General features: G+C 44.6%; 1 protein-coding gene and 1 long non-coding RNA gene across 8 annotated transcripts; both read left to right on the top strand.

Annotated features, from left to right (window-relative positions):
• The first annotated feature begins 14449 nt into the window (after positions 1-14449).
• Positions 14450-46301, top strand: RBBP6 (RB binding protein 6, ubiquitin ligase). Of its 7 annotated transcripts, none has more exons than XM_084537337.1 (18): positions 14450-15067; positions 22533-22632; positions 24590-24628; positions 25284-25320; positions 30247-30291; positions 32685-32773; positions 32894-32990; positions 33816-33955; positions 34573-34745; positions 35506-35609; positions 35983-36323; positions 37433-37526; positions 37606-37684; positions 37784-37841; positions 39006-39371; positions 39730-39831; positions 41283-43031; positions 43874-46301. In XM_084537337.1, the coding sequence occupies exons 1-18, from the start codon at positions 14902-14904 to the stop codon at positions 45873-45875; spliced, it is 5781 nt and encodes a 1926-aa protein (XP_084393463.1). In that variant the 5' UTR covers positions 14450-14901; the 3' UTR covers positions 45876-46301. The 7 variants fall into 7 exon arrangements, with proteins under 7 accessions (XP_084393463.1, XP_084393462.1, XP_084393464.1 ...); XM_084537336.1 differs by having other exon boundaries at positions 35983-36324; positions 37419-37526; XM_084537338.1 differs by lacking the exon at positions 24590-24628 and having other exon boundaries at positions 35983-36324; positions 37419-37526.
• Positions 15074-19964, top strand: LOC311445339. The gene is made up of 2 exons (XR_014698357.1): positions 15074-19080; positions 19295-19964. It is a non-coding gene; the product is annotated as an uncharacterized lncRNA (long non-coding RNA).
• Positions 46302-56138: the final 9837 nt, after the last annotated feature.

Here is a 56138-nt window from a genome sequence, read left to right as displayed (position 1 = left end):
ACTTTGCAATTAAAATGTGTTTATCTTAGAAAAGAAATCCCGGAAACTTGTAATTAAAATGTTTATACAAAGGGCAAGATTTCAGAGCCTGCATCTTTACAAACTTCCCTTCTGGAAGCAGCAGGAGCTCAGGTTAGGCTGTCCCTGGCAGTCACCGGCCTCAGCTCTCTGCCAGGACTGGTGATGGCACAACGGGACACCGTGTCCTGGGGCATCGGAGCAGCTCGCAGGAGGCTGCAGCATCCAGAGCAGCCCCAGTACTGCAGCCGTGGAAGCCCTCACCCATCTGTCGTGTCCCAGAAGTTGCAGTTTGGGATCAGCCGAGGCAGCTCCTCCCAAGGTGCAGGCGCTGCCAGGCACAGCCTGGATGACCAGGACACCTCCTGGCTCTACAGATGCTGCACAGGCAGAAGCAGCCCATCCCCGGGGTGATCGGGGATGTGCCCGGGCTCAGACCTTCACTTCCACCGCCTCGGGCTGGAGGTTTCTCCAACAGCTCCTGCAGAGCTGGCAGGCTGCTGGAGCTGGCTCCAAGGGCAGCCAGCATGCCTCAGCAGCTCGGCCCTGGGCAGGGGGCTCGGTGCTGGGGACACCGACCTGCCCCACGCATCGGGGGCTGTCTGGGAAGATTCTCACGTGAGCAGCAGTAAATATGGGGTGGGAGATCTCCGTGGCTCCTCTGATGAGGTACAGCACGGCCTCGGGTCCCCAGGGGAGGCAGGGCTGGGCTGAAGGCCAGCGATGTGGACTCGGCCAGTTCAAAGAGCTCCAAGTGCTGCTTTGATTTGTACAGGCTCTGCTCCTCTGCACATCCACTGCAGTGTTTCTCCCCTGTGCAGGCAATCCGTCTGGCTGCTCTTACAGGATTTTTCTCTTTTGTTGCCTTTTTTTTTTTTTTTTTTTTTTCCAATTCTCCTTTTGCTGCCATTGGGGTTTTGCTGCTGGTTCTCCCTCCCTGCCAGGCACACAGGGCTGCAGGGCTGGGGGGAGACCGAAAGGACCTGGGGCTGCAGAGCCCTGGGTGAGTTTTGGGGTGCTGGGGTTGCTGTGTGGGGCTGGCACTGACCAGGAGGCAGCACCCAGCAGCCTCCCCCTGCCCATGCAGCCACCCCTGCCCCCCTCTGTGCCTCGTCCCCCACCGGGGGTCTGCACCCCCACGTGCTGCGGTGCCACCCCGGGAGCAGAAGCAGGAGCAGAGCCACCAGCCTTGCCAGGTTTGGAAAAGGAAAATCCCATCGGGCTGATTTCCTTCCCTCTGCCCCAGCAGCAGCCTTGGCGGTGTGTTTTGGTGTGTTCCCAAGCTTTTTGTGCCTCCAGTTATGGCAGGTAGGAACCTCTGTTACGGAGCAGATGATATGAAAATGTTACCTGGAGAGCTGCAACTTTGTGAGCCCTTACAGCCCATGCTTTGAGGCTTGCCCCAAGGCAGGAAGGTCTGCAGTGAGCGTGAAGCCCCTGTTAAGACCTGAATTTTAAAGCCTTTTCATGTTTATTCCACAGTGATAACAGAAAATAGAAATAAAAAGTAAAGCCAGAACAATGGAGGAGAGCTGGTTCTGGGCTGCTGCAGAAGCCATAAATCACTTTCAGAATGCTCCCAGAGGCTCTCACCTCGGGGTTCAAGTGCCTTTTAACCTCTCAGATCATTGAAACCCGGCAGGAACTCTTTGTCTTGCTATTGTGAGGTTTGTAAGCACCTGACAGTCCCAAACAAGCTGCAAACCCTAAAGGCAGGCTGCCTGGGGACACAGGATCACCTTTGGAGATGGTTAAACATCCTAACAGAAGGGATGAAATGTGTTTTATAAAGCGTGATCTTTTCAGGCAGCATGGAAATCACAGGCCCCAGTTCTCTTACAGACAGCAAACAGCCTTTGAACAGAGTCGGAGCTGCAGCCTGGGCACAGAAAGAGGCGTCCCAGCCACTGCTCTCGGCCGCTGAAGATGGGGAAAGACATGGCTCGTGGCAAACCTTCAGGTGTGGGGCCAGGCCCCACGGAGGGCTGCAGGCACCCAGAGGCTGTGGTGGGCTCAGGGCAGGCAGGAGGGACCCCAAGGACAGGAGGGACCCCATGGACAGGAGGCACCCCAAGGACAGGAGGCACCCCAAGGACAGGAGGCACCCCAAGGACAGGAGGCACCCCATCACCTGCTCCCATCACCTCCTCTTTCCCCGGAGCACACCAGGGGCCTGGCAGCTGCACAGGGGCTGCCCCCAGTACAGGGTGAGCTGAGCCCCTCAACCCAGGCTGGCTGCGAGGTGCCACGACGGTGCCAGCAGCACACACGGGCACCAAGCCGGCTGCTGTGGGCAGGGAGCACCCAGAGCAGGCGGGGATCTGGCTTTGCCTGCAGTGGCAAGGGCAGAAATTTTGCAAATCCCATCACGTCGTTACCTTCCTCTCTCACAGAGCATGGGATTGATCTCCCGCACTGGGTGTATTTAGGCTGTTTGTTCTGTGAGAAGGCAAATTTGGGAAGACTTACTATTGTGCCGGGCCTGATGAGAAAACCTTGTCAGAGGCGGCAGCGCTTCCCTCGGCTCGCGCCCTGCCGGCCGGTAATTGGGCATTCAGCGCAGTGCCGGCTGCGGATCTGCCCTGCACACAGCCTGCACACAGCCTGCACAGCCTTCACACAGCCTGCACAGCCCGGCTTGCTCTGGCTCGAGTCACGGCTTACTCCGAGGCTGCGTCTGGAGCGTGTGACAGCGCCTTCCCGGAGCGCGCAGGGGAACGCGCTGGGGGATTTGGCTGGGAAGCTCACCTTCCAAGCAATTAAAAGCTGCCGCACTGGAAGCCTGTATTGATTGTGGTCGCAGCTTCTGCAGCCAGAACCATTTGCCTTTGCACGTTGTGGCAAACCCGGCAGACAACGAGAGGCTGCACACAGCTGGCTGGGCACTCAGAGGAGCAGTGGGCAGAGCCTGACAGGCCCTTAAGTCCTTCCCCAGTGTCACAGCTGGCTCAGGCCATCCCTTTTGGGGGTTCTTACATTACAGTAGCCCCCACGGCCACCCCAGGGGTGCTCTCCTTCTGCAGCAGGGCTCCAGCAGTGAGCAGCCGAGGAGGAAGGCTCCGAGCACCCCTACCTGCTGCCAGGCAGCTGCAGTGAGGGGTTGGGGAGCGTGGGGCAGCTCGGGGCACCCACAAGCAGTGTGGAGACACCCTCACGTCCCTGCTGCACTGCTCCTGGGGGAGCTGCACTCCCCTCTGCAGGACATCTTGGTGCTGGGGTGCCCTCGAAGCTCACCACCTCTGTGCCTCCTGGAGCCGGCGGCGTGGCCGAGAGGGGCTCAGGGGTCGGGAAGCTCGTCCGCAGCGCTGGGCCCTGAGCTGCTGGGGCAGCACCGAGAAGTCTGGAGCAGCCCTGGCCGGGGCAGCCTCAGCGAGCCCTGTCGTAAACGGCCAGCAATGAACAGCTGTGCTCTGAGGCAGGGTTCCTCTCGGTGCTGTTTTGCAGCCTGCTCGTTTCCCGTGGTTATTCCAGCCCCCCCGTCAGAGCTCTCACAGGGCATTGGCAAACATCCGTCCGGCACGTTGCTGCCTGTGGTTCCCTGAACTCTCCTACAAAGAACAGTTTCCCAGGGAACAAGACAAGAAACAGACCAAAGGAAAACGAGAGTCCCGCTTCGTTCCACCACCAGAATTACAGATCAGCAGTTTATTCTGTTCCTTCCCTCTCGAAGCACCGAGTCACCTGCTAATTGGCAACAGACTCAAAGTAGCGACCATTTGCTCCTCTTCTTTTATTTTTTTTCCCATCAGTTCTTAAACCACGTTTGGTCCCACAGAGAGGGGAAATAATGTACGAGGAGCCTGTGCTCTTGCCTGGCAGCTAGGGTAGTCCTGCAGAAACAAGCAGCCTGTTTTGCTCAAAGTGTTTCCAGCTCACCTCGATGTCCATGATGGTAGCACATTGCCCTCCTTGTTGGCACCAAACCGGGAGCCTCTGAAGGTGTCCCTACAGCCCAGGAATGAGAGACCTCAGGGAGAGATCTGGGGCTGTTCCTCACATCCCAGTGCCCTGAGCCATGGGTCAGTAGCACCTGGCTCTGCTCCAGGGCTTCCTGCAGGTCTGCCCTGAAGCAGAGAGCGTGAGATGGGGCATGGAGATGGGCAGAGGGAGGGCCAGGGCCAAGGATGGGGAGAGCCCCGGGGTCTCAGGTCTGCAGCCCACCCCGGGGGGAGTGCTGTGGCCCCGAGGTGAAGGCTGTGTCCTGCCCTCCCCTGGGCCCAGCACGGAGGCTCCTGGAGCTGTGTGAGGGCAGGAGGCAGCGCGGGAGCCGCTCACCCCAGCAGCACGGCACATTCCAGCTGGCAGGGGACGCGGGGATGTGTCTGTGATCTTGGCACGTGTCGGCGGAGACATACCCGGGAGAGCAGAGCCCCGGTGGAGAGCCTTCTCCTGCACTGCTGAAGTGCACTTGAATCCTGGAGAGCCCAGGCACTCTGTCTGGGTGCCATAGCCAGCCTTTCTCTGAGCCTCTTTGACTTTCTATAACACATTTGCATCTCTCTCGCACGTTTTTATTTCCCCACAGCCGCCAGCTCAGCACTCAGCGGTGTCTGGCTCCCTGGCTCTCCCCTGACATCGCTGTCTCAGTGGCACCGAGGGGATGGAGCACCCTGCTGAAGGCTGTGCAGCAGGGCTGGAGCTGCGGCTGCTGCCCTCCTCCCCAAAGCCTCGGGAGGGGATCCCACAGGAGAAGCGGCCTCCTGCCTGCTGTGGGGCTGGGTGGTGGGGACCAAGCTGGTACAGGATCCCCCCAAACCATTCAGAGGAGAGAAACGGGGTCACCATGCCTGTATGTGCGTGGAGGTGGCTGGCCCTGCCTACACCTCGCTGGTGCTCAGCAGGGTGCCCAGCACCAGGTCCAGACCTGCAGGGCCAGGAGTGCTTCGGAAATAGAAGTCCTGAGTGCTGAGTGAGAGCCGAAGTCTCTCCGTGACATCCACATGAGACATACGGGACCTGCTGCAGCTGCTGCTCATCGCCTGTGTCCTAACTCCGAGGTCTGATCATTATTTTAATGAGCTGCAGCATCTCGTAAAACGCAGCACAGAGAAAATTATATTAAACAACTGTGAGAAGAAATCATTTATTTCCATAATGTCTATGTTTTGGATGGAAGGGGAAAAAAAAAAGACTCCAGCAGTAAGACTTTTCCTGCCGAGCCACAAAGTGGCAGGTTGCTCATTAGCTTAGATCATTGCTGCTCAAAATGTAATCATCTTTAAAAATGATTAAAAATGGAAACCTCTCCAATAAAAAGCATGGATGGCAAAGCAGCAAAGGGCTTTGCACTTCCAGAGCCCTGGGGGTTTCACCGTGGTCTCTGCTCTGTCCCACCTGCAGACCCCAGTCACGTTAGGGGTAGTGGCTTGCAGCCTCAGATCCTGAGACATGCCAGAGTCCCCAGACCTCGGCCAAATCTCTCCATCTGCTCTGTCCTGAGCTCTCCAGAAACACAGCCCCAAAGAGGGGCAGCAGCATGCCCCTGGCTCTGTGGGGCCCCCATCCTCGCCCCCACCTCCTGCTGCCTCCAGTGCTGTGGCTGCAGCACCCAGAGCCCCTGCAGGGAGTGAATCCACCCTCGGGACAGCCAAGAAGTGACACTGGGGCAGGCAGGGCGAGCACGATGGCTCCTTCCTGGTAACACAGCTGACAAGCGCACACTCCATTTACATGCAGAAAAAGAAGCAGCATCCATGTCTTGGCAGGTTTTTCAAAAAAAAAAAAAAAAAAGCCAGGATTTTTGGACAAGAACATGGCTGTGTGTCATGGTTATGGTTAAAGCCAGGTGCTGGACCCTTCCAGTGTGATCCTGTGCTGCATCCCACACGTGCATCCTACCAAACCGGGGCCGGATGGAGATAGGAGGTCGGATGGGACCCAGGACAGCCACAAATCTGCAGGAGCAGAGCAGAGCACGCGGCCCGGCTCCCTCCCAGGGCTCATTAGTGGAGCCCATTTAAGCTTATGCTACACGGCCAATGCATGAACCAAGAAGGGAAATGAGCATGAAATCTGATTGCAAGGTTCGTCAGAGTTGATGGACCTGGGCAGCCGGAACAGCTGTACCTCGAAGGAAGCTGGGACGTGTTGTCAGGCTCTTCCAAGCAGTGTTAAACAATCATCTATAGGCAATGATTATTCATGAGCACAATGAAGATTATCATTTAGAATCCTTAACAATTCAGCACAGCTCCTGTTTGATGTGGCGAGGCTCTAGCAGTGCATTTGCATTAGGGAAAGTATTACTACTTCTGATGGAGGAGAAGGATTACAGGAGAAATCTGCATAAATTTATTGGTAAATGTCATTTAGCATATGTCCAAACGTAATTTATCACTGTTTTGTAGTGCAGACTGTCTGACTCACACTGGGCTTTATTTTTTTTTCAATAAATAACCCCTGGGACGGAATTACCTCACTGGAAGGAAGGGGATGTTAAATCACCAGCGCTGCAGGTGACCAGTGGCTGCCCGGCCGAGGGGACAGAGTGCCCTTGGTGCCGGGGGCTCTCCTCCTGCCCCAGCCTTGGCGCTGGCAGCCCCCCAAGGCCGCTGCCCCTGGGGACACGGGCACACTGCGGGTTCCCCAGGGCCATCACCCAGGCCTGGCAGTGAGCTGCAGCCCCGTGTCCTCCCCCAAACTGCTGCCTCCGCCTTGGCCCCGGGGTCCTGGCAGCCCCGGTCTGTCCCCTCGGGAAGGGTTTCCTGGCAAATCCAACAGTTTCCATTCCCATGGGCCCTTTCAAGATTTCTGTTTGGGTTAATTTCGCAGCTGTTTGGGCTCATTCTGTCCTCGATTAACTCTCCAGAGGCATGTTCTTATCCACAGAGGCTTTTCCAGCTGCCTTGGCTCTGATGTTCGGTTTCCCCTGATCTGCTTGGTGTTCCCCATGGGACACGAGGTGGTTTGACACACTGGCTGTGATGGGGTGAGGGCTTTCTGAGGAGTGGGAGCAGCTCCTGGGGCAAGCTGGGAGCTGGTCCCACAAAGCCTGCTTTCTGTAAGTGCACCAAGGGGCACACAACATCTGGAGGCAGGAGGGCCCCTGCACCGTCAGCAGACCCAGCCCATGGCTGCGTACAGCAGGACCTTGCAGCCCCTTCCCTGAGGAAGTCGAGCCCGAGAACCACAAATTTCCACCAGCTTGGAGTTGCAGCCTGGGAAGGCTGAGGGGTGATGCTGACCCCGTGCTGGGGCAGGCGACATCCCACACTGTCAGATGTCCTCAGCAATCACTGTGTCTGACTTCCCCTACCCCGCTTCCACACCTCTCCTGAGCAGGCAAAGACAGGCTCCATCACGACTGCCTGATACGCCTTATCGTCTTGTTAGCAGTTAATATTAGCAGGGTAGAAATCGCTAATATGTGATATACAATAATTAGAATTCAATTTAATTGCCGAGTAGCTCTTAAACCCTGCAGACAAACGTGGCTCCCCCTCGCTGGATGAGGGAGCAGTGCATGGGGACGAGGCGTGCAGGGGGCTGAGGGCACGCAGCTGGCAGAGCAGTGGGGTTTTGCTGTCCCTGGGGTGGGAGCATGGCCTGGGAAGGGGTGGCTCTGCAGAAGGCTTTGGGGTCATGGCAGGTGATCAGTGACACCAGCGTGGTGCTGCAGCTAATGGGATTCCGGAGTACCGGTACTTGGGAAATGCCTGAGCAGTATCCACAGAGAGGATGTTATCTCCGTGCAGCTCCACTGGGACCAGCGCAGCGTCCTGTCCCATGCTGGTATCTGTGCTCCCAGCAAGATGTTAAGAAGCTGGAGAGTTCTGGCAGGAGCTACAAGAGCTACTCAAGGTCTGAAAAGCTGGCATGGAGTAAGAGATTAAAGAGATCAGCCTATGCCTCTTGTCACAGAGAAGGTTAAAAGCTCACTTGACTGTGGTCTCCAAGTACCTCTGTGCGGAGATCTGTGAGAATGGAGGCAGAAAAGGTGTTTATCTGAGACTGACTTAAGCTGGAAGTAAAGCACACATGTTAACAAAGGGTGAAATTAATCTGGGGACAATTGACCCAAGGATGCCCAGCAGGCCTTGAAATCGAGGTTACGAATAACACTTGATTTTGGACTGCTGGTACTGAGGGCAGTGCAGCAATCGCAAGCAAAGCTCACAGGTTAGCATGGTCCCGGAGGCCAGGCAGAGGCAGGCCCTGCGGATGGCTGTTTGTCCATGGGGCTGTTGTCACCTTATCAGCAAGGGCAGGAGCCCAGGGCCCACCAAGAGCCCTGCCCCGGGCTCCACGAGGCGATGTGCAGTGACCCAGCAGTGAGCCCAGGACGGCTCCTGCCAGGAGTTCGCCTTGCACAGTATTTCTTCCTTTTTCTGAAGTGTAAGCACGGAGGCAAAAGTACCTGCGTAGCAGGGGCTGGATGCGGACGTTATCGCCAAGGGATTAAGGGCTGCTGGTGACTCAGAACTGAGATGACTCAAAGCAAGGCAGCATCCGAGGGATAAAGCCAGCCACCATGGCCCCTGTCATCAGCCGATTCCACAGACTCAGCACCGTCTCCTGAGTGATTAGCGCAACTGCACGGGGAGTTCGCAGAGCAGCAGTGCTCCGATTTGGCACTCCGTCTCCTGAAAGTCGGTGTCTGTGTCCTGTGATAGCAGCCGCACAGCCAGCCAGGCCCGGTCAGGGCTGGAAAGGAGGGCTCTGGAGGCCGTAGAGAAGGTGCCTTTGATCCCCGTAATTAACTTTGATGTAAAATGTATTGTGAAACTAAGAATTAGGAGGAAAGCTGGGGTTGCTTTGATGTGTGTGTGGGGATGCGACCAAGTTTATCCAAGTTACGGCACAAAATGTGCCAACAGGAGGCCCTGGGCTCCCTGTGTCCAGGAGAAGATCCAGCTTCTGCAGAGGCCATCCAGGCTGGCACAGTGCCACCAAGGCGTCCGAGTCTGTCCCCACCACGGGTCCCTTGTAACCAAGCAGGGAGAGCCCACGAGCTCCTGCAGCCAGGGCAGCATGAGAAGCTGAGAAGTCCTTGGCTTAGTGTAAGCACTGCTCTGCAACAATGGAAGCATCAGCGTGTTATCAGCATCGTTCTCATCCTAAATCCAAAACACAGCACCATACTAGCCTCTGTGAAGGAAATTAAAACTCCATCCAAGCCAAAACCAGGACATCCCTGAAGCAGGTGTGGATTTCCAGCACCAGTGGCAGACACTGGGGCTGGAGCTGTGAGGCTGGCTGAGCGCAGTGCAGTGGGCAGGCAGGGTCCTGCTGTCCTCTGTCCTCTTCCAAAATCCCACAGGGATGAAATGTTCCTTCAATGAGAAGGAAATCCTCCCAGGTTCCAAGTGAGCAAAAGCACAGATTTTAGGCATCCCAGGCTGAGGAGGAACCCCCTGAAGCTGCCTGGTTGTGTGGTTACAGCTACACTTCTGTCTTTAGCTCTGCAGTCACAGACTTTCCTGCCTACTAGTGCACTTCAAGGCTTAATTAATGTTTGAGAAGCAATTTACAGATGAAAATTGCAGGCTTGAAACAATCCCAAAAGACAGGTTGGTCAGGAAGAGGCCTGACCCGTAACGATGCTTTGCTAAATGTTTTCTGGTGACACTGACTCATTAGAAAACAAATTTCTGTTGCAGGGGTTCTTGAGCGGAGACAGAGCCCTGGCAAACCCAGCTGGATGGAGCTGCTGCTGCCCAGCTCCTGTGTGCCTCTACAACAGGACAAAAAACACAAAATCTTCTTCCCCGTTGCCAGGTTTCCACAGAAGCATTGCACTTTTGGTCACAGGCAACTTTGCAAAAGAACTGTAGGGAGAAGCAATTCCAAAACCTCTGAGCATTTCTGGTGATTTAGACCACTGTGAGAACAGCACTAAGCCTGTGGGGGGAGTTAAATCCCTCATTAATCTCAGAAAATGTATGTGACATTGCCAAATAAACTGTAGGTGGTCCTGTGAAATCAAACTGTACCTCCGTGTCTTAGGCTCCCTAGGTCCCTTTCCGTTGACTGTTCATTATTTCTCCTTCCTTTCACTTCGCAAACTGCAGCACAGTCCCTCACAGATATCTGTAATATTTATTAGCACTTAAAATAACAAATAACACCTCACTTGGGCCCCTGGGCCCATTCTTCCCGGTCAGTGCCACCCCAGCAGCCGTACATCAGCAGAGCAGTGGAAGCACGGCAATGTGCAATGCTGGGCGGATGGCTGGTGGTGCGGCCCTGACCATGGGGAATGAGCTAGACAGACCCTAATCTTTAAGGAATCGTCCCAGAACTGTAATGGATTTTTTCATGAAAAAGTAGCTGGACAGTTTACAGGAGAGCATGCAGACATTAGCGGGTAAGAAGGCTCCCAGGAACTTTAACAAAGCCAACTTCCACCCCTGGGTTTTGAATAGGGATGAGCAAATAATGCCCAAGCTGGGAAAACCACAGGGCAGCCACGGGATGCTGGAACTCTGGGCAGTAAAATGAACTTGTGGTATTTCTCCAGTTCTCAGGCACAGGTAAAAATGTCACAGCCGAGCTTCTCCTTAACTATTCCAGCAGAAGGGTCAGTGATTCAGTTAGGGATGGTGGCAGGGCACAAAATAAAAGAATTCTGCTTCTTCATCCCATAGTTATTCTGTATTGTTCTGAGAATAATTGGAGGATTCACAGCTCCCCAGCTGGACTATCAATCCAGCACATTTCACATGCATTCATCAGGCAGTGCCCAAATCACCATTTTTCAGTCTTGAACTCAGAACAATGGAATGGGATATTTATTAAAAACAAGAGGATGTGTTCTGATTAGCTTTGGTCTGTTTCTGACAAAGCTCCTTCTATTTACAGTGGCAAAGATAAGGAAAAGTCCGTATTTCTTTCTCAGCTGATACTATTGTTTTAGGAAAGAAATCTGGAGGGGTGGAGAGCCAAGGACTGCTGACACCAGGTGTGCACCTCCCCTCCTTCATGCTGCACTGGCGTGTGGGATTCTCCATCTGGCCTTGCAAAGGCATTCTGATCTTGGGAAGCTTTCGGAATCATGAAACCAGAAATCTGAAAGCTTCAGTGACAATTCCTGGAAAATATCCCAGGGATTAAAAAATGCCCATTGGGAACCCCAGGCTCTTTTCTAACCCAGAATTGTGCCCAAGTGAAGTGCAGGTGGGTGATCAGAGCTCTGCAGCACTCAGAGCAAGTGGGGTCTTTAGTCCCTTTGCAAGCAGATTATCACTCCTCCTGTTTTCGTTGGCAGAATGTGGCTCAGCACTAACAGCCCCTTGCCTTATATTTGACAAAATCCCCTTCTTTTTTCTCTCCTCAGAAAACAGTTTTATAAAGCCCTGTACAAAGACAGGGAGCTCCAACTCTGTCAGCTTTTACGCTTAGGAGCTGGAAAGGTGTGCTGCACAGACAGCTGCGGACTGCCACCGCATAAGGAATATCCTGCCTGCACAAGGCTGGCTTCGATCCAGGATCATCAGAGTTTTAAGCTTGTGGCTAAGAGGGAAAATCAATAGAATTGTACAGAAATCAGATCCCACAGGTACAATACGGAACTGGAACCAGCAAAGGGTCGATACGGCTCAAGTGAGGACCTCCCTGCAGAAAACCGCAGTGCCATTTCCACCTGTGAGCTTTGGTTTCAGGAGGAAATAGCAAGAAAACCACCTGGAGACTTTGAAGTATCCTCGGAGCTGGAGGAATACAATCAAGATCACCTGTGGTTCATCCACTGCTGTGTTTTAATGCAGAGGGTTATACTAAATTATGCCACTTTTCTCCTTACCCTTATAGTCTGTGAGTGTTTGAGTGAAGAGAGCAACTGTGGATGTGTCACACTCGGGAAATGTGCTGGTTTCTGGCACTGACCATGAGTGGTTTGTGGATATGAAGGTTAAGTTGGGAGCTTGGTGAATGGGGTGTGCTGCCACCTGTAATGTGGTTCCTGGCTGGGTACAGATGTGGCCGTGCTGGTTCAACACCTGCTTTCTCCCTTTGGTCAGCAAGGTGGAAGTGCAGACACCTGCATGATGCTGTTCTTGGATGGCCTTCATTTACCACCCCATGGGTTCCAAGTTTTGATCACTGTGCTCAAAATGTATTAAGTTACCAATGGTAACAAGTTGGGGTGATGTAGTTGTGAGTCACGGTTTGGTGTGTGTGGTATACGCACACGAGCTGTACACAGAGCAGCTGAACAGAAGGGAGCAGGAGAAGAAAAGAACCAGAGGTTGGTTTGTTGCTTTTTGTTCATGCTTTTTTTTTCTCCTTTTTTTTTTTTTTTTTCTTTTCTTAGTGTACTGATGGTATTGTCATCCTTAATTAAAGCTTAGTTTTAACCAGTGCCTGCTCACAGCATATTACCTCAGAAGCTGCACTGATGACACCGAGCTGTGGAACTGTGACATTACAGAGCCATGTGGATATTCCAGCAAAACTGGCTGAGTGGGCCGACAGCTCTGCACGTGCTGGTTTGGGCTCTCAGATTGCTGGAGAGCCCCAAATGCTCATGGCAATGCAAGCTCCACTCTTCTTGTGTAGAGCTCACAGCTAAAGTTAAATTAAAATTAAAAAAAATAAATAAATAAAATTAAAAATAAAATAAAATAAAATAAATAAATAAATAAATAAATAAATAAATAAATAAATAAAGAGGGGGAGTCTTTGCTCCCAACAAAACAAACTGAAGAATGAAATACAAACACAGACCATCCCACTATGCCACCCTGCTTATTTAAATGTCTTTTTCCAGCAGACTTACTACTGTGGCTCTGAAGTTATTAGAAATAGTTTGCCCTTTCTGGTTTCAAGAGTTTTTTTCACTTGTTTGCTTTTTATACAGCAGGTACTTCCCACACATTCAGGAGCAGTGTTGTCACGGGCAGCACTCAGTCCGAACACTCGGGTGTCTCAGAAGGAAGCTGCACTGACAGCTCAGCAAAAGTGTGCTCGGTGCAGCACGGCAGAAATGTGCAGAGAAATAAGCTGCTTCCAGATCAATAAAGGAGTAAATGAGAGGAAGTTTCCTACACAGCTCCTAATAATCTGTAATGGAAAAACTATGAGACTGCATTTTAACCCAAATACCTTCTTTATTGCTCTTTTTAAAGATAATCTGTGAGTCTGACTTACAACAGTGACAGCAAACCTTGGATAACTTATGCTTTAGGTTGTTTTGCAGAACGTGGAGGACAATTCACTGCTGAATGTATCTGAAAGCAAAAGGGTTAAAAGTCACAGAAGTAACTTAGAGCTACAAAAATAGTGGTGATGCCAGCAGGTGTACAGAGCACACCAAGCCACAACGCTGCTCTCGTATTTGCCTAGACTTTCAGAACCTAAGCCAGCTCTCTCTGAAAGCCACGCAAGCGTTTTCTCATCTTCCTATGAGGTTCCTTGTGTACTTTTTAAAGTTATAAATGAATAATTCTTCATCTGCTGCAACAACAAACCAATATGACACGAACATTTCTGCTGAGCGCAGTTAAACATCATTTAATAGGCATGTCAGGTCTGGTACTTATGTGGAAGCTAGCTTAAAAAAAAAAAAAACAGTAGTAAGGATGTGCTGACATTCTTTCGTGGAATTATTAAAACCTAAAACAACCGAGTGGAGACAAACTGCTTTATGCACAGCCTGTGCAGGCTGCAGACCCCACACACTTCACAGCCCAGTCCCCTCGCGCACACAGCTCCTTTTTCCCTGGGGTGCATGAAACCCCCAGGTGTAATCTGTAGGGTTTAGACACCAGAGGTTTCCTAGCCTAGCAATTTAATGAGAAATGCTTGTTTGTTTGTTTGTTTGTTTGCCTTTCCCAAGCCTGTTGGGCTTCGCTGTTTTTACTTAGAAATGTACCTGCTTTTAGGTTGGTTTGTTTCAGAGGGCACTGCACCGCCTGATACTCTAAAGTATCGGGTTTAAAGTACCAGGTATAAAGTTTGTCTGCAGAGACTGGGCTCCGGAGCATCAGGAACAACCCCTTGTGCAGTGAAGGACTGCACGCTGGAAGTTTGGTGATAAATGTGTTGGCTCCTGAACAGCGCAGAACTATGGACAAACGGGGTTAAACCCGTTAATAAAAACACGGCGTCCACGGGAAGGGGATTAACAGCAGCTGGGAGGTTTGGTTCCATTTATTAGGAGGGAGAGGAAAAGGGCGGGCGGGGGGCGTGAGGGACACGGCGCTGTGGGGCACACGGGAGGTGACACCAGGGGGTGGCTCCGTGGGGTGGCTCCGTGAGGTGGCTCCCTGAGGCGCCGCCATTGCCGCCCCCCCCCCCCTTGGCCACCAACGGCCGCTCCGCTGGGGGGCGCGCGCAGCCCCTCGGGGAGGGCGTGGCGGCGGCGCCCACGTGACGCGGGCCGCGCGGCCGCTTTGTCATCCTGCGCTGCGTCACGTGGGGTGGGCGCGGCGTGCCGTTGCGCACGCGCAGTGCGGCGCCCGCGGCGGCCCGTGCGGTTGGCGGCCGGGAAACCCCTCGGAGGAGCGCCGAGGCGGGGGCGCCGCAGCCGCCATAGCGACCGGGCCGGGCCGGGCCGGGGGGCGCCGCCGCCGCCGCCGAGCGGGGCCGGGAGCGGAGCGCAGCGGGGCCGGGCCGAGCCGAGCAGCCGGGGGGGCGCCGCCGCGGCCCAGCTCGATCGCGAGGGCCGGAGTCGTCGCGGGGCGGGGGCGGGGGCCGGGGCCTGGCGGCGCCGCCGCCGCCATGGAGCGCTGAGGCCTCCGCCCGCCCAGCCCGGCCCAGGCCGCGCGGCCTGCCCATGGCGGAGCGGCGCGGGCCCTGAGCGCCGCCCGAGCCCAGCCGCCGCCGGCCGCCGCCGGCCCGCGCTGCCCGGCGCTGCGCAGCCCTGCCCCGCCTGGCCGCGGGGCCTCACCCGGCGTCGAGGCCGTGCCGCCGCCGTCCCGCAGCGGGCGCCGCCCGGCCCCAGCCATGTCGTGCGTGCACTACAAGTTCTCGTCCAAGCTCAACTATGACACGGTCACCTTCGACGGCCTCCACATCTCCCTGTGCGACCTCAAGCGCCAGATCATGGCCCGCGAGAAGCTGAAGGCGGCCGACTGCGACCTGCAGATCACCAACGCCCAGACCAAAGAAGGTGCGTGGGGCGCCGGGGCTCGGCCGGCTCCTGGCGGCGGGGGGCGAGCGGAGCGCCGCGGGGCCCAGCTCGGCAGCCGCGGCCCGGCTGGAGGCCGCTGCCCTGACAGCTCCGTGCGGGGCGAGGCGCGGGGGGGTGCGCGGTTGGTGGGCCCGCCTAGCGCCCAAACAAGTTTTGGGGCCGTGGGGTCCTTCCCACTCTTCTAGCTCAAACGGTAAGGGAACGCGGGAGGGCAGCTGCTCGTGGCAAACTTGCCAGATTTATTTGAAGTTTGATGGAGAAAACTGAAAGCGATAAAAATAGGGCAGATGGGTAATGCCTTTGAAGAAAAAAAGTGGGTTTGGTGACTTCCACATACTCCACCGTACTGGAAAATCGGCGTTGTGGCTGTTGTGGGAACGGCTCACTCCCAGTGTCTTCTGTTAAGAGGGTGTCTGTGACCATCAGCTTCGCAGACCTTTAAAACCATTTCACCCACAAGCGTTTGCTCTGTATGTAAACTATGCCTTGGAATTTCCTGTTAACGCAACCTGTTTTTTCATCAAAGACGCTGTCATTCAAGTGCTATTGAGCGTGGTGTCATCATTCGCTCCTTTTTTCCTGGTTCCACGTGCTAACCGTGTTAGGACACTGGCGAAGGGGCGAAGGGTGATGGCTCTAATATGGTGCTCAGTCAGTGATGAGAGAGCTTTTGTCCTGCCTGGCATGATACTTTAGCTTATAGTGGTGATCTGCCATCTTTATAAGTTTGGATACGATTAAAGACTTTGGGATGTTGCTTCTCAGAAATAAAAAGAATTCTGAAGTGTTTTCATTTCTCAAACAGTAAACTTTTTTTTTTTTTCCTGTTTGTCTTGTGCTTCTGTGATGCTTTTATAGCAAACTTTTCTTAAAAATGTGTATTAGTTTTTTTCCTTCTGCTGTTTCACAGAGTAAAATTCAAGTTGGGTAATATGTAGGTACACTGCAGTAACTGTAACTTCACCCCTAGCCTTTAAAATGATTGCACTTAAAGCTCACTGATTGTTTACAAATATTAAAAATATGTATTTTCAGGAGGATGTCTGTAAAGGGACTTAACAGCACAATGTTCAGGGGCTGTTGATGAATTTTGTTGTATTGCGTAACACGTAGGTGGATACATTTCAGAAGTCCTGATTTTATATATTTTTTTTTATAGTAGTATTGAATAAAATTGTCAGACCCTTTTGAAAAGTGTTTAATTTGTTTTAAGGGCTTTGCTACAGGAGGGTCTGGAAACTTTGTCTGCAGTTGCTAATGCGTTGTAAGTTTCACAAACACTAGGGGCTGATTGGCCAGCTGTCTGGAGTTGTAATGGTTGGGTCTGTGAGAAACGGCCTTAAAACCAGAGTGCTGGATGGTAACATTGTGATGGAGCCCAATTACTACCGGGGGGCAGGGGGGAGGCCTATTAATAAAGGGTTTTTTCTTCTTTTTAAATAGAATCCTCTGTAATAGCAAGTGAGGAGAAGAAAACAAAGTTATAGAAGGAAAAAAAAATACTACTAATTTATGCTCATAAATGTGTTATTCAATAAAGTGTTACTAATATTCTTAATATCAGTTCTACAAAGTATGTTGCCTTGTTCTCATGCCTGCCAGAATCTGGGGAAGAAAAAGTATCTGCCTCAGTAGGTTACAATGTTAAGTGCAATATTGCCTAAAGATGGAGTTAAAGCGCATCTCTTAAAGAGCATCACGCATTTAAAGGCAGTAAGATCCTAAGATGCATTGCTCTTAGACTGTTTTGTTGTTTGTTTTTTTTTTTTTAAATAAATTCTAAACTTGGTGTATTAGCAGCACAGATACTTACTGAAGTTCTTGTAAGGGTGATTTCCACTTTAAAAAAAAAAAAAAAAAAAGGAAGTTGGAAATTTCATTTCTTACTACTTGGATGGAGGTATTTAAACACATTGTTCAAAGATAAAGTTAAAAAATAAACTAAATAGGACTTCTGCCTAAATGACATGTCCGGAATTCTTACGTACGGCTGTAAAGCACTGGTTTCTTATGACTTCTGTCTGTGTAGGAGTTCTGACATGTTAAAATGATATTGGAAGGAACAAAGTGGAACTTAGAAATGGTCTGCTGCTTCAGGTGTTTGGGAATACTCTGACCTTCCAAACTGCGGTAACTGTTACTTCTCATAATGGAATTCTAGTAATGGAGGGAATGCTATTGTAAGCTGAAAGTAAATAGGAACTTAAGTATCAATGGAAAAAATATGACCTGATGAACTCTTTCAGAGGCTGGGAAGGCAAAAAGGATGGTGGGAACCCATTTCAAAAAAAAAAAAAAAGCCTGTTCTCAAGAATGAGTATTTAAACGTGACTCCTCTTCGTTTGATCTGAATTTGATCACCGTCTTTCACAATAGATATTCTCACAACATCCGCATTTTTTGTGGAAAAACTGCAAGCTTTAGAACTCCTGTTTCTTGAATAGTCTTTTTCTGCCCTAAAGCATTCTGACTCAAAAACATTTGGAGAAGGTATAAGGAAAGCATTCTTGTCTGGCAGAATACATTTTTAAAATGATTGACTCTGAACTGCTTGTGGTGAGATGAATAGTTTTAGGGAAGAACAGTGTTTTTAAAAGACTCTCTTGAACTGGGGACTTGCATGAGTTCGTTGTTGCAGCCTGCACTTGACTGCTTTAGTAATGCCCAATGTGATGTCTTAAAACTCATGCTAACTCCAAAATCACTTGATCTCGCTGCTGGTGTGCCTGCTGAAAGGTCAACAGTATGCAAACTTAGCACTTCAGATAAGACATTTAAGCAACTTTTAAACCTCGTCCTTACCTCCTTTAAACCTCGTACAAGTTTATATTGCAGTGCTAGTATCAGGGATTGCTTTGGTTACACCTCAGTGCAATTAATTCTTGGGCTGCCACGCAGTGTTATTATGCAGAGCCTTCAGAAAAGATGTGGAGTTCCCGGTTTCCCTGGTGAAGCTGAGTGTAAGTTGTGTATCTACTCAAAAACTGCTGAGGAGTTTGGACGCAGTGCCAGTCTGGGAGCCAGCTGCTTGAACTCTGCCACCAGCAGGTTTGGGATCCATCCTTCTTGGGAGTGTGGAGGCAGCTAGAATATTGTCCCTTTGCCAAGCACTTAAGGCAGGCTCAGTTGGGTCGATCTTCACCTTGTCTCCAGCATTGCTTCCACTTCCACCAGGCACAGGCTGAAGTGACACACGATGGCATTAAGGCTTCAGACACTGGTGTGGTCTGATTAATGGCTGAAAGTTTGTTAGATTTTGTCAGCTCATCCTTTCAAGACCATAATGACCCAAATGAAAGATCTGTGAGCCATTTGGGCTACTGAACTAGCTAATTTAGGAAATGATGGTGTGCCAGTGGTAGCTGAGATTGGGGATACCTATTTTGGTGGAAGCTAAACACCTAGAAATAGTAGTCCACCCCATTAGTAAGGGTGTGTTGAGGCAGGGCTTTCAGTGCCAGCTGCAGAGCTCGTTTTGCTTGCTGTAAAGTGTGCAAATGAGTGTTGATAAGAACAGAGTTAAAAATGAGATGAGGGAACGTATCTTAAGTGCTATGGAGAAAAGGCATTCTTGGGAGTTGCACTGTTTTCTGGTAGAGACAATCTTGAACGTTGCTGGTGGTTGTCATCTTTAACTCTTCAAATCCTTCCACCAAAGGTAAATTGTCTCATTACTAAGTAAAGCTGAGATGCCTAACAAAAGTGGTTTCGCCTACAGGGTTGCTTTCTGATGATGTTTTTGAAGAGCATCTGTACTTTATCCAGGTGAAAATACTTCTCTATGTAGTACTCAAAAGATGCTTTTTGCAGTCCTGTCAGACTCAACATGGTGATCAAAACAGGCCATAAAATCCAGAATGAACTTTTTAGAGTAGCTTGTTCATAGTATACATTTGATGCAAATTCTGAAAGTCTGATGGCTTTAATAATTTTATACTATTTTTGCAGGAAGGTTGCAGACATGCAGGTTTTGAATTGAGATTTCTACATAGGTATGAGGCAGCAAATCAGTTATTTTTTTTTTTAAGCTTGTTTGCCTCCATTCCTTGAAATGTTTCTTTCCCTGTCTCTTTCAAGTAGACGATCTTCTTACAAGAGATACAGCAATTTTTACACTGTTGCACCTCTTCTGCTTAATGTAACATCCATTTTGCCTTTGTTTTTGCAAGCTTTCTGTACTAATCGAATCCATATTTTTAATCACAGGTCAGGCTGACGAAAGCCCCGTAGCCAGTTGCTGGCTGGCACCATCAGTAGAACAAGTTTTGTGCCGTCAGGGAATAGGCATCAACAGAACGGTCACCTCCTGCTTTGCTGAACGCTTCTGCTCGAGCTCTGCTTGGACAAGTGTGAAAAGTGGCCTTGTTGAGCGTGATCTCACCGCTCCTTTTGCAGATGTCCCGTCACGTGGGGGGGCAGGGGTTGCAGAGTGACACTATTTTGCAGATCCTGGGGGTTGCCAAGCCCATGGGGAGCAAGCTTCTGCTGGGAGATGCCAGTTTAGTCTTAGAGCTGTTAGACCAAGCTGGCGTCTGTTAAATTCAAATTAGGCAAACAAGTTTCCAGAGACTTCGAGAATAGCTCTTCAGCTTTAGCCCTCATCCGACTTTAAAAGACATTAAGTTTTTACTTTGCATTGTTTTATTTCACTTTTATTAGAATTTCATCACCAAAATACATTCAAATAGTTAAGGCAAAGGACAAATAAATGTAGTAAAGCCTGGAACAGGGTCCTCTCACAGAAGTAACTCAGCTATTCACTCTCCTGTATATAATCACTCTTCCACAAAGTCTCTGTCACGAGCAAATTGGACAGTATTAATTGCTAAATACCAATAAGTGTCCTATACAAATAAAGTCTTTCCTGCACGAGGAATTATTGCTCTTCTGTTGATCAGTTTAAATATGTAATAAAAGCACAGATTAACATTTAAAGGAAATTCATTCTTACATCATTTTGTTCCTGGGTGGATGGAGCTTTCTTCAATGCACACAACATACAGACTGAAAGCAAGGAAATTTATGTATGCACACAAGGACAGCCTACTCAGAAGGCAAATGTTAATGCATCTCTTCTAAGGGTCAATGGATTTTCACAAACTGCTAAAACAGGACTTCTTCATCTATACCATAGACACTACAGATACGCTTGTTTGAATTGGCCTTTCTGCAAGCTTGTTTAATTTGTGAAAAAATCCCTTGGCTATAGGGGACAATAGTTTACAGACCCAGCAGACTGATAGTGGGAACAGAAACAAAGCTTATTTTCACTGTTGAGGAAGAACAGACATTTTTAAAAATGCACAAGTTTTCTAGTAAAAGCATAAGTTCTCAAAGGAAAAACGTGTCTGTTTGGAATAGTTACGGCTGTCGTAATCTGGTATGAAAGTGCAACAATTCTATTTTTTAATTATGAGCCTGAGAATAGTAGATAAAAATTTCAAAAACAGCTCCTTGTAATATCCCTTGTCTACAGTTGTGTCATGCACAAACAAAACAGTATCTCTCCTCTGTTTCTTTCAGCTGATGTCCAGGCAGATGCAGCTGGGCAAGTCAGCTGTTCTCATGTTTACAGTGTAGGAGAGGTGCCAGTTGTAACCTTCTGCAGGACTCCCAAGTTCTGCGTGCGGTACAGGCATAGCAAACTCCTATGTGCTTGTGGAGCCGCTGTTGCTTATCCTAGAGCTCTGAAGTCTTTGTCCAGTGGCTTATTTTCTAGACCAGCAAGAATGCTGGACGTGTCATCATACAGCAGGTAGAAACAGCTGCTTGGGAGCTGCAGCTCACCTGAGCTCACTCTCAGTTGCTTATCTAGGTTTCAGTATTCCTTGAACATCTCCAAAAAGTCTTATTGCAGGCCTTTCTTGACAGCTAACTTTGTAATGGTTAGGTTTTCCTTTTGAGAAGAGCTCCAGGGGTTGTTTCAGGATATATGACTTCTGTAAAAGCTCCTGTTTGCATGGATTTCCTTAGGAACTGTTTTCTCACGCAATTCTAAACTGCCGTGAAGTTCAGAGGAAGTCTGCTGTTTGGTTCCCGTGGGGAAGATCAGGAATTAGTTTCAGCTAAAAGATTTCTCAGTTTTGTGTAGAAGCATTTTGTCATCTGGAAATAGAAGTCACATTTTGATTTCAGTGTTGAAATGATTGTCTGGTAGGTGTGTTTCAGTTTAAAGGAGACTTGTCTCTAGGAAAAACATTCTGAAAAATGGAGCATAAATTGTCAAATATTCTTATTTTGTGTTTGATCACTGGGAAAACTACCCTGACGGTGTGTGACTAGATACATGGTGTCTTTGGTTTTCACACCATGGTTCTGATTCAGTCTGCAAAGGTAAGGGCTTTTAGTATTTAAAACTGTAGATCGGTTATAGGGACTGGCTGCTGATGGTGCTTCAAAATCGGCATATCTGACTTGTGGAAGTACAATAGAAAAGCCTTTCTAATAGAGAGATCTGCGTGTTTCAAGCTGACTCGGTGTCTCGGGGAGCTGGGGGGGCATCCTATGTAAAAGGTCAAAAGGTTTTCTCCTTTTCAAAAGAGCAACATGATGTGAACCAAGGTAAAGCATGGATAGCTTCAGGCACGCTGTTTTCTAAAAGCTTTTTGAAATCTGCCTTTGTAAGTCATTTTGAGTTATTTTGCTCTGCAGAAAGTGACTGGAAAGATTTCACCCCTTTGTAGTTAATTCTAGCCAGGTAATAAGCTTAAGAGGAGCTGCGCTACTTTCATTTGAGCCAATTCTGGCCTGTTTGTGAAAGCAAGCTAAAATAAAAAGCCACAAAGATTGTGTGAGAAAGTATCTAGCAATGCCAGTTTAGTTTCCACTTAAATTTAAAGCACTGAGTAGCTGAAAAGCCTGGTGGCTGTTGATTAATTAAGCTCCAAGAAATGGACAGAGTTGGCAAGTTCTCTTCTCCTGTGTTCTGTCTCAACCACTAGCAGCAGAAGTGAATTGGGTTTAGTTATCAACTCTGAAAGCAATGGCTGAAAGTTTTCAAGCTTTAGTTAAGTCCCTGTGTCGTTACAGGGCAAGCTAATTGGGCTTAAGAATTTGGTTTATGACTGTGCTGTGGTTTCTTTTTCTCTAAAACTATTATAGCCAGTTAGAAGTAAAAGCAATTTAATCAAGGACAGGAAAGAACCTCATGCATTAGCAGGGACTCCCCTTAAGTGACCTTTGAGACAATTTTGCTGTTGGTATTCAGACTAGTTAAAAAAAAAAAAAAATCACGAAACCCATGATCTTGCTGCTTATGTTTGATTATAAATGTAAAGACATTTTTTGAAGTGGACTGTTACTTCAAGACAAAGTACAGTGTCACGTGTAAAATTCCACTTTTATATCTATACAGGGGTGCTCAGAAGTGCTGTCTAATCACATATTAATGTGCATTCTTATTGCTAATCTTTTTCTGTGTTTGTGGTGTGTTTGTTTTTTTTAGAATACACAGACGATAATGCCCTGATTCCTAAGAACTCGTCAGTAATTGTTAGAAGAATCCCTATTGGAGGAGTTAAAGCTACCAGCAAAACATACGTTATGTAAGTATCCATAAAGCACTGCATTCTTTGTGAGCGTTTTCTTAACTTATTTTTTTGATTAATCTTCGTTTGTGAGAGGCATTCAGATTGTGTATTTCTTGTAAAAGCTGCTGTTAGTTTTTGTTGCAGTGGGGTAGATTTTCATATATCTGTCCCAAAATGGACTAATATTTTTAGACCTACTAGGGCATTGGGTTCAAACTCCCACAGTGGTAACTCTTAACATCCGTTCTATTGGCTTCTCAGGGGGGAGGTCATTTTCTGAGACCTGAGATCTGAACGGGTTTAGATCCTGTTTCCTCTACAAGAGGAGATCCCTTAGCATACATATTGCTCTTCTTTGTTTTACGGTTGACACAAATATGCATGGTGCTGTGAATTTATAATTTGTTCCCATTTCAGTAGAGTCTCCTTCTCAGTGTGTGAATTTCTTGCATTTTTGGTCTGGGGATGTGGCAGTATTCTTATGGCCCAAACCCGCTATTTTTGCATACTAGCAATAGAGGAAGGAGCAAGGGTTGCCATTTGGTGAGCCATGCAAACAAAAAGTCTCATACATAAGTGATTTTTGTTAGCTTCTTAAAGACAAGGGTTGTTTAAGGCAAGGGAGAAAAGAACAACATCCTTAAGTTTATTGCCTTTTGTGTCTGTACTGTGAAGGCATAGTTAAAGCTTTCCTTACTTGAAACTCAGTAAGCAGTTCAGCACGCTACCGTTCCTAGTTATCTTTCTGTTTCACCCTAAGCTGGAATCTGTGCTCCAGGTTTTCATCTGTATTCCTAGCATTCATGAAGAACAGAGAATCACATGTATTGGTTAAAATTAGACATTCAAATGCATTCCTGACTACAGGATTCGTGCTGTCGTTCATTTATTCGTACAATCCAGTTCTGCAGCAGCCACGTTAGTGTTGTTTGAATGGCTTTCTTTTCCAACCTCCTTAAAGATATGCCCCTCCACCACAACTGGTGAACGTTATTGGTTTGTGGTTTTGCTATGCCTTTTTCGTGTTGGTTCTCGATAAGTAAGGTGTACTGATGAGTTACAGTACTAACAAACAGTACAGCAGCACCCTGGTACCCATGAAGCATTTGCATGCAAAAAAGTTGAGTTTGTGTGGCTCTGCACATGAACTTAAGCACATTGCTGCTGTAAGTTGTTGTAGTGCTTTCAGGCTCTACCTAGCAATTCTAGACCCCACATTTTTGTGCTTAGAAGCATTGCCTTGTCTTAGGGCTTAATTTACATACGTATGCTTAGTGCTGTCTTGTCAGTGCATCCTCCATCTCTGGTTGGATGGCACCCTCTCCTGGTATTGTAATGCGGTTGTAAAATTAGAGGATAGATGCTGCCAGCATCAAAGATTAATTAAATACCTGTATGTGGGGATAAAGAATTGTGCTGCCATTTTAACATTGGAAATTAAGCAGGCAGATGAGCTTTCTGTCCCTAGCTGGAAATATTACAGAAACAAGTGGTGGAGTAGTTAACGTTTAGGAATTCTGAGTGTATGCTGCAACAGTGGAGAGGCCTCCAAAATACGTTAACTCCTCTTGTAGTATGTTCCTCAAGGTAAAAATATGAAGAAACCATTGTGTGGTAATCTAAAGTGTTTCCTTATAATTCCTCATCTTCAGGGAGTACACGGCTCTAACTGTGAGCCTAGTGGTTTTGTAGCAGTGGCAGGAAACACGAGCCTTTCAATTTGTACAAATTCCGCAGCAGCCTTTAATTGCCTCTGCTCATGGGACGCTAGGGATGATGTATGAATTGTTTGTTAACTATATCAGTGGTTGCATGCCTGATTCATGAGTAGCATGCAGATACAGATCAATCAGTATGTGGAATCTCGGCAAGTTTTCAAATGTGCTAAAGAAATAGTTCCTAAAATACTGTAGCATTTTCAAGATTATTTTAAAGCAAATTATGGCAATTAAGACCTTTTTTTCTGTCACAGGACTCCTAAATCGCACAAAATCCTAGAAACTGCTTTCAGGTGACATTTCTACTACTATTTTTAGTCAATGTAGCATATGTAACACGTTTAATATTTTGGCACTTTCATGGCTAAATATAGTAGATATCTGAACACAGTGCTTGGGCTTCCACAAAGAAACACAGCTCTAAAGACTATGCTGCTGTCATTTTTATTTTTTTCCTTCCTTTATCAGATGACTGGTTTTTTGTTTTGGTTTCCCACTTGTACTTCAGAGTGTCTAGACTATCACTGTTCTTTCTTAGAAATTAAAGTATTGTATCTGGTACCTAATTGTAATGCTAAGGATATACAGATTGGCTAAAGCTAGCTTCATGCTTAGAACATTGATTAAGAACACAAAACTGTAGTAGAGACTTCATATTTTTGCTCCTGATACAGCAGAGACAAAATACCTGAGGACTTGTGCTTGCACTGTTGTGTTCTGTATTTGTAAATCTTAAAATAATATTTAACAAAGTAGAAATGAGATTTTTTTAGTTGCACTGAATGTACCGAGGGAGAACAGTTTATGTATGTGAATAAATTTCTACATTCTCTAGACTACCAGAACATAATGTTACGATGCTCAGGTTTTATAACCTGTTTTCACTGCTTATATGTTGGATACAAGTGCTTTCTGTTAAATTCTGATCACCTTTATTTCTTCTTTTAGAAGTCGAACTGAACCAGTGAGTGGAACATCAAAAGCAGTATGTAAAAACACAATCTCACACTTTTTTCTACACACTGCACTTAATTATAAACAATGTAGCCTTGCATTAATTTTCCAAGTATTAACTTAATATATTTTCCAGCAAAACATAGTATATGTTGTAAATACAATGTATTTGATTCAGCATAGTAAAAACTGAGTAATGCCATCATTTGCACAGTTCTAATGTGAATATTGGTATTTGTGCCTAGTAATGCGTTGTATTTCATATTGAATATGCTAGAATATTTCCTGTATGACTTTGTGTTGTACAGATACTGTATGATCATTTTTAGATCATGTAGGTTTGAGGTTTGCACAATTGAACATGGTGCCATGTTCTACATCTGTCTGTCTATAGCTAGTAATATGTATGTTTGTATAGGTTGTTGTGTGCTTTTTGTTTCTTGCAATAAAAATGTTTGGAGTGTATTTTTTGCCATTTTCACATTGTATCACTTAGCTTTCGTTTTTAAATACTTTTTTGCCTAATGGTTTTTGAAAATGTTATCAAAAACCACTGAGAAACCATTATTGTTAAACTCGATATTGTTTCTTATTTCTGACTTGGGGGTTCAAACAAATACCAAAACCAGCATATTCCACACAATTTCTGAGGACATTTCTGTGCAGCTAAATAACTCCTTTTTGTGTCCTTAAGCACTCAAGTATTTATTCCTAAAACTGAAATTGAAGTGATATTGTTTGGGCCCCTCAGAGTACATAAATGTCTTGAAAAGATGTGAAGACATGAATTTGAATATCATTGCTACACAAAGTGGTATTCTAAAGTTCTGTGTTTGGTCCTTTTGCTTTATCTAACGAAACAGTTTAGTTTAATAGTTTGACTGCAAGCGAAAATATCTAAAACCTGGTATAAAATTTTTGGCACAAGGTTAGAGCCTGGTGCATTTGTGGGTAAACTCCATGTCATCTTTCTTAACTTTCGTCTGCACTGTATTTTTGGATCTGGGTGGCTTCAGGGTTGGATGCTGCTTTAACTTCCCAAAGGTTAAGCCTCTCTTTAGTATACCACCATTTTGAATTTCCCTTTGGAAAAGGGGGTAGCATTTTAATTCAGGCTTGAAAACACACTGTTACTCTGCTGCTAAAATATAGATAAGTACATGAGGAAATACTTGATTGGTAATGGTCTTAGATACTGATTTGCAACTTGGGTCAAATATTATGTATAACTACGGATTTCAAAATAGTTCTTACAGTATAAAAATTACTACTTGGTGTTTTTTATTTTTCATCTTTATTTTAAGTATAACTGCTTTTTCTTCACTAGAATGGTGTGAGGCATTACACTAACCCTGGATCATTGGATCTGATCACTCATTAAGCTGTTAGGATAACTTAATCTAGAAATTCATGAACTCTGTGTCTGCATTCTGTGAAGAATGCAGCCTCTGGTTCCCATGGAGTGGTGTGCAATCAACCTCAGATGAAAACCTTTTTTAAATGTAGGTCTGAAAAGACTTAAATCTGAATCTGACATCCGTAATTCTACCGCTGATTGGTTCGAATTCCTTTTTCGACATGAATGCCTCCCATTGTGAGTTCAAGTTAGTTTAACTGGCCCAGTGACCCTAGTAGTTAATGTAATGCATTTGTGTAAAGCACGTTTATAGTATTTGATCTAATTCAGATGGGTTTTTATTTCTTGAAAACAGTTATTTTCCTTTTTGTTTACTAGCATGTGTATAAACACAAATCACATGTTCATAAATAAAGTTAACATTCTTTTAGCCTTGTGTGTTCCCTGGCATGTCTGTATTACATTTTTAAGTAGCATCTGACCGTAAGCTAACATAGACGTCTCAAAAAATAAAGAGAGAAAAAAATGGGGAAAAAAAAAGTATCTGCAGTGGTGGGGGGAAGACTTAGTGTTAGTTAGAACAGATTAAAGTTCTAAAGTGGAAAAGAGAGCAAAAATATTCCCCTCTTGTTTGCTCTGATTACCTGAGTTGGGCTGTGGGTAGGCATAGGGAGGGTGGAAACCTCCTCGGAACTCTCTCCAAGTCTTACATTTGTATGGAGGTGGATGGGTACTTAGATACGAAAATTAAAGATTACTTTAAAAACACTGCAGAGTCAGGCACTCCTAGTGTTGGAAGCACAGTGAGATTTACTTCTAAAGCCAGCTCAGATCTTGGTCTAAAGTTTTTGTTTGTTTTTAAATATCTGTATTTCTGTATGTATTTCAAAGTAGAGACAGCATCTTAGTGTGGTAGGGATAAATTACTGGAAAGCTCAGCAATTACTGTTAAACAGTAATGCCTAAGCAGCAAAGTTAAAGTGAGTAAGAAAAACAAAAAGGATGCACAAAAGCTTATGGCTTGAACACTTTTTCATTGTCTTTCTCTTTTATGTTAGCTGTTATTTTATGCTTCCAAATTTGTGGTGGTGTCCTATTGTTATTACAGCCAATCAAGGAAGTGGATCCTTTTTGTTTTAGCATTAGTATTTCAACAACTGCAAGCATCTCTGTTTATCCTTAGAGTCTGCATAAACGCACAGTTGTGTCCCTTGTTTCAGCGCCACTGAACGCAACTGCGATCCTTCCTGGCAGGATTTTCAGTTTAGCTAAGATCTCAGGTTTTAGGAAACCACTATGATTTGGATATACCACACTAGCAGCAAAACTAGCCTTTTCCCTATTTTCTGTCCCAGTTTCTGCTTGCTGTTTTTTAGCTTCTGTTGAATCTTCTGTATGAAATGAGAGTTCATACATTCGGCTCGCAGATCTGTTTTCTTTCTCTGATTCTTCTGCAGGATTATCTTGGGGCTGTGTGCTAGATTCCTGGAGATTTTGTTTCTACTTCACTAATTTGAGGGACTGGCAGGACTACTTCAATGGAAACATAAAGATTAAAAAAAAATGAAATAAAAATGAAAAGAATGCAGGATCGTTGGAAGATGGCCATTGGGCAGGCTTACTCAATAGCGCATTGTTTATTTGCTGCTTTTGGTACCAGTTTGGTAGAAATGAGTGCCATCATCTCCTTTAAGAAATTAGACTGTTGCCTGCAGGCCAAACAATATTGTTTCCTAATAAAATATAAACACTAATTAACATTTTATTAATTGTTTTGTTTCGGTAACTGGTCAATACTGGACTGTTTAATATCTCATTAGATTGCTAGGCTCCAATCAATAACTTCCCCAATATTGTAGCTGCCTCTGAAAACACACAAAATGGTAGCAGTTGTGCCTCCCTTGAGAGACCTCTTTTTTCCACACGTAAAGGAGTGACATACGGAGTGTACAGCTACACGATACTGAATCAGACATCCTTGTAAACATAGCTAAGTACAAAATCTTCTGAAAAGAATGGAAGTTGAATCTTCTGGTAAGAGTTGCAGTGGAAAAAAGCTCTCTTACTCCAGATCTAGGTCTTTTCAAAGGCACAACTTAAAAATATGTTCAGATAGTAATATAGTAATGTTCATGTGCTTTCCCAAACATACAGAGAAGGAAAGATTAACTAAAACCAGTGCGTTACTGGAGTAAGGAAACATCTGCAGGTAGATATTTTTTCCCCTACAGTCTGCTAAAGCTAATGCCTCGAGTTCTTCCACCATGTTAGTAGAGGACAAGAGTGTTGGTTTTTTGGTGTTGGCTTTTTTTGGTGTTTTTTTTTTTTTTTTTTTTTTTTCCCAGGGAAGGGTTTCTAATCTCTTTTCTGATCAATTTTGTGATCTCTTGAGGAGAGCTGTTCAATTTACATTCTGAAATTTTATTCTACTTTTTTTTTTAAACAACTTATAATAAGCAGAATTTGGAATGTCTTTCTGATAATGTTAACTGGTGTAAGCTTACTGCTGCCTGTGGCATAATTCAATAATTCGTAATACTGGAAAAGGAAAGGGAGTTATTGTTTTCAGTTGTGGCAAAACTACACTTCAGTGTGGTTCTCAATAAATGCTGCAGTCCGTTGTTAGCCTGTGGCCTTAAGAGCTCCTTCCTGCAAGCTGGTCCTGTAGGTAGCTGAGGGCGAGGAGAGTGGTTGCAATAGAAAAGCAATGACAGGATTATGTTCTGAGTCCATCTTTCATTACCAGTAATACGCTTGATGCTTTCTTGCTTTTGTGTATTTAGTACTAGGCTGCTATTTGAAAACTATTTTTGATCTGATAGCAAGGAGAATACTGAATACTCACACCTTCCAAATTAATTCATAGTATGTAGTCTAATAATAAATAACGATAGAAATTAGTTTTCTCATTTTTATAGACTACTTTATCATGGTAAACACCTGAATTTCAATGATTTTAGCAAGTTTGTTTTTTTTATCTAGGCAAAGTGATGGGTTGTTTTTATGACTGCTGTTTTGGATTGGTATTTTTATTAGGGTTTTGTGGGGTGTGGTGAGTTTGGCATTTTTAAATGACGTGAGGGGCAGAGTTTATGGTTCAGAGCTAATATGCCTGTGCTTTATTTTCACAGGCAGCTACTGTGTTCACAAAAACATAACCATGTGCATTTAAAAATGATTAAACATTAAGCAATTAATTTACAAATTACACTAAAAATAAGTTTCCTGTAGTGATGCTTCTTTCTCAAATATTGTTTTTTGAAAAAAAAAACTTTTTAGCAGAAAATTGAGTTTCCTTACCCCTTTGACTTTTATGCAGCTGTGAGCATTTGACAAAATTCCCTCAGAGATACTCTTGAGCAATAGGTTGATCTCAGTTGGTTTGGTTGTTCTAGTTTCTTCTCGTTAACCATATAGACACTCTTAAACTCTTGTAGGTCTGGACTTTGTTTTGAACAAATACAAATTACACTAGGTTAAAAATGCCTCTTCCAGAGAGATACAGATGATATAGTGCAGACTTTCAGACTACAGTAGAGGTTAACTGTTGCTATGTTTTGATTGTAGAACTTGAATATGTGTTTAATTTTTTGTGAACAGATTGATGACTCTTCTGCATCTATTTCTCTGGCCCAGCTTACTAAGGTATATATATATATTCTTGTCAAATATTTACCAAAAAAAAGTGTTTGCTTCCTATTTTAAATCTTATATTGTGATCTATAGCTGGCTTACTGTTGTAATTTGAAAAAAAAAAAAAAAAAAAAAAAAAAAACTTTAATTTTTAATAAGTTAAAGTATTTATCTTAACTTTAAAATGTGTGTAAAATTTGATACTATCCTGTAAAGAGTAGTTCCCAGTTTGGGAAGATTGAAGGGGAGTACCTTATCAGCCTCAACATAATGTTGCAGTATTATTCATCTTCAAGACACAAAGAAGAAGCACTTCAGAAGCTGTTTACCGTTTTTCATACGTTTCGTTAATTTTTCGTTGGAAACTAACACAATTTTTACAGAAGAATTTAATTGGCTGTAAGTTACGGACTTTTCAGGGGGGTTTGCAACAGCCAAAATACAAACATTTCTGTAACATGGACAATTGCATGGTTATTTTTGAATTTCTAGTCTTCACAGATATAGATCCATTCTTGAATGTTGCACAGTTTCATAAGCTGTAGAATATATAGTGGGCAACACGATCTAATTTGTTTGAACACAGACTGTAATTTGTGTAAATGTACCTAATTGTTTATAGGAATATACCAATGTGTATGTGTGGCATATTAGCACGTGACCTTCTGAAATTGTTGTATTGCCGTGTTTTGCTATGAAACTGCTTGCATTTTTTGCTCAATAATGTGTAACTTTGTCTGGGAAAGCACTAGTGACTGCACTTTGGAAAAGGCTTAGTTCTAGCCAATTAAACTACCAGTCTTTAAATTCCAGAGATTAGAGGAGGCAGGGTCTAATGCAGAGTAGCTAGAGTTTGTTCTTTTGAAAAGAAAAGCTGGAGCTCACGTCCAAGAAAGAGAAGTCTTCCCACTGGTAAATTCTTCCCCTACCCACTGCAGAAATTAAATCGTATACATCTGGCCAAAAAAAAAGGAATGTAGCCACCTAAAGAAATTGGTTTCCATTAGTGCTGTCCCTAAACGTGTCCTTGGTTCTGTGAACTCATGTCAAGTTTTATTCTAAACTGAGAAACTGTCCAAGCGGTGTGCACATTTAAGTTTTCAACAAAATCCGAACATTTTAGAAAAACACAGGAACATAATGAAGCAGCTCAAAACTGTTACGTACCCTAACCTTTCAGTGCAGACTGGCTTAGCCTGGAGGCAATGTGTTAACAGTTTTCTGTTTTATTACTACTATGTATTAAATGCCATATTTGAATTTTGGTCTATTCCTAATAATGTTTTGTGGGTTTTGGATGTGTTTTGTAAACCGTTTGGGTTCAAACAAATTAGTCAAGTATTTGTAAAAGTTTTCTGTAAATGTTCATGGAAACGGTTTCATAGATGTCGATCTGGATTATGTTCATGTTGAGAAAAACTGTGTATATGAAACAACCATTTAATAAAGCGTTGAAACTAGTTGGTTGCTTTTGTGAATGAATGCATATAAAACCAAGAACATGAGTGGTTGATCTGAATGATAGGTGCTTGAAGGTTCAAATAATTTACAGTCACTCCCTTAGACCCTGCTTGTATCTGGACTAGTGTGTAAAAACCATTTTAACAAATACTGCTTAAAAATCAGCTAGCTTCAATGATTAGAAGATACAGCTGTAGATAAGGTTTCTATTACAATTTGTGTGTTAAAAGGACACAATCAACTTGAGAAACAGCCCTTCAGTATTGCTTGTAGTTCAAGCACTTGGTACAATGAATTGTGTTGGGAGGAACATGCAGCTTGGACTACGTTATGGTCCAATTTCTACTGAAAAGTCTTGCTGAGGGTTTATAAAAAGCTTGATTCCTTTTAATGCTTATGTGCCAGAAGCTGAATTTCAGCAAGCAGAAACAGCTTCGCAACAGCAAGTTGTGTGTCCTTTTAATGCTGCAAAATGTAAATATTAGTGCTTGGCATCCATGTTTCTGAATTGAATGTACAATGGATATCTTCTCCTTCAAATAGTCTGGAGCTTAAAATTGATTGAAAAATACTAGATATTGGTGGGTTTTTTTGTTGTTTTGGGGTTTTTGTTTGTGCTTACACTCAGCTTCAGTCCGCTTTGTATTGAAGAAAATTGGATTGGTTACACAAGTCTTTATGTAAGGTACAAACAGAGCCTAAGGTTTTGAGTGCCCAAGAATGCTCTCTTCAAGTAGGTTAACAGGCACATAAACATCATGTAATGGCGTAAGGACTCCCCAGAACATCTTCAGGACAAATATATTTTATATAAGCAGCTGTTTCATGCAACCTCAGCTAGAGTTGTGCTGCTCTTTACAGGATTGGATGAGTGGTGTTGTCTTTGGCTGTGTGGACTTAAATGTGTTTCTAATGTGTGTGTCAAATAATTACCTGTTAAACAGACTGCCAATCTGGCTGAAGCCAATGCTTCCGAAGAAGATAAAATAAAAGCTATGATGTCACAGTCTGGCCATGAATATGATCCAATCAAGTAAGTGTTGCTGAAGTCAAATCTGTTCTTTGAAGATTGTGAAAAATTTGTAGAGTTGTTTGCTCTAAGGGGAGATACATGCGTACCTTTATATTTTTTGTTTTTCCCAAACTTTTTTAGTTACATGAAGAAACCCTTGGGTCCACCTCCACCATCATATACTTGCTTTCGTTGTGGAAAACCTGGCCACTATATCAAGAACTGCCCAACAAATGGGGTAAGATTACAGTGGACTGCTGGTGTTACTTGGTTTTGTTTGTTTTGTTTTGTTTTTATTGTTTTTTAGTTTAGTTAGTTAATGAATACATCAACATTCATATTAAGAATCATTTTTCCTAAGGTGAAATCCAGAGATCGTAAGACAATATTACAAAGCCCTTAAAATGTAAAGGGAAAGTGGGAATTATACAACTGCCTAATTTTCCTAGGTCGTAGGCATTTAATATGTCCGTAGATTTTTTTTTCTGTGTACTTTCATTCATACATTGATACATTGGAATTTTTTCTTTTAACTTTAACTTTTAAATGACCATTAACATTTGTTAATACTTTGTATTACAAGAGGAGAGGATATTTCTCTTGACCCAATCTATTGAAGATTGACATGTTTTAATTACACTATCTCTGGTTAAGTATTCATGACAGTTAGCATTAGTCACTAAAGATAGGCATGAGGTATGAATTGAACCTTCATACATAGATGGTGAATTTAAGTTTCTCCAGTGACTGATTCAAAACACTGAAAGAAACTTGCAGCCTGACTTGTATTATGAATGTTTCTGTCCTGTTGGAATAGTAAGTTAGGGGATGTTTAACCCCTAAGGAGCCAGACATTAAGCCACATGAATGTCTGTTGAGTTCAAAATGATGCTAAACCTTTGAAACATCTTGGCAGTATTCATTTATGAAAACAAATATTTTAACCATGCAGTCCTCATGTTAGAGAAAAGGAGAGGATTAAGGATTTTGCTGCTTAATCATTGAAATGTCATTTAAGCGTGACTTTTAGGATGAAATATGTCTGAATTTCTTTTCTTAACAGGACAAAAATTTTGAGTCTGTTCCCAGGATTAAAAAGAGCACAGGAATTCCCAGAAGTTTCATGATGGAAGTGAAAGATCCTAACACAAAGGGTGCTATGCTAACAAACACTGGAAAATACGCAATACCAACAATTGATGCGTAAGTATGGAATTTATCAGGTGGCCCAGAATATTTCCTCCCCCTTTGACTGTCAGATCTCACACGTGAAACAGCGGTTTTCCTGTTGATATAAACTAAGGGCATCCGCCTGTGCTGAGGACAGCAGTTGCTTCTGTTCCAGTTTTAGAAGAGTTTGGTAGTACTTCTGTTTTCTGTTGTTTTCTGAATCTCCTTTTGGAGAAGCTGCAAGGTCGATGACTTTAATTTAGAAAAGTGTCATTTCTTAGAGATTAAATTTATCCTGACCCTACAACTTAGATTTTACCCTCTGGCACAGAAGGGGTTCATTTCACAGAATTTCCAGCTGCCAATTGTTTTCCTAGTCTAGGCTAATTTTTCATCTCAGTTGAGCTAATGCATGGGAGAGTTCTCCAGAATGGATAGATAGACGCTCCCTCTTCTAGTGTTGTGACTGTAGAAAAGTATTTTGAATTGAATGCCTATATTTTTAAAAGGCTGATTATAAAATTATTTGATGAAGCCCAAAGCTTTAAAAAGTTGTCTTGAAATTCTTCAAATTTCTTCAATTTCTTCAAAATTTCTTCATCTTCAAATTATTTTATTTTTCCTCTCCCCCTCTTGTCTCCTCCCTAAAGGGAAGCTTATGCTATAGGAAAGAAAGAGAAGCCTCCTTTCTTGCCAGAGGATCCATCCTCCTCCTCTGAAGAAGATGATCCTATTCCAGATGAGTTGTTGTGTCTGATTTGTAAAGATATAATGACAGATGCGGTTGTTATTCCCTGCTGTGGAAACAGTTACTGTGATGAATGTAAGTATTACTCCCACGTTTGTTAATTCAGATCATCAAACCTGAAAGCAAAAATAGGAGCTAACGAGATTAGTTTGTTACTAGCTCTATTTAATGCTTAAGAATAGCCTGAATAAGAAAGAACTTCTCTGGTATAAAAGGGAAAAAGAAAACACCAACTTTTTTCCTCTTTTTAAGTATCTAGTTAAATCCTTTCTACATGCAGAAAGAGGAGTATGACAAGTGTACAAAATTGTGCAGGTGATTACAATGTTAGATATCAAATGCATTTACTTTGTCTCCAGACTTTTCTCTCGTTAAATAAAGTGTTACTTTTCTCTCATTAAATAAAGTGTTACTATTATATATCCAACTCTGACTACTGTGGACTCTAGCTCTAACTTACTGTGGGTTGCAATAAGTGGGTAGTTAGATATTTAACCTTCTAGGAAGAGTTGGTTAAAACCTTTAGAACCCAAACTTACTATTTTTAGAAATGTTTTATTTGTTAACCTTATGGTTGGTTGACTAGTAGAGGGAAAAAGGATTAGTCAAAATGGCAAGACTCAGTCTACTCTGCAGCTTCCAATGTTATAAGAAATGAAATATCAAAACTTTGTAGTTATTTGCTGCATATGCTATTGAACATTTACAGCTTTATGCTCTCAATTCAAGACCATATTCACTCATTAACCATGCACGTGGTTTTATAATTGACTAGAGCCCCCAAAATTTTCTTAGTTTGCCTAAAAAATTATGTTTTGACTGTAATGATTCACAGGTATCAGAACAGCATTACTGGAATCTGAGGAACATACATGCCCAACATGTCATCAAACAGATGTGTCTCCTGATGCTTTAATTGCCAACAAGTTCTTACGCCAGGTAACATGATCACTTTTACAGAAGTTATTCATAAGAAAAGTCTATTTGTAAAAAAAAAAAAAAAAGGGGGGGGGGGCGGGGAGAAAATACTAATTTAACTTTAAATTGAGTAAGGCTAAATTTACTTTTCAGACACATTATCCATTATTACAGAAGCTTACAAGCTCTTTAGGGGCAGTCAGGTAAATTCAGGTCAATATGTTATTTAACATGATTGCCTCACTTTTGGATTCAGAGTCAACACTGAAGTTAAGTATTTTAAATAAAAATACATTTGCAAGAGTACACAAGTAATTTTACTCCTTGGAAACTTTTTTTTATATACATTTGCTGAATTTTCATGTGACTTTTGTAAATGTTTTTCCATCTATAGGCTGTGAACAACTTCAAAAATGAAACTGGCTACACAAAAAGACTCCGTAAGATTCAGCAGCAACAACAGCAGCAGCCACCACCACCACCACCACCTCCACCACCACTAATGAGACAAACAATAACACGCAACCTGCAGCCTCTAATGAGGCCAACAATTTCCAGACAGCAAGATCCACTAATGATTCCATTAGCTTCTCTGTCTTCTCATTCTGCTGCTTTGGCCCCTGGTCAGCCTGTGGCAGCTGCGCTGCCAGTAAATCCGTCTTCTGTCATTGTCTCTGATCTCCCTCCAGCAGTGTCCCTGTCTCTCCGCGCTGAAAAGCCAGATGGACCTTTTCAGTAAGTAAATCTGTAGATCAACGCAAGTGTAAAAGACATCAAAATGCTGAAGTTAGATTCTTCCTCTCAAACTTCTCAGTGATTTATGGATCGTTAATGACAGTTCCAAATAGTTGTGGAAGTTCTGCTTTTTGTTTTTAGTGTGAATAAGGACAGTTTGATAAGTTGGAAGTGTACTTTATTTAAGGACTTTCTCAGAATTGTTTCTTGTTTGATTCCCTATCAGTCATTCAGTACAGGTTTACCTTGTAAGAGGAACATTTTTTCCCTAGCAGCCCTTTATTTAAATGACAATCAATTCCTAAAGTATTCATTCAGTTATCACGTCAAACCTTCTGGTTGAGTGTATTAATTTTCCTTTACTACTGAGGAGATGGTGTTTTCATGAAAACTATACAAGTTCAGTTACAGGTAGAACTAACTGGGTGTTTTGACATTACTTTTTTTCTAAAGTAGTTTTGTAATCATTTTTGTGATATGTCAGAATCATTATCTGTATTACTGATAATGAAGTCAGTGACATGTGTAGATTTGGATAACAGATCTTTAAAATGTTGTAAATTTGAAGTATTTACAAACATAAAAGTCTAAGCTTGCAACCCAAAGAAGTTCAACGAAAATATATTGAAAATATTAACTACTATTTAGGGTTTATGTCCTTTCAACTTTATGCCTTAAATGTAAATAATTGCTCTGTCGAGAAGACTGTCTGGTTGTACCGGAGGACGGCTTGAGAACAAAGAATCACAATTTAAAAGAACCTCAAAGACAGCCTCTGAACTAACACATAAACATATTTCCTAATAGAATTTTTGTTCTTGCATCTTCCAAAATGTTTCAGTGTGGGGCTTATACATACTCTAAGCCTTTCCTTTGCAATTAGCATAATAAAATAGTTGGCCGTTGAACTTTCTCTTTAAATACCAGTAGTCCAAATTGACTTTAGTACTTCATTTGGAATTGACCAACTTTCTATTTGTAAATCTGGTGAAGATTATTTTTTAGTTCATTTTTCAATTTACAGTAGTCAGCCTTTTCTTACCTTTGACTTTATATTTCAAGTAGCATTTCAAAAGGGTGTATTTGGTTTGTTGGCTTTTTGTCCGTAGCGATGCAGATGCTGTTATACCTCCTGCTCTGATGACTGCCGCTGAACTTTCTAAATCTTCCCCTCTGTCAATCAGCAGTTTGTTGGAAGAAAAGGTAAATTTTATTTCAACAAATACAGTGATTCTTGTGTTTTGTTAGAGCCTATTTCTAACAGTTTGCATTTATTCACAAGGGCTATCAGGTTCCTGTACTAAGACAACCAGCATTACAAAGTCTTCTGGGTCCACAAGGACAATCAATACCCACAACTGGTAAATATCTGCAGCTTTAGAATTTCTTTAAAAAAAAATAATAATAATCTTCTGATACACTGAATGGGATTTTTTTCCTTTTCCTATCCAATCCAAAAGGTCATCCCATGAGAGCCGGTGCAATTCGCTCAGCAGGCGGCAGGCCAGGTTGGGAACTGTAAGTATATTCTGCAGAAATTAATACATTATCACTTGTAACCTGTTCAATTAGGCAGTGTCACATAACTTATACAACAGTTGATTAATAATGAAATAAGTATGTACAGATAGTTATAGAGAATATAAGTGATAATTAATTTTTAAATGATTCTATTTGAATTAGCTCTAACAAGAGGGGGATCTGTGCTTCCAGTAAGACTATTTAAAAGAAAACTCCAGTGCATAATTGAAGAGGACTCTGAAAAATTAATACTTTTTCAGGAAACTGTAACTACATGAACAAATTAAATATAATTAAAGGATCAGATGGAAAGCCACCCTTTTGATTACTGGCTGAATGTGGCTGACAAAATTGATTTCACAATAGAATTCGGCATCCAACGTTACTTTTTATCAACTTAGTTGGTACTGACTGAGCAAATTGTTGGAAAAGTCAATGCTCTGATTTTATGACAATCTGGAGTTTCTTCAGTTTAGACCTCTCAAACAGGCAAGCTGCTTTCTCTTACTTAGAGAGAGAGGAGTCCATTTTATTTATTAATCATAGTGTCGAGTTTGTCCTTCATTCCGGTATATATTTGTTACAGACAGATTGTAAGTGTGCGTTACCTTTATAAAATCTTAAAACAAAAACAAGGATCCGTCTCACAGATTATTTAAAATCTCAAATTCAGTAAGCAAGAAAATAACAACAATTCAGGAACAAGAACAGGCCAAATGCATCATCATGAGGCAACAACATAGGAAGCCTATGTGGAAGATGTTAAAAAGAAGTTCAAGAGAAGATTAGTTAATATTTGTGCAGTACTTTGAAGATCAGAAGTTTGAAGTATTACAGTATATCGAGGAGTGGCAGAGGAGCAGTGGGCACTTGGCACTTGTGAAATAGGAGTCTTCTTTAAGCATAGGCAGCCTCCATCCACAGTTGCAAAGCTGAGTATAAGCAGAGAAGACTGGGGGAACTATTGAGGGTAAGAATGTGGAAAGCAAGTATGAGGATCAAGAAATGTGTGTAGGCACAAATGAACAGAAAGCAGGGAGAAAAACACATAAGTTCAGAACAGGAAGTACTCCCCACTGTTTTCTTGCTTCCATTCACTTTCCTCTTTAAAATCAGGGCAGAGTGTAACAATCAGTGACACGTGTTTTTGGGTTTCTTTAGAAGTACAAATCGAGGACGCCCGCATAGTGAACGTACACAAAGGACTCAGGCCCCAACACTGCCAGCATCAGCACCAGTCTTTGTGCCTGTGCCTCCACCTCCCTTGTATCCTCCACCTCCCCATGCACTTCCTCTTCCACCGGGGGTACCACCACCACAGTTTCCTCCTCAGTTTCCACCTGGTCAGCCTCCATCAGCTGGGTACCCTGTCCCCCCTCCAGGATATCCCCCAGCTCCTGCAAACATGTCATCAGCTTGGGTACCAACAGCAGTACCAACGGCTCATTCAAATGCCATCCCAACGACACAAGCACCTCCTTTATCTAGGGAGGAGTTTTACAGAGAACAACGGAGACTTAAAGAGGAGTAAGTATTTGGCTCAATGAAGTTGTGTTGTTTTTCATTTTCGTATTTCAATAGCATATCGGGCTGCAGTTACACTAAAGTGCGTCTGACATAAGCAAAAGTTACATATAGAACATTTTTTTCCAATATACATTTTCATTGTGGATGGTAAACATGCAAAACTAAAGACAAATGTAACTCTAAAACTTTCCCTAAAACTCGTAGGAATTCTAAACTGTTTTTGCATAAATAGGATGTTCACCTTTTGCATTTGCATGCAGTATACATTTTCTCATATTGGCCATGTTTTGTTTCTTGATGTCTTTTTGTAATAAAGGTCAAACTATAATTGTAATAAAGGTCAAACTTATTTTAACAGGGAAAAGAAAAAGTCCAAACTTGATGAGTTTACAAATGATTTTGCTAAGGAATTGATGGAATATAAAAAGATTCAAAAGGAGCGTAGGCGTTCGTTTTCCAGGTAACTGCTTTACATGTCCGTAATGGAGAAGCAGATTGTCTAGAAGAATCAGGAGGAGTTCCACTCCACCTCACTATCTTTAGATGGATTGGATAATTCAAGGGATTAGCAGTGGCAGGAGTTTCCTACGTAGCTCAGATACAGCAGAGCTTGCAGTTGACTGATAGTTATCATTTGGCAGCAGTTATTAAGAAGCAGGTGTCTCTTACTAAAGCATCTGTATAACCATCCTTCACCTCCTGGTAACCCTGAGGAGGCCAAAAAGTGAATAAGTGTAGTTGCTAGATGTTCTCTGTCTCCCTATTCTGATTGTAACCATTACTTCAGTGCACTTTGGAGGAGATACGTGAGAGAAATTGTCTTCATTTCCTCTTTTGTCTATCTCATATGGATACATGGAGAGATTTTAACCTGGACTGCAAACTGGTGGCTTGCGCTAGTATCTTGTTTACATTGTTAAATTTTCCTTAGGACTTAAAAGATCAGACGTGTTCCTAACGAATTCTTAAATTGCTGAAGGACTTTCAGAGGAAGAATGATTCTAATGAGTATGTGCAGATTAATGTGAAATAGTGATTCAAAAATTAACTGAAGAAAAACTTGTCAAGGAAGATACTCAGGATAGTTTACATTTTTTATCCCAAAAAATCGCTTGAGCAGCAGCCTGAATAACTATTAGTAATGTTTATTACTAATAGTCTGAATGTCTATTAGTAATGTCGTCAATATCTTTATTAAGAGTAATGGCATTGATGCATAATATTACTAGAAGCCGTTTAAAAGCTTTTACGTATTGTTTTATTTGAAATGAGGTCATTTGCCTTGGCTAGAACTAGAAACATGTGCAAACTTTTGCTAGGACATCTGGCTAGAAGTTTATTAAATCTTACGGCATGTAATGTTGCAGTACAAAGTATTATGTATCCTGTACGGATTGCCAAATAAGCAGTGAAGTTAAATTGTCTAAGCTGGCATTGTAGAATTGAGCTTTACTGTCTTCAGACAAACTCATATTTTCTTGATACTTGGTACTGCACTGTAGCCATTAAGACTTGCGTTTTTTGCATCTTACTGCAACATAAATGATTTGCATCGCATTGTAGTTGCTGAGTAGTGAAAAAAATGTACATTTGTGTACCAGCAGAGGCCAGTATACACCACCTGAAATCAATCAATAGCTATGGTAGTCAATATAGTAGAAGTGAGTGGAAATAGACTTTACTCTTCCTGTATGTTTTTACACTAACAAAGCAGCAACTGTTCCGTCTGTAAGCAAAAACTTTTACATGTTTTCAAGTTCTTCAGTTTGCAGTAGCATTATGTCAGCAGCTGAAAGAAGCTTTGACATAAGCATGTGGAGAGGAAAAAAAAAAAATTGAGAGAAAAAAATGGGGAGAGCGACTGTTTTGAATTAACTTCTTCTTTGTTTTTTGTGTTGTGTTTTTTTTAAGGTCCAAGTCTCCCTATAGTGCTTCATCTTACTCTAGAAGTTCATATACCTACTCCAAGTCAAGATCAGGTTCTTCCCGCTCCCGCTCCTACTCTCGATCGTTTAGTCGTTCCCATTCTCGTTCCTACTCGCGATCTCCTCCGTATCCAAGAAGAGGCAAAGGGAAGAGTCGTAACTATCGGTCTAGGTCAAGGTCACATGGTTACCACCGTTCAAGGTCAAGGTCGCCCCCATACAGAAGATACCATTCTCGGTCTAGGTCTCCAGTATTTAGAGGCCAGTCTCCCACTAAACGGACTATACCGCAAGGGGAAGGAGAAAGGGAGTATTTTAACAGATACAGAGAAGTTCCACCGTATGATATAAAAGCTTACTATGGCAGATCTGTTGACTTCAGAGATCCTTTTGAAAAGGAAAGATACAGAGAATGGGAAAGGAACTATAGAGAATGGTATGAAAAGTTCTACAAGGGCTATGCTGTTGGTGCTCAACCTCGACCTCCAGTAAATAGAGAGAACTTTTCTCCAGATAGGTTTGGTCCACCTGGAACCAGACGAGAGAATTCACCATATGCTCGGGGACGTAGGGAGGATTATGCCGGTGGGCAGAGCCATAGAAATCGTAATATAGCTGGAAATTACCCTGAAAAACTTTCTGGAAGAGAGAGCCACGGTATAAAAGATCCTACAAAATCAAAAGAGAAGGAGGTTGAAAATCCACTGGGAGATGGCAAAGGAAATAAACATAAAAAACACCGGAAGAGGAGAAAAGGGGATGAGAATGAAGGATTTCCCGCTGCTGAGTTGTTAGACAGTGCAAGAAAACCAAGAGAACCAGGTACAGCGGAAGATGTTAAAACAGATTCTCTGTTCATGCTTCCAAGTAGAGATGATGCCACACCTGTGAGAGATGAACCTATGGAAGCAGATTCTATTGCTTTCAAACCAGTGTCTGAAAAGGAGAAAAAAGAGAAGGATAAGCCAAAAGCAAAAGTTGACAAGGCAAAACGGAAAGCAGAAGTGGCTGCTCCTCCTAAAAAAGACAATGCAATAAAACCAGCTAAAGCTTCCCAAGAGAAGGTGGACACCGATCGTGAAAAATCGCCTCGAATCGAACCTCCTGTGAAAAAAGTGAAGGAAGAGTTGCCAAAAGCAGACAGCGTTAAAACGTCTTCCTCTCAAAAGGATGAGAAGGCTACTGGTACACCACGGAAAGTTCATCCAAAAGTGACAAAGGATCACCCAGAAACCAGACCAGCCAAGGAAGAAAAGACAAAGAAGGACCATACAAAAGAAATCAAGTCAGAGAAACCCTCCAACAAAGAGGACAAGTCAAAAAAAGCTGTTGAAAAAGGCAAACCTTCTGATGCAAAAGCTGAAAAAAGAAAAAGAAAAGCAGATGAAAAGGTTGATAAAGAACATGAAGCAACTTCGATAAAGGCCTCTAAACCAGAAAGTGCTGAATCAAAAACATCACCGAAGGGAAAAACTGAACCTGATGGTGAAAAAGGAGAGAGAACTCCAGAAAAGGATAAATCTGCTTTTCTTACCACTCCTGCAAAAAAGATTAAACTTAACCGAGAAACTGGCAAAAAGATTGTGAGTGGAGAAAATGTGCCACCTGTGAAAGAACCCGTTGAGAAAGCTGAGCCAAGCAGCAGCAAAGTTAAACAAGAAAAAGTGAAAGGAAAAGCGAGAAGAAAAGTAACAGCAGCTGATGGATCTGGTTCAACTCTTGTAGATTATACCAGGTACCTAATCGTTTCTTCTCCTATGCTTTCTCCCTCCTTCCCCTCTAAAATGTAAAGTCCTTCTGATAACTAATGAAAGGAAAAACAAAACCCATGCTCACTGAGTGAGTGAATCATCTTTGAGCTTTTCAGTTAAACTGTACATGGGTCCAAATCAAATGTGGTGGGAGCAAACAAGCAGCCTGTAGTGAACGGAAAGCTTATGAGCTTAATTCATGGGTGATATGGTTGACCCTTACTTCTGGGTCTTTTTTCCCTCTTAATCCTTACCCTTTTGAGTACTGCTACACATTGACTCTTCGTGGTGTCCTTTCTGTCTTGCCTCCAGCTTAATGCTAAAGGCAAGGATAACAGATGTGTCTGTACAGTGCAGTGTTTTGTATTTTAAAAATTGCAAGGTACTGCAGCGATCGTCTTCTGTTAGAGTGACATGAAATTATAACTTACAGAAATAGCATCTTGGTTGCCAATACACTGTGCAGCTTTGAGCCCCTAATTGCTCCTTAATTGCTTGCTTACTTGTTGAAACAAGAATATATATCTAATTTATCTACTATTGATAGAAATAGGACATCAAGGAATTACCAGATCAGACAGTCCCCAATCTGATAATCTCGTGCCTTTGTTAATTAAATGCATAGTAGGAAGATACTAAATTAATTGATTGCTCATAATCTTAGCCAGTGGACTCATCCTTTTTCATCTGTTAATTTGCTGAATATCTTTTGAAAAAATACTGAAGATTTACGATTGAAACAAAGGCCATTTTATAAAATACTATAAAAGACAGCTGTGCTTGCATCTCTACCCACTTATTAATGTATGTTTTTTTCTCTTCTTAGTACAAGTTCTACTGGAGGAAGCCCTGTTAGAAAGTCTGAAGAGAAGCCAGATACAAAACGAACTGTCATCAAGACAATGGAGGAGTATAATAATGATATAACTGCCCCTGCTGAAGATGTCATTATTATGATCCAGGTTCCTCAGTCAAAGTGGGATAAGGACGACTTTGAGTCTGAAGAGGAAGACATTAAATCTACCCAGCCACCTTCAAATATAGGAAAACCTGCTAGTGTTGTAAAAAATGTGAGTAGTAAGCCTCCAAATCCTGTAAAACACAACGAAAAAGAGACTGAGCCTTTGGAGAAAACACAGAAAACTGCAAAAGAGTTGAGTTATGAAAGCTCCCAGCATGATGCAAAAAGTTCAAAAAGTTTGATGTCAAATGAAAAAGGGAAAACCAAAGAGCGAGATCATTCTGTGTCAGACAAAGACGCTTCTGAGAAGAGAAAGAGCAGTATTCAGCCAGAAAAAGACCACTCAGAACGTGCAACTGAACAAGGAAATGGAAAAAATATTTCTCAATCTTCCAAAGACAGCAGATCTTCAGACAAACATGATTCTGGTCGTGGATCCACTGCTAAAGACTTTACTCCTAACCGAGACAAAAAATCTGACCATGATAGCAACAGAGAGCATTCTAGTTCCAAGCGTAGAGATGAAAAAAGTGAATTAGCAAGGAGAAAAGACTCCCCTTCTCGAAACAGAGAATCTACATCAGGACAAAAAAGTAAACCAAGAGATGAACGAGCAGAGTCCTCCAAAAAGGGCACTGGAGATTCCAAAAGGAGCAGCTACAGTCCTCCACGTGACCGAAAGCAGTCAGATCACAAAACTACTCATGATTCCAAGCGTTCATTAGAGGAGCACAAACCTCTAGATAAAAATTCAGGGAAGGAGAAAGAAAAGGAGAAGGAGAAGGAGAAAGAAAAGGAGAAAGAAAAGGAAAAGGAGAAGGAGAAAGAAAAGGAGAAGGAGAAAGAAAAGGAAAAGGACAAGGAAAAGGAGAGGGAGAAGGAAAAGGACAAGGAAAAGGAGAGGGAGAAGGACAAGGAGAGGGAGAGGGAGAAGGACAAGGAGAGGGAGAAGGAGAAGGAAAAGGAGAGGGAGAGGGAGAAGGAGAAGGAAAAGGAGAGGGAGAAGGAGAAAGAAAGGGAGAGGGAGAAGGAGAAAGAAAGGGAGAAGGAGAAGGAGAAAGAAAGGGAGAAGGAGAAGGAAAAGGAGAAAGAAAAGGAGAAGGAAAAGGAGAAAGAGAAAGAAAAGGAGAAGGAAAAGGAGAAAGAGAAAGAAAAGGAGAAGGAAAAGGAGAAAGAAAAGGAGAAGGAGGAGAAAGAAAAGGAGGACAAGCACGTGTCTGAAATAACGAGCAATAAAGACTTGGGTTGCAATAAGCCACCTTTGAGACAAGAATCACCAGATGCAAAAAATGAGAAAGAAAACATGACTGGACAAAATGATAAAACTGGTGTCAAGCCTAAGCCTCAGGTAAGCAACCCCTCACGGCTGTCTTCTGATCCAACTCGAGAAACTGATGAGGCTGCATTTGTGCCAGACTACAATGAAAGTGACAGTGAAAGTAATGTATCTGCAAAAGATGAGGAAACTGCAGGAAAAAATTCTAAAGAACCGAAAGAAAAAGCTGTTGATAAAGTTAAAGAGGATGCAGCAGCCCCTGCCACAGCTGACCAGCCTGAAGCAGGCAGAAGTCAAAGTCAGAGCAGCCCCAGTGTTAGCCGCAGTCGCAGTCAAAGCCCTTCTGAGAGTCAAACTCGAAGCCACAGCAGCAGTGCCAGCTCAGGAGAGAGTCAAGACAGCAAGAAAAAGAAAAAGAAGAAAGAGAAGAAGAAGCACAAGAAACACAAAAAACATAAGAAGCATAAGAAACACACTGGAAATGAATCAGAATTGGAGAAAAGCCAAAAACACAAACACAAGAAGAAAAAATCAAAGAAGAGCAAAGATAAAGAGAAAGATGACCAAAAAGTTAAATCTGTCACTATATAGAATGACAGATAAGAAAAAATTGACTTAATTCCTAAGTCATCTGTATTAAATTTTGTTAAAATGTAAACGAATTCAAGCGTTGTAAATAATGACATGAAAGACCCTGTGCTGCACTTAAAATATTGCTGCTTGATTATTTGATTTTTACATCAGAGCTTTATAAAAGTGAACATTTTGTACAGAATTGTGAGTTGTGACCATGTAACATGAAAGGTTTTGCTGGGGCATCTTATTTTTAACCACCGTTAATTAGTTTGGGTGGAGTTTACTGTACTGTGAAAATTTTCACATTTGAATTTTTTTTTTAATTGCCTGGCGGAAGAAGCTGGTATCAGTTACGAAATATCTGCAGAATGATTTGCAGAATACATTACAGCCCTGTTATGTCACTTTTTGATTACAATAAAAAGTTTTCAGTAAACTTTATTCCATGTGATGAGATTTCCAGTGATAGCTGAACGTAAGCAGAGAAAGGAGTGTCAGAAAAAAATGTACTGGGAGCTTGCTGATAACCAATGTATGAAATATAATGTGTCGGGGGGGGGGGAATTTTGAAAAGACTGGTTGAACTTGAAATCTTTTGAACTGATACAATGTGGGGAGGAATTTCCCAAGAGGTGCCCTTTTCCATGTGCCTGGTGGATTTGTTTTTATATTTCAAAAAGTAGATGGCCCCAGAAATACAGCCACTGCTAACATCTGGTACTGACGGTTTTAGAACAATGTTATATGGGAAGTTGTCATATCTCAACACTCCTCCAGTTTGTTTAGAAAGCTGTTGCCATTTGTTGGCAAACATACACATGTATCTTAACATGTCCTGTAATCCGTATTTCCTCTCTCAACCAAAAATGACTTTGGCAAAAGAAGAAAAAATATTAGAAAGGCAGATTTCTGCTTTAGACTGGTTTGAACAATGGCAGAAAATCTCGAAAATATAAGTTTAATTAGCTTGGTAGTTTCAAGAAGGAAGTCGTTTCTTCTTTCTTCTCACAGGTGGCAGTGGTGGGTGTTGCTAAACTGTCAGGAAGCCAGCATGGTGCATGAAGGGCATAACACCCCAGTAACAACTGGACTTGGTAGTTCCCCTCTGCACCATTTCTCTGTGGGATTTGCCCCAAATGAATTAGAAGTACTAGATATTAAAGCAGCATTTCAGGGCTTCCTGCTTGCAGGAATTATTTTGTTCAAAAATCGGCATTGTTTGTAGGAACTGTCACTGGGACATTTAGCAGTACAGAGATTAATAAAGTAATTCTTTGTTTTGCTTTTCAGTCGGTTGACTCACGTTTTAAATACCAGGTTAGAGGTAGAGCATCTTTTCCTTCTTCTGATGGCTAAAAGAATAGCAGAAGGAGTACTGAATTCACTTCCAGCACTTTGTACTTTTCCATGCCAAGGCATTCGTGGTAAATTTCAGATATCTTCTGCACAGGCTTTCTTTCCAGAAGAAAAGAAGTGGTTAATAGATGTTAGGTGTGTTCATCTAGCATTTCCTGCGCGTGGTCCAACAAATGTGTCCGACCAAAGTAAACGCCAGATGTATGGGAATTTCAGGCAGCTCCAGACTGACCATTTTTAGATAGTCTGGGCTCGTGATGATGAGGCCACTGAAAACAGAAAACGTGTTTAGCACTGTTCACTGTCTGTGAGCATACTTTGGCCTAATGAAGTACAGAAAATTCAGCTCTAAGTGAAATGGGATTCTTACCTGAGCTGGAATGTGTTAATGTGCTTTCTTATTAATGGTCAGAGTAATTGGCAAGCTTATGTAGAGTTTTTTTTTTGTGGAATAGCTCCATAAAAACAGGCAAAATGCTGTATTTTTATATAACATGCAGAGGAAGCTGTAGTAAAGGCCTGTCTTAATACCCTGCTAAACTCTCCAGATTATTTTTTCAGAGCTCTGTAACTGTTACTGATTTGTCAGGCTCCTATGAATTTAATTGACCGCACGTAGCATTTATGAGTACTTTTTTTCTAAGATTTTTGAGCTGAAGGCACCTAAAATGTACTTGTGCTCAGGCTTGAATGGGTAATTTTTATTACAGTCGTGTTTAGAAGGCTTTGGACTGAATTTCTGAAGCTTTTATGCGTTGCCTACAGTAGTGTAAAGGAGTGTATCCAAACGGGTCTCTAGGTGTGAGAGTAAATACACCTGGAGTGCATTTGATTTCATGTGGTGAAATACAGTTAAGACGGTTTCAATCACAGAGAAGGAAAATATTTACAGAGAAGAATAAGTTTTGACTGTCTTCTTCAGACATAAAAGCAGGTGTTGAGTCAGTGAATTTAACATACTCCTGAAGCAACACTGCCTTGCCACCTACTAACGGTAACTGTGCTCTGCTCCTCTAAAATGGTCACAATTCCTTACGCCAGTGTCTTCAGAGAATTGTTGGATTCATCTCTCTCATCTTTCTTCATTTTTTTTTCTGAATAGGCTAGAATGCTGTTAGAGCATCCTGGTGTGTATGAGCCGAGATGCTGTTAGAGGCGTTCGGGGTCTTTCCTTAGAAGTGATGGCGTGGTTAGACAAACACGTTGGGCATATCCCGTCTGTCCCACAGCAAAGACTGGAATAGGTAATTTGAGTCTACAAATGATAGGATCACTGAAAAAGCAATGCTCATGTGCAAAATCCCAAACTACCACAATTAGCAATGAGAATGACAGTATAGACTTGGTGGATTTTGTAGTGCAGTTTGAATAACTGAAACGCTGGGAAGCTGCAAGAAACTGCAAAGAAAATGCTGTCAGTTCTCAGCACCGGGCAAGCTGCAAAGGCAAACCCTGACAGAAAATGAATTACAGAGAAGGGTCCGAGTCCTCAAAACAAATCTTGAAATTTACGCTGGGTGAGAGGCATCTGGCTAGGCAGGGATTTGAGGTGCCTCACAGCCCCCTGTGCCGTCACCCCGCAGGTACCTGACTGTCAGCGGGGCACTGCGGTGGTTCAGTGTCCTCTGGGTTCTCTTCAATAACAGAAGCAACACGTACCCATCACTGTAACGAGGATTAGGCATGCGACTGATCCTGCTCATCATCTTAGACCAAATACTGGTATTTGTGGAAGGGGAGAAATGGTAATTTCTGCGTGCAGCCTGCTACCTTCCCAGGCTGCAGTGTTTGTTGCTGAACTTTTTTTAGCTCCCAGCAGCTTACAAGTAAATGCCAAGCAGGAAGCACAGCACTTAAATGGTTGCCAAATCGCTTCTTGTGTTCTTGCCTAGCAAGCTGATGGGGGTCGTTTAAATTAGATTGGGTTTTATATTGAAATGGGATCAACTGAGATTTACTTTGCATCGTTGCCCTGAATTTTAATACAGAACCATCCTATGGTGAGCCTGGCTGTGCGCTCAGTGCAGGGCCTGCGAGCACAGTGCCCCTCTGGGAACCCCCCACAACCAGGCAGGGCCAGGGCAGCTCCTGGGGGCATCAGCCCCGCTGGCTGCCCCCCGCTCCGGGACATGGGGGCATCAAGGGCAGGTGGCAGCGCGCTGGGTTCCCATGCTTTGTTCCTGCGCCTGTGCTCGTACTGGTGTCTGTGGACGTGGTGGCTGGAGGGTGAGGGCCCCCGGCAGGGGATGCCGCCAGGTCTTGGCTCAGCCCCTCTGCAGGGAGCGGGGTGCCAGGGTCTGGCAGCGCTGGGCTCGCAGAGTGCCCTGGGGACAGAGCGGGGACTGCCGGGGTCTGCGCAACAGGGCAGGAAAGAAAGCAAAGACAGCCCAAGGTTGAAGGAGGCGACACCTCTGAATGAAGACTAATTAAAAGGAAGAGCTAATCAAGGCCTTGAGCTCTCAGGAGTCCTGCTGGCAGGGATGCTGGGTGAGCTGGTGATGGAGCATGCCTTTGGGGGGAAGGAGGCTTCCTAATTAAATAGGGGCTGCAGAGCTGGGGTGGGGGGGAAGCTCTGGGGCCATCCTGTGGTGCTCTGCCAGCCAGGTGGGCAGAGGGCTCCTTTCAGCCGTGACCCCCAGCAGCACGGTGGCACGAGCACGGCTGGGAAGCACCCAGGAGAAGCAGCGAGTGGGGGGGGGGCTGTTAGCGACGGTCAGAGCTCTGCTGCGGCCTTAGTGGGTGGATGATTAATTAACTTATTTGACAAACGTGCAGGAAAGCTCATGACCAGTGGGGGAACAGACCCAACTGCTCCCCAAATCCAAGATGATTAATTCAGGGCTCGTCCTGGGAAGGTGTCCGGGCTGTGCCAGGGGTGCCAGCTGCCCACGGGGCATTTTACAGGGCGAGCACCAGCTGAGACCTGAGCGCCTCCACCCCCAGCGCAGGCAGCTCCTGCACGGAGCAGAGCCTGAGCAGAAGACATCCCACAAATGCACGGCCCACAGATGCACCGGGGTGGGTTTTGCAAACTCAGAATGTGAATTTCAGAGACCCAGCACAGCACCTGGATGCCTCCCGCAGCCGGAGGACGACGGGCAGAGCTCTCCTGCTCTGCAGGTACCAGCACGTTCCCCATCCCCGCGCTCACAAATAAAAAGTCCCGAGGAAAGGAGTTGCAGACGGTCTGCAGCTGAGAAAATCCCCCAGAAGGAGTGGTTTTGAAGTTAGGAATCACCCACAGCAGTGGGTTTGGGCCACTCGAGGCCAATTTCCATTCACAGCTCCTTTTCCATGAGTTCTCCAGCCCACCCTGTGCCCGCCATGTAACTGTGGTGTGTGAGCAGTTCGTGTGCGTGCACGACCCCTCCGTGGGCAGACGAAACCTGGACAGCCTTGGGAATTCGGGACCCATCCACTGTGCAGAGGCAGCCCCATAAAGTGCTTATGCCTATAAAATGGGTGTGTAAGATCCGGATTTTTTTTTCCCAAGTCTTACTTTGCAAATGACGAAGTCAGGAATTTTGTTGCAATTTACATTTCAGTTGGAATCTAAGCCAGTACTTTACATTGTTTTAATGGACCTGGGAAAAATACTGCTGAGCTGTGGTTTTAATTTTTTTGTACTACAATTTTCAGCAAAGATATTGATTAAATCTTTTCTAATGAAATAATGTCAGAGAATCAAATACATAAAAACAGGAGAAAAAAAAAAAAACAGCTCTGACTTTCCCATTTCCACGCGACCCTGAGGACAGGTATTTAATGCTCGTGAGCCTGGAACTTCAGAAAGGATGCGGTGTGTGCATCTACTTCTGAATTTCAAATAGTATTTCACAGATCTAGTTCTATTGTCCAGACCATCCTCCCCCACAGCCCTTCAGTGTGCTCAAATTATTTGTAAATACAATTTGATAGGAAATATTTTATGAAGACTACACCAGTTTCTTATCACTGCTCGTACTGTATCACATCTGTGGTCTTTGCCGACTGGCTGCAATCTGCAATGTTCTGCCACACCTGAAATGTGCATTTATCTTTATCTGCTCCTCTCTGTCTGAAAAATGTATTACACACGAGGGCGAAATACAATAATAAAGCAGTCATTGTCTCTTCCGAAATACATTTAATGTTTTAAATGTCTGCAGATGGGTTTCTCTCTTTCTGGATGCTAAACAGAGAAAGCCGTGGGCTTCTTGTTATCTGTCACTTTTAAGTTTTTGACACAGCTCGAGATGAATACATTAATTACAGTTATTTAAAGCACTGGGAGGTTTCTGCTTTAAACATTCAAACCTCTACGCTTTTTGCTGAACTAAAGCTGTTCATTACGGTTTTTTTCTGCTCCTGTCTAGCTATCTGCCTGCAGCACGCGCACACAGCCTAATGCAGAGATCCAAATAAAAGTCTGGGGTTCGTGTGTCAAGATGACATGCTGGTATTTTCTTAAAGACAGCAGGTAAGGTAGTTTGCTTGGATATAATGTCTTTCATTTAGCTTCCCTAATGTATAATCTTGGAGTCAATTTCAATTAAAAGTGAAATGTTTTGATGATTCCCATCCTTATTTTAATTCCCCTCTGTGTAGAATATGCTGTAAATTGATAAAGCAGGAAATTTGGCACTGCAAAAGCCAGCACAGTCACTTTGCACTTCCTTTGTCCGTGTGTGCACCAGTTTATAAAATAACAGGCTTGCTTTTGTCTAAAATTTAACTTGTTGGGCTTTTATGCTAAATATTTGACTATAGCCCATGGCAACCCAGGCGTTTACTGCACAGCTCATTCCTGTGCATTTTGCCGCTTCTCTCCAGCAATGTTTAATCACACTGGCTGTTGTCTCTTCTCTATTACAAGAGGAAAAAAGAAAACAGACAAAAACATGAATATCATAATGAAACCAATCCAAACCTCTGTTTCAAATTAAATAGCAGCATCACCTCTTCATTGGTGAGGTTCAGGCTGGAGCACCGGGTTGGGCAGACGAGCTGTGCGGTGCTGAGAGCCGCTCCGAGCCACCCGGGCTGGTCCTGTTTGGCTGCACCCCAAACGCCCTCCCTGCATCCCCAGCAGCTTCCCCGCGTTCCCTGCATCCCCAGTGCCCTCCCTGTGTGTTTAGGTGCTGACAGCGGCGTGTGGGGTCGGGCTGGTTTGTGCTTCTTTCAAGCAGTTTTTCCCAAAGCTCTGCTCGGTGGCATCCTCTTTGTTCCCGCTCAGCGCGGAGGTTTGCAGGAAGCGCATTTGGGCACTCCCAGCCTGACTTCTCGTTCTGTCCTCACCCGGCTGCCCTGGTCCTGTGGACCCCCTCGTGCTGGCGGTCCTGTTGGGCGCTGCCACCCCTCCTCATGGGCACAGGCGGCTGTTCAGGTCAGCACTTTGCACCTCTGCTCATGCAGCTTTTCCCTCCCTGGCTCGGTGCGCGATGGCCCGGTGCCTGCCAGGGGGATGTGGACACGGTGTGCCAGCAGATCCAACACCATGGGAACGGGATGGTGGCAGCCCAGCCCCACCACCACAGCACCCGGCAAAAAAGAAGCCTTGCTGTGCTGTGCCAGGAGTGCAGGGGAGAGGCCGGAGGGTCCCCGGGGAGGAGGAGGAGGCTGCCACAGCACAGGGTGCCCTGTGATACCCTGGCTGGTCCCTGGCCCCAGCGTGGTGTGGCTGGTATCAGCACCGGGCACAAAGGGCCCAGCTCCTTGTCCTTGCAGGGAAATGCCTCCACAAAGGCCGTCAGTGCCTGCTCGTTTGAGAGGTAAATGAGAGGTGAATAATTAGCCATGATGCATTCAGTGGCAAAATTCCTCAGCTTTAATTTCTCTCAGCTAGCACGTGGCGAGGCCATGGAGGCTGCTTGGGCACTGGCCCCTCCCAGAGCCCCCTTTGGGGCAGTGGGGCCGGGCAGGATTAGTCTTTTGCAGTCATTTTTTTTTCCATCCAAATTTTGTGTGCGTGCCTGGGCTTTTGTCGCCCTTTTGTGAGCGAAACGGTTGTTTGGTAGCAACGAGCAAGGGCTCCTTGCCAAGCCTGCCTAATTAAGATTAAGCATATGCAGATTTGCCTTGTTTTCGGCTAATGACAGCTGCAAACAATTATTTGTCATGCTTGCTGATTGTTGATTGGTAAAGGCGAGGCCGTGCGAGAACCCTACGCGATCTTCTTTGTGCGTCAGCGCCGCTGGATGCTCCCACGGCCGCGGACACCCATGAGCAGTGCCCAGCTCCTGCAGCCCGGGGGTCGCTTGGGGCTCACGGTGCCCACGGCAGCCGGAGCAGCGGTGCCGGGTCGGGGTGGCCGCGGTGCTGGTCAGCTCCGGCAGCCTCCACGCAGCTCTTTGGGTTGGGGTTGGCTGCGTGGGGGATTGCTTTGTTTTTTACGTTTCCATTGGCATAAGTGCGTTGTGACGTTTTTTTGCAGGAAAATAAATAAAGACGTCTGAAATCGTATCTGACGTTTGTAGTTTTCAAGCCAGCAGCCTTCTGCAATTTTCTGCGAGCTGAGGACCAAAGCAGAGACCAAATTAGTCGGGAGGCTTTCTTCCTGGAGTCCTGCGCTGAGAGCTTTCAGCTTCGCGCAGAGCCTGAGTGCATCTCAGGAAGCACCTTGGCATCTCTCCAAAGTGCCTGGGCTTTTTAAGGACATTCTCAAAAAGAGCTTGACTTTTTTGTTGTTGTTTTATTATTATGCTGATGAAAGGAGAGAGCCTCTTAGACAAAAGAACGCCTGAGAAAATGAAATTCTCCGTGTTGCAGATGAAAACACTCTGCATTGTTTTAAGGATGGCAGGGAAATGAGGACACGTTGAAAAAATAGTCATCACAGAGAGATAATTATATCCTGTTCGACATACACGCTGCTCCTCAATGCTCGCCTCGCGGACGTGTGCTCGCAGCCTCCCTGCCTTTGTCTGCGGCGCCGGAGCCTGGCAGCACCGGAGCTGCCCTGGTCCCTTCAGATGCTCTCAGAATTTCTCCCTGGGTGTCTCGGCTGACTTCTGTAAATCTCTCTCAGCTGTTTTCAATCCAGATGCAATTTAAAATAGAGTTGAGGAAAACGGAAATGTTCTGGGAGGAAAAATTAGAAAATGTGTCTTCTCAATAGCCGCTTGGCTGCAGCCCGTGGTTCCCAGGGCCCCACGGCAGCTGGCAGAGCGCGTCCAAGGCTCGCTGCTGGTCGGAGAGCGGCTGCACGGGGCCGAGCCCGCTGCCATGGGCTTCGTGGTTTTCCAAAGGCACTGGGACGCCCACAGCCAGCAGGTGTCTGTTCTGTCGCCTGTCCCCCCTGTGCCACCGGCAATCCTGTTCCAGCTCGCACCAACACAGAGGCCGGGTGGCCGCGGGGCTGCGTTCCCAGCCCCAGGGTGTGAGGGTGCGAGGAAGGCAAGGTTTGGGTTCGGGTGTTGAGCAGTGCGGGACCGATCACAAGCTGGGGTCTCGGTGGCTTCTCCAGCAGCTGGAAGATGGCAACAGTGGCTGTGGTCAGCTTCCTGCGTGCAGCGGGGCCGGGAGGTGGCCCTGTGAATGTGTGGTGAGGAAACCACCTCTGCATTGCCCCTGGGGGGGAGGCAGCTGCAGCCTGCTCCGGGCTCGGCCACGGCGCTCGAATACGCACGTGTCCCTGAGAACATTTCGGAGAGATCCTGATTTTAATTGGGTTTACTTAATTATTATTTACTTTGACTGAAGAAACTGTTGTATTTAAATAACACTGTTTTTTGCCAAAACGCTGTCACGGAGAAGCTGCTTTCCCTTCAGGAGCCCTCAAACATGGGCTCCCTTCCAAGCCCTTGGGCTCGGTGGCGCAGCAGCCTGTGCAGAGCATCCGGCACCGCGCTGCTGCCCGGGGCTGGCAGGGACCCCGGCCTCACGGGGCTGTGGGCAGCGCCTGCCCCAGCCCAAGAAGCTGGGCAGGCGGTGGGAAGGTGAACTGGGAGATGTGCACTGCTTCCACTGGTATTTGTCGCCGGAGCCCAGCAGGGCTGAAGGTCTCAGCTGTGAGCGTCCTGCAGGCTGGGGCAGCCTTCCACAGGCTTGTGACTCTAAGGGAAAACAGATCCAAGGAGCAGCTGCTGGCTGGAAGGCTAAACGACCGAATGCAGAAGAATGGTGGGAAGAAAACTGAACTTCAAGGGATGAAAAGCAGAGCGTAATTACAGACAGCGACAATACCCAGCAGTTGCATTGAATTATAAGCAGACGCGTTCTCGTTTCAAATCGTAGTGTGGGGTTGCTTTCCAGGCCTTTTTCCCCCGTTTCTCTTGTGTTTTTTGTCTCGGTTCAGCAGCCCCCAGGCTCTCCCCAGAGCTGGAAGTCCCCACGTTGTGCAGCCGACGCTTCCCATCGCGGCGGGCAGCGCTCGGGGACCGGGGCCACCCGCCTGGGGGCTGCCTCCCCTCCTGGCTCCGTCTGCTGCCTCTGCTGGGCTCAGCAGGGGCCGGGGCCACCTCGGGGTCTGTCTGCGGCTACCAGTCCCTCCTCCCACCTCGGCTGAAGCCCAAGAAAGGCCGCTGTGCCCCGGGAGGTGTGCACAGTGCAGCGGGAGCCAGGGGGCTCCATGCAGCACACCCGGTAGGGTGGTAGTCCCGGGGGCCATGTCCACACCTTGGCATGTTTTCACTTGTAATTGTTCCCAAAAAGTGCTGATCATTTTATTGCCAGCCTTGAGAGCCCTCCACTCCTTCTGCTTTTTTTTTTTTTTTTTTTCTTTTTTTCTTTTTTTTTCTGGGGGGTGGGGGTGGCTGTGATTTGTGAGTTCCCAGGTGAGATGCCCGCCCTGCCCAGGAGCCCGAGCAGCACTGCTGCCTGGTCCTGAGGTGTGCACACATGGCTGAACCTGGAGCATGGCCTTCGCTGGAGCCTCAGTGCTCAGGAGACATCTCCTGGGAGGCTGCGGGTGCCTCGGGGGTGCCAGAAGAAAGCCTGAGCTCA

This window comes from Aythya ferina (assembly GCF_964211825.1).
Source record: "Aythya ferina genome assembly, chromosome: 15".
Taxonomy (NCBI): domain Eukaryota; kingdom Metazoa; phylum Chordata; class Aves; order Anseriformes; family Anatidae; genus Aythya; species Aythya ferina.
The sequence above is the reverse complement of the archived record's forward strand: the minus strand, read 5'-3'. Positions and strand labels throughout refer to the sequence as shown.

Bases quoted from the DNA above. Each gene is read 5' to 3' on its own strand.
- RBBP6 (XM_084537336.1), top strand. From the start codon at position 14,902: ATGTCGTGCGTGCACTACAAGTTCTCGTCCAAGCTCAACTATGACACG. The intron at 33,956-34,572 runs GTAAGTATGGAA...TCCTCCCTAAAG, and splicing joins GCAATACCAACAATTGATGC to GGAAGCTTATGCTATAGGAA. The intron at 39,372-39,729 runs GTAAGTATTTGG...TTATTTTAACAG, and splicing joins CAACGGAGACTTAAAGAGGA to GGAAAAGAAAAAGTCCAAAC.